Source organism: Oncorhynchus tshawytscha, linkage group LG03, assembly GCF_018296145.1.
Source record: "Oncorhynchus tshawytscha isolate Ot180627B linkage group LG03, Otsh_v2.0, whole genome shotgun sequence".
Taxonomy (NCBI): domain Eukaryota; kingdom Metazoa; phylum Chordata; class Actinopteri; order Salmoniformes; family Salmonidae; genus Oncorhynchus; species Oncorhynchus tshawytscha.
The window spans coordinates 30995652-31067740 of NC_056431.1; the positions used below are offsets into that span (position 1 = coordinate 30995652).

The 72089-nt window shown below is 42.0% G+C and overlaps 1 protein-coding gene across 1 annotated transcript; it reads left to right on the top strand.

Annotated features, from left to right (window-relative positions):
- Positions 1-3538: 3538 nt before the first annotated feature.
- Positions 3539-56830, top strand: phactr4b (phosphatase and actin regulator 4b). The gene is given in 17 exon segments (XM_042314290.1): positions 3539-3691; positions 3911-4034; positions 32945-33054; positions 33156-33200; positions 41390-41551; positions 41886-41966; positions 42856-43365; positions 45638-45994; positions 49351-49666; positions 49668-49874; positions 50118-50410; positions 53400-53625; positions 53776-53831; positions 54280-54341; positions 54686-54823; positions 54996-55072; positions 55260-56830. Coding segments are annotated over 16 exon segments (2751 nt in total). The 5' UTR covers positions 3539-3691; positions 3911-3939; the 3' UTR covers positions 55276-56830.
- Positions 56831-72089: the final 15259 nt, after the last annotated feature.

The window sequence follows — 72089 nt, forward strand, 5'->3', positions numbered from 1 at the left end:
AATAAGTCCCCAATCATCAGTACTTTAAATTGCCAGAATGGCACCAGAACATCAAGATGAAATGTATTTTGAATTTTGTTCCAGAAATTCGGTGCAGTAACTACTTAACTACTTACTTAAACGTTACCCTGAATTGTAATTGTTAGTTATTTTTGTTATGTCTATGTTTTAGTATGGTCAGGGCATGAGTTGGGTGGGTTGTCTATGTTAGTTTTTCTATGATTTGCTATTTCTGTGTTTGGCCTGGTATGGTTCTCAATCAGAGGCAGCTGTCAATCGTTGTCCCTGATTGAGAACCATATTTAGGGAGCCTGTTTTCTATTGTTTCGTGGGTGATTTTTTTATTTTTTTTTGTCTTCGTGTGTGTCACCAGACAGGACTGTTTCGTTTAATTCTCGTTATTTTTGTTTTAGTGTTCTGAGTTGAATAAATATCGTCATGAGCACGTGCCACGCTGCATTTTGGTCCGATCCTTGCTACTCCTCTGTCAGAAAAAGAGGACGAGCGTGACAGTAATATTCTCTGCCACCCTAGGAATGGTGCGCCTCTTGTTGAGATCAGTGGTGTCTTCACGGTACTTCGCCTGGTTGGAAATATAAAATCAAATCTCCTCAAGGGGTGCCATTAAAGTGCAAGCTACAATAAAAGTTAGCTAGCTAACGTTAGCTAAATAAAACTGTCTGGCTAGGTAGCTGACTAGGCAGGCTGAGGTAAATAAGTATCTAGCAATGTCAATCTAAAATCAACCTAAAAAGAGCTTGAATTATTTATTCCTATTTAACAATATGTTCTTATATAAAGACAAATATATGGAAATCCTTGAGTGATTCTGAGGTAATAAATTAGTGCGGACCCAAGTGAGCGTTTAGGAGGTGAAATACAAACTAGAATTGCCCGCGTCCTCCATCCGCCGCGTCTGCTACAGGGTAAAATAGAGCCACGCAACCAGCATAGCAATGAACGCTTTGATTAATTACGTAGGCCGGTCAGAATTTTGCAAGTTCTAGCAACAGGCCTACAGGGGAGGGGACACATACGCTTTTTGGCATGACAGGCCCCCTGGAAATCACGTTCTGCGTGCCACCGGTATTCGGACATGATTACTACCAGTTTACAGTAGATAGATGGCTGGACTAACTTACCTATCAAAACATTGTTAGCTGATATGGCTAATTGAGTGACTGATATAACAAGAGAAAAACTGCTGATGCACAACCAAATTTCGAAATTGCACCTTGTGTTTTCTACTATTCTAATATAAACAATAAGTTCACTCCAAATAAGTTCTTTAAAAAAATATATATATATTTTGGGGGGTCTTGGGACCCCTAACGCCTGGGGACCCTAAGCGACCACTTATCGCTTATGCCTGGAGCCAGCCCTGGTTGTCCTGCTATCCAGCTGCAGCCAGTGATCAAATCCTCTGCAGATAGCCTGGTCCCCCGAACATAGACATTCCTGCCTAGATTGTGGCCTAATCCATTCTACCCGCTGCATACTATTATTGTTACAAGTATGTAGGAGGACTACCGGAATAAATCATGTCTCATAACATGCAAAGGCAACCTGATTACAGCACAAGAAAACCTGAAACAACCCACAACACATATCTGTCTCTGGTTTCACTATGTTCTGTTTTTCTAACACCTGGGAACCAGCTCATGTTTTGTTATGTTGGACAAAACATCCGGCTGCAGTGTTCCATCAACACCTCAGAGTTCTGAAGAAAAAATAAATACAGTAGAGAGCCTAACTCTACTATACTGTACTTAAGCTTGTTGTTAGGCAGAGAGAGGCATGGCAATGTTATCAGAGGAAAGGGCACATGCTCATATCTAAGGAGGTGTAATACTGCCCAATGCCTGATTACTTTATAATGTCTCGATCTAAGAACAAGCATCAAGCTGGAATCAGATTTATAGACTTAAAAATGCTTCTTCCTTGAGGAAGTTACATGGAAAAGTTGTTGACAGGCAGCTCTGTACACATTATTTACAATGATTTAGTCAAGTGCATAACGGGTTTCAAAATACTAAGAATATGTATTTTAAAAATTGTCCTCCATTCAGTTCTAGATGTAAAGAACTAACTTCGATCAGATGTGCATGTTGTAAAGGTTAAAATGTTAGCTTTCAGTATTCATCATTGCATTCCTTTGTCCAGGAAAAATCTATTATTTATTTTTAACCAAAGGAAAAACATGTTCTCTTATGATCTGTTTTCAATTCAGTGTCCTCACATAAACCTTCCAATAAGAAATATGGCATTTAGGCAAAAAATGTATATACATTAAATTGTGATTATGGAAACTGAGGAGTTCTGTTTTACCAAAAGTTATTCCCCTGAAATCTATTATGGTCAATAAAAACAGTAGTGTATTTGTAATGTTCTGCCGCAGTTTCCAGCTGATCCAACCCTTTGTTTTATACTCTTTTAGTCCTTCCTTCCTGCCTTTCCTTCACATCACATCCCACTGGCACAAGATCATTCCTAGAGTATGACTATAACAATAAGAAAATAAGCAGAATGTTCAGGGGAAAGTAAACGATTTACTACCATTCAGCCACTAGATGAGGCTGTATGTCCAATGTAAATTGAAGCTGAAGCTTGCAGAGAGTATACAGGCTTTAGCTATTCTGTAGCCTACTTGGTAGCCTACTTTGATTCAATCCAATTTACCTTCAATCTAAAAATTCTCTTCACAGTATCTGACTTAATTACATGTCTGTTCTATTCATGGCAACAATTTGGCTATTACAGTTGATATGACACGTTCTATATATTTGTTACATATGACACAAGAATACAATTATTTGACATGAAGTAAGACTTATGCCTACACCTGCACACTCTTAGAAAAAGGGTTCAGACAGGTTCTGCAGTTGTCCCTGTAGGAGAACCCTTTTTTGGTTCAAGGTAGAACACATTTAGTTCATATTGGTGAAAAGGATCTACCTGATACCAAAAGGGGCTCTACCCAGCCCAAAAAGGGTTCTACCTGGAACCAAACATGTGTTCTCCTACAGGGACAGTCATCGAACACATTATGGTTCTAGTTAGTACATCAAGAGCTTTGTCTTTTGCTTAAAAAAATATTTCAATCTTGACTCATCAAAAGTTCTTAAAACACATTTATCTTTAGAGTTGTCCATGCTCCATGTGTGCTCAAGTTGCTCTGAAAGCTTATGAGACCAAGTTACCAGCATATTATTATGGTCTTTAGTGATGATAAAAATATGAAAATATTGAATTAAACATCGCTCACATTGAAACAAAGAATACTGTATTTTAACAGTCAGCTGTAATGCGTTATTTCATTTAGGAACATCAATGATTTTAGATTACGAAAACAGTTAAAACAGTGCGCTTTGGACCATTTTCCTTACAATGCTTGCTGGGTATTGAAGTCTTTTTAATCCAAGGCAGATTCGATTTGCGACTACCACACATAGTAGGCCATTGAGATGCTCTTGGCTGCGGTTTTACACAAGAACTACTACTACCGAAATGCCCTCCAGGTTGTTTCCGGTCATTCCGGTAAAAAAAAAAGTTTCGATGGGGCCCTGGGAAAAAGTGTTTGGTGAGGAAATGGCTGAGTAGCCTAGCTATATTCTAGCTATATTAAATCGACTATAACCGATTTCCAAACAAGAGGAGGGCAATTCATGAGTCAGGAGAGAAGGTATGTGAGGTATGAAGTAACATGGTATATAAACAGAGATGGAATAATTCCCTGCAAAACACAATGCACGTGTTTTTAACTTGGCAATCACTGAGACAATTCCATTGCCATTGAAAATATAGATTTGTAATAACTTTTTCACAAATTACATGTTTTATTAGTATTTATTTTGTTTTTACCGGGTAAATCAGTGATTGTGTATTTTCCACCTTGGCTTGATCTCCATAGATTGCTCTGTTGGCGTTCAAGCACAATGGATGCGCGTGATGATGCTCTCTAGATGTTATCAGTGGGATGGAGCGGTGATGTTACACTGGGTAGCAATTAGCAAGTCTCTTTCTCCTACAAAGAGGTGAGCTACAGGCTGCTGTTTGTGATTTTTAGATATGTGGTGACTATTTTTCATCCCTGTGGGTTGATTACAACTGCGTTGTCTATTCAATTCGTTTTTTTTGTTGCAAGAATGATAGGCTACAGTTGACGAAATAGCCCGTTGCTAAGTAGGTTAACCAGAACTTGTTGGCTACTTAATTAGTTTGAAAACAACCGCTATAGCTATCTATGCGGTTGGTTTTCTGAAGGTCCATCATTTGCCCACCCGTTCAGCCATTAGCAACAGTTAGAAATGTTGCTGCGGCTTCCTTTGATATGCACAATAGGCTAAACTGAGTAGGCTATGCCAACATGCGCAGTCAATCAGGAAAGCAAAGGCTAGCTTTTTCAAACAGAAATGTGCATCCTGTAGCTCTAACTCCCAAAAGTTTTGGGACACTGTAAAGTCCATGGAGAATAAGAGCATCTCTTATTCCTGCAGCCAAAGGAAGTTTAACTACTGGGTGTAAGTATTTACCAAGATGTATATCAGATTATTCTGCCCTGCTGGCTTCAGTACCAGTCAGTAGAGCACAGCCACCCTCAAGAAGATTGACACATACTTTGGCACATACTTACTAAATAATCCAACATTTGTAACATTTCTGAACACTCAGACATATTTTTTTAGCACCAATAACAACTCTGCCTCCCCCATAATTTTATGGGAAGCTCTCCTTGCATATCTGAGGGGACAAATCATATCCTTTAGTTCAGGTGCTCGTAAGATGTATAAGGCTCAAGTAAATTCGTTGGAGAATGAAATTACTGATCTGGAAAATGAACACAGTGTAACATTTGACAACTCAACTCTACAAAAATTAGACTCAAAGCGATTGGAATATAACACCCTGATGACCCATAAAGTGGAAAATGCTCTTAGGAAAACAAAACTACTACGAACATGGAGATAAAGCAGGAAAGTTGCTTGCTTGGCAGATACGACGAGAGGATGCTAGTAGAGTTATTAGCTCTATTAAGCTACCCAAATAACACAGTTGTTCACAGTCCTGAGGAAATGAATCTAGTCTTCAGGGAGTTTTATGAAACATTGTACAAGTCTGAAGGAGATGTCCCTGCCACAATGCATACGTTTTTGAACAATCTCAATGTAAAAAATTTAACTGATGAGGATAGAGAGCACTTGGAGAAAGAGATTACATCAGAGGAAATTAGGGAATCCATTTTCAACACTGCTGGGGGAAAATCACCAGGGTTAGACAGAATTGAATAGGGAATCCATCAATCCTTTTTACCCAAACTAATTGAGCCTCTTTGCAGTATGTTTTAATTTTGCCATAGAGACAGAAAATCTCCCAGACACACTTGAACAGGCACTGATCACAGTTTTGTTAAAACCTGGGAAAGATCCTCTGCTTTGTGGGTCATATAGACCAATATCTCTGAACACTTCATAAAATATTTTTGCGAAACTCATAGCTCTTATATTGGAGAAGGTTCTTCCGGACTTGGTTGATATGGACCAAACAGGCTTTGTAAGAAACCACTCATCTCCTGATAATATCAGATTATTTAATATTTTGCATTATGTAGAGAATGACCAAGAATCTGTAGTGGCGGCTTCATTAGATTAGATGCGGAAAAAGCTTTTGACCGCTTAGAATGGAACTACCTGTTTGAAGTTTTACAGAGGATGAATGAAGTATGTTGGTCTGATTAGATTACTGTACAAATGTCCGGTAGCTCAGATCCTGACTAATGGAAACATTTCCTCACAGTTCTCTCTCACGTGGCACAAGACAGGGTTGTCCCGCTAGTCCTTTCCTTTTTTCTTTGGCTATAGAGCCACTGGCAGAAGCTTTTAGATCTCATCCATCCATCCATGGTGGTCGTATAGGTGGGTGTGAACATCTGGTCTTGCTATATGCCGACGAAATTTTGCATTACCTCACTGACCCAGAAATTTCACTCCGAGCATTAGTTGACATCCTGAAAGAATATGGTACCTTTTCAGGATATAATATAAACCTATCAAAGAGTATACTAATGCCTTTTAACAGGGCAGCTATGCAGATCCCAATCTTAGACCTGCCGTTTTCTTGGAAACCACAGAAAATGACATATCTTGGATTGCAAATTCCTTCTGAAACTATTAAGACATATCAACTGAACTATACTCCACTTCTCAAAAAGGTTGGGGAAGAATTGGATAGATGGCGGGATTTACAAATTTCTCTTATTGGGCGGGTCAATTGTGTAGACAAATAAGATATATATATTACCAAAATTCTTGTACCCTTTTCAAACCTTGCCCTTTCCTATTCCCAAAGTTTTTTTCCAAACAACTTAATAGGAAGGTTTCTTCATTTCTGTGGAAAGGGACCCTCCCCCCCCAGAGTGAAACTCACAACTTTATGCAAACCAAACTCAGAAGGAGGACTTACTCTACCTGACTTCCAGTTGCATTGCTGGGCATCTCAGTTAAAGGCTGTGTGGGTATGGCAAGATACAACAACAAGTTCACCCTCTTGGAGACAGATGGAGGAAGAGTGTCAGACCTCTGCTCCATTGGCATCTATACCTCATATTAGCCCACCTAAAGCTTTGCTAGGTCTCATAAACAACCCGGTCATTAAAAACACTTTAAATAAATAGGTTGAAGTCTGTAAACAAACAGAAGGGCTTAGATCTATATATGAACTAACACCTTTCTATAATAACCCCATTTTACCCAAATCCCTGAGAAATGGTATTACATGTTCTTGGTTCAACAAAGGAATTAAATCATTTGGTAATCTCTATGGAGAAGGTGAACTACTTTCCTTTCAACAACTGGCATCTCATTTTCAGTTGCCTAAACTAATTTCTTCAAGTACCTACAGGTTAGGCATTACATTGTAACTAATTTTCATGAATATGAATATTTTCTCGTAAGATTATTTGACTGCTGTGCTATGCTAATTAGTGTAGTTGATGACAATTCTCCCGGATCCGGGATGGGTAGTTCCAAGAGGTCAGTGAAACTAATACCAGTAGAGGGGAGGGAGGGGGGTGTTCCTGTGTTGGTGAGGGAAGGATTTTGCACGATGTGCTCCCATGTAGCATGGTGTTTTGTGTAGGTGGAAGGAATAACGGGGCATTATCTGTGTCATATTTTGATGATTGTTAAATTGTAAAAAAAGAAATGCCAATCAATATATTGTACAAGAAATATATTTAAAATAAAATAAATCCCGGTGAGGGCAATGTGCATGCTGTTTAATCAGCCTCTTGATATACCACACCTTTCAGATGGTAATGGAGAAATGCTGACTAACAGGAATGTAAACAAATTTGTATACAACATTTGAGAGAAATAAGCTTTTTGTGTGTATGGACAATTTCTGGGATCTTTTATTTCTGCTCATGAAACATAGGACCAACACTTTACATGTTCAGTATATTTCCCTCTTCAGTGCACATGATTTAATCGCTTTTCTTTTTTTTCTTTTTTTTTTTTGTTGCCGCCCCTTCTCTCCCCAATTGATAATTAGTCTTGTCCCATCGCTTCAGCTCCTGTACGGACTCGGAAGAGGGATTGCGCCACTCGGGAGGCCCTATTTCATATTTTCTACATGAACTAGTGGGGCTTGTTCCCGTGTGTCTGTGTTAGCCACCTCCAATACCTGCCCCATAAAATGTATCTCATTATCTGATGCTGACTATTTGGGCTTGAGAGGTCTTGAAGTTCATTTGCCTGTCAGTGAAAAAGCTGTCTCAGTGCTCTTGCAGTGCTCGCCACATCCTATTGGAATGCACTGCAATGGGTAATGGGCCATTATAAGCAGAGCAGGATGCTTAACCCATCAGCTGGGCATGATTCAGTTAGACCAAATAGGAGACGGGTCTCTGACAAGCCACTTCAATAGCTCTCAGCCAGGGTTTCTGTTAGGAAAATGTTGCGCCAGACAACGTGACAGGACATTTTGAGAAATGTACCTGACACATTGTGTGCATAACCCATTAGGGCGTCCACACACGGTTCTCAGAATGACAGAAATCACATTTAGATTATGGTAATGCATTTTAACAGAAGATGCAACTCGTAATGAAGCAGCCAATAAAACATCCTTTTCAAAAATTGGCCACAATGCAATTTGTGGGAAAACCCCATTTTAAACAGTACACCTGATAGCAGAGATGAAAATCTCTGTCAGAAACTTTGAAAGAGGGTGATTCTAAAGATACAACAACTCAGATGGCTTGCTAATATGAATGGGATTGTGGCTTTTGGCTTCTGGACAACAAAATAAAATTGATATGAAAACCAATAGAACAGGAGAGAAATGGCATAGTGGTGGGTCCATTGGGGAAGTAAATGGAAATACATTTGCCAAAATAAAATTATTTACTAAACAGAGAAATAAAATCATTCAAAATACTTCATCAGAAAGCATGACTTAGCCTGCGGAGTCGAGCATCATTAGCCTCTTGAAAAAAATAGCTGTGGAGGTACAAGTTCGTAGGCCTGTGCCTATTTGGGCATCGTGAGTGGCAATAGGCATAGCTGATTATTGAATTGCGGCTGTCAGTGAAAAGCATCAAAAAAACTTGTGAAGATAATGTGTCTTTATTATCATTTAAAAGTTGAGACAAGAAGGGGAGGGGTGTGTGGCGACGATATAGGTGTCTCTCTCCAGGATGGTTTAGCTGTATCCCGACAATTCTTCGCATTCATTGTTTTATTGATTCTCCATTTTTACATATGTCACCATTAGTAAATGTACCATTAATCCCCGTCATTTGGTTGTCACACTAGCTAAGGACGAGTGATTGGGGAGTTTGTACAGTGCATTCAAGAAGAATACAGGCCCTTTCCCCTTTTCCACATTTTGTTAAGTTATAGCCTTATTTTAAAACAGCTTAAATAATTGTTTTTCCTCGTCAATCTACACACGATACCCCATAATGACAAAGTGAAAACAGATTTTTAGAATAAATAACAGAAGTACCTGTTCAGACCCTTTGCTATGAGACTCAAAATTGAGCTCAGGTGCATCCTGTTTCCATTGATCATCATTGAGATGCTTCTAGAACTTGGAGTCCACCTGTGGTAAATTTAATTGATTGGACATGATTTGGAAAGGCACACACCTGTCTATACAAGGTCCCACAGTTGACTGTGTATGTCAGAGCAAAAACCAAGCCACGAGGTAGAAGGAATTGTCCGTAGAGCTCCGAGACATTATTATGGCGAGGCACAGATCTGGGGAAGGGTACCAAAAAATGTCTGCAGCATTGAAGATCCCCAAGAACACAGTGGCCTCCATCATTCTTAAATGGAAGAAGTTTGGAACCACCAAGACTGTTCCTAGAGCTGGCCGCCCGGCCAGACTGAGCAATTGGGGGAGAAGGGCCTTGGTCAAGTAGGTGACCAAGAACCCGATGGTCACTCTGACAGAGCTCCAGAGTTCCTCTGTGTAGATGGTTGTCCTTCTGGAAGATTATCCCGTCTCTGCAACACTCTTCCAGGCGGAAGCCACTCCTCAGTAAAAGGCACATGACGGCTCGCTTGGAGTTTGCCAAAAGGCAACTAAAGGACTGTCAGACCATGAGAAACAAGATCTTCTGGTCTGGTGAAGCCAAGATTGAACTCAATGTCGAGCGTCTCGTCTAGAGGAAACCTGGCACCATCCCTACGGTGAAGCATGGTGGTGGCAGCATCATGCTTTGGGGATGTTTTTCAGTGGCAGGGACTGGGAGATTAGTCAGGATTGAGCAAAAGATTAACAGAGCAAAGTACAGAGAGATCTTTGATGAAAACCTGCTTGAGAGTGCTCAGGACCTCAGACTGGGGTGACAGTTCACCTTCCAACAGGACAACGACCCTAAGCGCACAGCCAAGACAACGACAGATTTGTACCAGAACGACAGATTTGTACCTTGTCAGTTCGGGGATTTGAACTTGCAACCTTCCGGTTACTAGTCCAACGCTCTAACCACTAGGCTACCCTGCCACCCCCCCGCCCCCCCATGCCTTCTTCAAAACAATTGAATCGCTCTCCTTGAAGTTCTCGATGATCCGATAAATGGTTGATTTAAGTCAAATCTTACTGGCAGCAATATCCTTGCCTGTGAAGCCCTTTTTGCTCAAAGCAATGATGACGGCATGTGTTTCCTTGCAGATAACCATGGTTGAGTGGAAGAACAATGATTCCAAGCACCACCCTCCTTTTGAAGCCCCCAGTCTGTTATTCGAACTCAATCAGCATGACAGAGTGATCTCCAGCCTTGTCCTCGTCAACACTCACACCTGTGTTTAACGAGAGAATCACTGACATGTCAGCTGGTCCTTTTGTGGCAGGGCTGAAATGCAGTGGAAATGGTTTTTGGGGGGATTCAGTACATTTGCATGGCAAAGAGGGACTTGGAATTAATTGCAATTCATCTGATCACTCTTCACAACATTCTGGAGTATATGCAAATTTCCATCATACAAACTGAGGCAGCAGACTTTGTGAAAATGTATATTTGTGTCATTCAACTTTTGGCCACGACTGTACACTTCTGACCCACTGGAATTGTGATACAGTGAAATCTGTCTGTAAACAATTGTTGGGAAAATTACTTGTGTCATGTGCAAAGTATATGTCCTAACCAACTATAGTTTGTAAACAAGATATTTGTGGAGTGGTTGAAAAACTAGTTTTAATGACTCCAACCTAAGCGTATGTAAACTTCTGACTTCAACTGTATCCTCTCTGGATCTAGTAGATATCTGGATATTTCAAATCCCCAGTCAATTAGATATACTTGGTGAAGAAGGGAAAAGGCGAGACTATTTTTAAATTTTATTTCCTTTTCACTCACTTCTAAGGTATCAAACTGTTATTGCAGAACGTTTACGTTCAAACCACTGTTATTACAATCCAACTTGTCAGTGAGGAATTCCCAAGAGGTCCAGGGTTTTGGAAGTTTAACCAATCCTAACTGGAGGATGTGAATTTTATTAACTTATTTTTTTGTTTTTTTGTTACATCATTTAATCGCGATACAGACTCAGCTGGTCCACATATTGTATGGGATGCCATCAAATGCACTTTGTGGACATGTGATTAAACATGCCTCTTGGAGAAAGAAAATGTTTTTGCCAAGGAAAAGCTTTTTAACAGAGGAAATCATTGCTCTATACCAGTGGTTCCCAAAAGTTTTGTCCCGTACACCTTCAAACATTCTACCTCGAGCTGCGTACCCCTCTAGCACCAGGGTCAGCGCACTCTCAAATGTTGTTTTTTGCCATCATTGTAAGCCTGCCACACACTATACAATACATTTATTAAACATAAGAATGAGTGAGTTTTTGTCACAACCCGGCTTGTGGGAAGTGACAATGAGCTCTTACACTGCGTGCACAACTGCAAGTGAGTATTCTGATATTATCATTATTTCTATGCACATTTTCCAACTCCAAATCATATAAACTTGAATGCTTATTGGATTTCATAATTTTCAGGTGATATGTATTTGTGAAATGAGGGAGGGTGTGGTGAAAGTGAATAACACCTTTATATCAAGGTGTGCTGCCATCCTGTTAGAAGGTAACAGATTATTTTATTACAATGGTTCAAATGTATTTTCATTGTGTTCCATGGTGTTATTCGCCCCCTAGTGGAGATTTCTGGTACTTAGAAAGACTACGCAAACAGGAAGTAGAGAATTTGTTCTGCACGCATAGAAGCAGCTAAAAACAACGCTACGGTGCAGGTCTTTCAGTGTAGTTATTTCTTGTCACGCTTCAGCCTTGGAAAATATTTGTAAGTTCGATTCAAGCATTTAGTTAATGGTGATACTCTTGTTATTGATAGTTGCTTACATAATGTTGGTTGGTTGCATTTACTCACACAAATTGCAATGCCTTTCATGTATGTCGTTAGCTGTATTTCTTTGGTGGAAATGGAAAGCAAGCCCACTTCCAGTCACACACACAAAGCTTCCCTGAGTCACAAGTGGCACCAGACCTCATCAAGTATCTCCTACGCCGTGAGACTCCTGAAGTTTGATGATCGCCCTGACAATTATTGGGCATGGAAAGCATCCTTTCTCAATGCGACCAGAGACTTGAATTTATCAGCCAGGGAAGAGTTAGATCTAATTACCAAGTGGCTAGGGGCAGAGTCGTCTGAGCAAGCAAACAGAATTAGATTTGTCCATATTTTCAACGCAACAGCAGGGCTTAACAACACTGTCATCTCAGATTTCTCAACCATAGCAAAACAAGCATTTGTGTAACAGTATTGATAGCTAGCGTAGCATTTAGCGTTAGCATCAGCAGGCAACATTTTCACAAAAACCAGAAAATCATTCAAATAAAATCATTTACCTTTGAAGAACTTCAGATGTTTTCAATGAGGAGACTCTCAGTTAGATAGCAAATGCTCAGTTTTTCCTGAAAGATTATTTGTTTAGGAGAAATCGCTCCGTTTGGTGTGTCACGTTTGGCTACCAAAAAAAAACAAATCAGTCATCAAAACGCCTAACTTTTTTCCAAATTAACTCCATAATATCGACTGAAACATGGTAAATGTTGTTTAGAATCAATCCTCGAGGTGTTTTTCACATATCTCTTCATGATATATCGTTCGTTGAAAGCCTCCTCTCCTCTCAATCACTGGATGACTGCGTGCAGCTTGTAGATTACGCACCAATTTAGACAAAGGACACCGGGCGGACCCCTGGTAAATGTAGTCTCTTATGGCCAATCTTCCAATGATATGCCTACAAATACGTCACAATGCTGCAGACACCTTGGAGAAACGATAGAAAGGGCAGGCTCATTCCCGGCGCATTCACAGCCATATAAGGAGACAATGGAAAACAGAGCCTCAAAAATTCTGCCCATTTCCTGGTTGAAGTTTCATCTTGGTTTCGCCTGTAGCATGAGTTCTGTGGCACTCACAGATAATATCTTTGCAGTTTTGGAAACGTCAGTTTTCTTTCCAAATCTGTCAATTATATGCATAGTCGAGCATCTTTTCGTGACAAAATATTGCGCTTAAAACGGGCACGTTTTTTAATCCATAAATTAAGAGCGCCCCCTATATCCAAGAAGTTAACATGGTCTGGCAACGACTAGAAGAGTGCTATGGTACACCCGAAGTGATCGAGGATACACTGTTGAAGAAAATTGATTTTCCAAAACTGGCTAACAAAGACAATCACAAACAAAGAGAACTAGGTTACATTCTTCTCGAACTGGAGTGTGCTAAAGTAGAAGGGTACCTTCCAGGCCTCGCTTATCTGGACACATCTCGGGGAGTAAACCCTATAGTAGAGAAACTTCCATTCAGTTTACAAGAAAAATGGATTGCACAGGGATCCAAATACAAGGAGGACTATCGGGTAGCATTCCCACCATTCTCGTTATTCTCGAGATTCATCAGGAACCTAGGTGAAAATTAGAAATGACCCCAGTTTCACCCTCTACACCTCAACTAACCAGGTGTCTATGAAAAGTGAGAAACCTGCCAGGTACAGCAGCAAGACACCTGTGACTGTATACAAAACAGATGTCATCTGAGACCTCAGATTGCCAAACCAAACCCAGTAAGACAAAACCCTGACCATCACTGCCCAATACATAACAAGCCTCAAGTGTTGTGGGTTTAGATACAAAACTAGATGAGTGCAAATCATATCTAAAAGAGAATGGCATTTGTTTACGATGTTGTGGGTCAACTCAGCACAGAGCTAAAGACTGTAAGGTGTCAATCAAGTGCTCTGAGTGCGACAGCGACAGACATCTTGCTGCTCTGCATCCAGGCCCAGCCCCTTCAAATACAGACACCGCTACAGCAGAGACAGAGCATGGCAGGGAGCAAGGTGACGATGCTCTTCTGTCAGTCACCTCAAAGTGTACGGAGATCTGTGGTGAGGCAGTTAATCCAAGATCATGTTCAAAAATATGCCTAGTCAAAGCTTGTCCGGCTGGGAAAAGAGAGAAAGCTGTCAAAATGTATGTAGTGCTTGATGAACAGAGTAGCAAATCTCTGGCCAAGACAAGAGTTTTTCAATATCTTCAACATCAATGACAACTCTACTCCATACACCATGAAGACGTGTTCTGGGGTAACAGAGACTTCAGGCAGGAGAGCCGTCAACTTCATGGTGGAGTCTATAGATGGACACATGCAGCTCACTCTCCCTACTCTGATAGAGTGTGATATGATGCCAGACGATATGATGGAGAGTCCCTCTCCCGACATTGTGTATCATCATCCCCATCTGCAACCAGTTATGGACAAAATTCCAGCTGCGGACCCAGACACTCCCATCCTCCTGCCCTTAGTACGAGACATCTTAAGGGTACACAAGGTACGAGAGCAAATCAATGGGGCCCACGACACTCCTTATGCACAGCGACTCGACCTCGGGTGGGTCATCGTGGGTGAGGTCTGTCTGGGAACGGCTCACCGACCAGCCAATGTTAACGTGTTCAGGACAAACATACTTCAAAATGGTCGCACATCCTATCTGAGCCCTTGCCCTGACATCATCCAGGTAAAAGAGAACTACAACAGCGTAGCTCGGAAACACATCTCTCCCTCTACAGTGCACTCGAGACATCCAAGCACAACTGTGAACACAGACAGCCTGGGATGTTCCGTGTTCGACAAAACACAAGACGATGATAAACCAGCACCATCAGTGGAGGACAAAACCTTCTTGGACATTATGGACAAACAGGTTTTCCAGGATGATGGAAACAACTGGGTGGCTCCACTACCCTTTCGCCCCACTAGATGTCGCCTTCCTAAATAACAGGGAGCAGGCCATGAACCGTCTCACATCACTTCGCAGGACTTTAGACAAAAAGCCTGACCTGAAGCGTCATTTTATTGACTTCATGCAAAAGATGCTGGATAACGACCAAGCCGAACCTTCACAGCCACTAGAGGGAGACAAAGAACGTTGGTATCTGCCCAAATTTGGTGTTTACCATCCACAAAGGCCTGAACAAATAAGAGTAGTATTTGACTCCAGTGCTAAGTGTCAAGGCGTGTCACTTAACAATGTTCTGCTCAGTGGTCCAGACTTAAACAACACACTCTTGGGTGTCCTAATGCGTTTCCGCAAGGATTGCATTGCACTAACGGCAGATGTGCAGCAAATGTATTACTGTTTTGGTTTACGTGAGGATCACAGAGATTACTTAAGGTTTCTCTGGTATGAAGACAACAACCCAGATAGAAACATAACTGAGTACAGGATGAAAGTCCATGTATTTGGGAACAGCCCTTCACCAGCCGAAGCCATCTACTGCATGAGACGAGCAGCGCTACAGGGTGAGAAGGAACACGGGTCAGAACACAAGCAATATGTAGTTGAGGAACTTCTATGTCGATGATGGGCTGACATCAGTAGCTACTACAGAAGAAGCTATCATCATTCTAAGAAAAACACAAGCAATGTTGGTGGAGTCCAACATGAAACTACACAAGATTGCATCCAATAGCAAAACAGTTATGGAAGCCTTCCCTATGGAGGACCGTGCAAAAGACTTAAAAGATCTGGACCTAGGAGTGGATCATCTCCCCTTTCAACGGAGTCTGGGACTTTCCTGGAACCTGGAAACAGACAGCTTCTCAAGCCTTTTATGCTGAGAGGCATCCTGTCCACAGTGAATAGTCTTTATGAACCCCTTGGGTTCGTGGCTCCAATAACAATGCAAGGTAACACCTTAATCAGAGAACTGAGAAAAGTGGACACAGTGTGCATAATTATTAGGGCAATTTTACCTTAACCTTAAGCAGCTTCATTACTTAACTGACACCGAAAAGTCAAAAATGCCTTTCAGGCGGATGCAACGTTCTTGAAATAGCTAAACTATTGAGGCGTGACCACCGGACAATAAACGTTTTGTTGCAAAAAGTCAACTGGGGCGCAAGAAACGCATGGAGAAGAAAAGGTGCATATTAACTTCAAAAGATTTGAGAAGAATTAAACGTCAAGCTACCAGGAACCCATTATCCTCCAGTGCCACCATATTCCAGAACTGCAACCTACCTGGAGTGTCCAGAAGTACAAGGTGTCAAGTGCTCAGAGACATGGCCACGGTCAAGAAGGCTGAAACACGACCACCACTGAATAAGATTCACAAGTTGAAGCGTCAAGATTGGGCAAAGAAATACCTAAAAACAGATTTTTATGGACAGATGAAACTAGTGACTTGATGGGCCCGTGGCTGGATCAGTAATGGACACAGGGTACCACTTTGAGTCAGGTGCCAACAAGGTGGAGGAGGTGTGCTGGTATGGGCTGCTATCTTTAAGGGTGAGGTAGTTGGGCCTTTTCGGGTTGAAGATGGACTGAAACAACTCCCAAACCTACTGCCAGTTTCTACTGACACTTTCTTCAAGCAGTGGTACAGGAAGAAGTCCTCAGCATTCAAGAAGGCCATGATCTTTATGCCAGACAATGCTCCATCACATGCATCCAAGTACTCCACTGCTGGCTAGCCAGTAAAGGCCTCAAAGATGCCCGAATAATGACCTGACCCCCTTCCTCACTTGACTTAAATCCTATTGAGAACTTGTGGGCCCTTCTCAAATGTAAGATTTATAGTGAGGGAAGACAATACATCTATTTGAACAGCATTTGGAAGGCTGTGGTTTCTGCTTCAGCGAAAGTTGATCGTGAACAGATCAAGAAACTGACAGACTCTAAGGATGGAAGGCTCATGGCAGTTATTGAAAAGAAGGGTGGCTTTATTGGTTTTTGAAAGGCCAAAAATGTTATTTAATTATCATTGTGTTACTTATTTGTTACACTTACTCTAAAAATTGAGAATAAACAAGTGAGTTGGAATAAATTATTTTTGTAATTTAGTTGCCTAATAATTATGCACACTAATAGTTGCCTAATAATTGTGCACACTTATATTCCCCTGAGAAAGATGACAACTCACTTTTCCTTTGTTAAACATTCAGGTTTGAGGTTCAATAACATTTTGGATTGACTGAGAGCATTGTGTTTGTTCAACAATAAAATGAATCATGAGGAATACAATTTGCCTAATAATTGTGCACGCAGTGTAAAGGACCAGGGCACAAATAATAATATAATAATTATAATCAATCATTTTGCTCTTTGCTTAACCATCCTACATATAAAACCTTATTTCTTCATCAAAAATTGTGAATAACTCGCCACAGGTTAATGAGAAGGGTGTGCTTGAAAGGATGCACATAACTCTGCAATGTTGGGTTGTAATTGGAGAGAGTCTCAGTCTTAAATAATATTCCACACACAGTCTGTACCTGTATTTAGTTTTCATGCTAGTGAGGGTCGAGAATCCACTCTCACATAGGTATGTGGTTGCAAAATGCATCAGTGTCTTGACAACGCCATTTACCAAGGCAGGATACTCTGAGCACTGCCCTATCCAGAAATCTGTTTTAAATAACATTTTCACAGAGGCTCTCTTGTTCAGATATCGGTAAGTGGACTGGAGGCAGGGCATGAAAGGGATAACAAATCCAGTTGTTTGTGTCATCCGTTTCAGGAAAATACCTGCATAATTGCTTACCCAACTCACTCAGGTGCTTCACTCTATCACGTTTGACATTGTCCGTAAGCTTGGAGTTCATTTTCACACAAAACATACAATGATGGAAAGACCTTGTGTTTTCCTTGTTAATGCAGACAGAGAAGAGCTCCAACTTCTTAATCATAGCATCAATTTTTGTCCCGCACATTGAAAATAGTTGCGGAGAGTCCCTGTAATCCTAGATTCAGATCATTCAGCCGCGAAGAAACATCATCCAGATCGGCCAGTCGTGTGAGAAACTCGTCATCATGCAAGTGGTCAGACAAGTGAAAATGGTCAGTAAAGAAAACTTTAAGCTCATCTCTCAATAAATAAAAAAAACGTGTCAATACTTTGCCCCTAGATAACCAGCACACTTCTGTATGTTGTAAAAGCGTTACATGGTTGCTGCCCATATCATTGCATAGTGCAGAAAATACATGAGTTCAGGGGCCTTCCTTTAACAAAGTTAACCATTTTCACTGTAGTTTCCAAAACGTATTTTAAGCTGTCAGGCATTCCCTTGGCAGCAAGTTCCTCTTGGTGGATTCTGCAGTGTACCCAAGTGGCGTCGGTAGCAACTGCTTGCACGTGCTTTACCACTCCACTATGTCTCCCTGTCATATGGCTTTTGCACCATCAGTACAGATACCAACATGAGCAGCAGCTACGTTTGGCTATATATGGACCGTTAGTGGAATTCTTGCGAGAGAGTAGCGCTTAATGTGATTGGATGTTAATTATTTGACTAGGCTACCTGTATTTGACATGTCATTTCGCTGAACGCTAGATGGTTTTAATTGTATTTTTGGCAGTGAAACGAGGCTTCTCAGGCGAGAATAAAACCTCACCCAAATGTTTAACCCCGTTGGAAAATATAAATGGACTGTTTGAAAATGTGAAAAAATTAATTTAAAAAACATGTAATTTGGTGTACCCCTGACGGCATTACACGTACCTTACCCTAGTTTGGGAATACCTGCTCTAAACTAAAAAATGTACAATTATTTTAAAGATTTAAATTACAATATTACAATTACTCAATGGAAAACAAAGAGAGCTAGAGAGACTTCAACAGGTGGTTGGGATTATCATCTATACTGTAAATCTAAAACCGCATGGTGAAAAATACTTCATGCATTTTCAGCAGAGAAATATTTCCAGAAAAAAATATCATGGGAGGAACAAATTATTTCAAACAGAAGCCAACCCTAAAATCTCACAAGTATTCACAGAAAAGCATTTTGCTACACCCCAATAACATCTGCTATATATATATGTGTATGTGACCAATAACATTTTATTTGAGATTTTTAAAAATTGAATATCCCCCACCTGAAACGTACAGATGAGCAGCATCTTTTAGGTGAAGGTTTTATCATGGAGGAAGAATTACTTTATGCCATTGAGTCGTTCAAAATGGTAGACTCCCCATGTTTTAGATGGAATTCCAATTGCGGTATGTAAAATGTTCTTCACAGAAATTTAAGAAACCCTTACTATTCTTTTTGTGCTGTAAACCAATCCAGGAGCCAACAGGAGGGATTAATTTCCTTATTATTAAAGCAAGATGCGAACGGTCAATATAAAGACCCATTTAAACTTAAATTGGAGACTCCTCACGTTACTTGGTTGTGATGCCCGTATACTGTCAATCTATTTCCTTGAGAGTTAGAAAAGTCATACAAGATATCCACCATGATCAAGCAGGTTTCTTGGCAGGGAGATTCATAAAAGATAGTTTCAGAAGGCTTCTTAAAATGATTGATTATTATATTTTTGTAGGCTACACTGGCATTGCTGATAACTGTCTTGTCCAAATGTGTTGTGAGTTTTGTGTACATTGTTCTTATGATTGTCTTATCCTGTCATAAATTATTTTAAAATCTGTTAATTCATGTATTAATTAGTCATTTACCTTAATCATTCTTGGAGTGGAAACTTTATTTGCAGAGTTCACAACCAGCTACACTTGTGAGAAATAAGTTTTGGATTATTTCATAACCATAATTTGAGATTTGTAAATTTCTTTCATTGTTTTTTGTTTGGTGTGCTCCATATGAGCGTTGAGCATTTGTCTGGTTTCTCTTTCCTGATGATAATGTTGAGGTAGTGTGCACACACCTGAGCACGCATAGAAGTACCTGGCCTGCTGCACAGGAATTGTAGGAAAGTGTTTATTTAAAAGAAAATGTATATCCATTGCTGTCACGAACCGGCTCAAAGCCCGTAACAAAAGGGAGACAACGTGGAGATAAGGAGTAACAAAATATATATTTATTAAATAAGTAACTAAGTATAATATACAATGGTGTCTGTAATCAGTAATCAGTAGTGTAAGTGAGTGTTTTGCATGCATGAATGTGATAATGCAGGGTGTTGAAAGGTTCTAAAGCAAACAACCAAAAAACCACCAAGAAAAACAACCAAATCTATAAAGGTGTCTGCATGGAGAGAGTCTCCTCCATGAATGGGGAAGTGGTGTATTTATCCTGGGTGACACCGGGCCCAGGTGTTTCCCATGTAGCTGACGACCCTCCCAACTCCGCCCACCAGCATCCTAATAAGGAAATAACAAAGAGAGAATATGGCAGACAGAGTGGGAGAGTCGTCACAATTGCGAATTATAATATTTAAACTATAGTTCCTCACAGTAAGCTATTTGAAAAAGGTTTCAAACAATTAAGTATGTTTTCAAAATGCATACAGCCTCCAGCTCCTATTGCAGTGGTGGGTGACGCACTAATAGGCTGTTGCCTGCACTTGAATGTTGAATGGGAGGCGTGCTTCAATTACCAGTTTAGAATTGGTTTTTTTAGCTCTTAAGTGTGCAATAAAACTGTTTTAAACATGCGATTTGGATTTGTGGCGCAATGAATGGCTTATAAAAGTACATGTTTTACTCTAGCAGCAACCAGCTGATGAGCTGCAGAAGAAATCCCACTCAAAATAGGCTCTGTACGCGTGTGCGTATGATAGTTGTGTTGGATAAATAAGATGCATGATGACTAACGAATACACAGGCCAATTTAATTACACTAACCTATAGACCGATAAGCATGGCGGTGAAATTTATTTTCATCGACTGGTATTTACACCAATTAATTAAAAAGCATTATTTATCCGAGCATTTTTATCGGCTTTTCATGTATTTATTTTTACCGGCTAACAGAAACGCTGTCAGTTAATGTACTCTATTCACCCCTCATCTTAGTCCACTAACAGGGTGGAGGGTGCGGAGACTGCAGACTCACTGGCTTTAACAGTGGAAGTGCATTTCGGCACGAGGACGGAAATATGGGATGCAGGGAGCTTGGGAGATGGCTGGGTGAAAATACTGACCATGCAAAAGGTGTGGTTTCAAGCTAGATTATGCTGATACATGACAACTGTCCAAGCCAGAGAACTTGTCTACTGTATGTACTGTAATCAGGAACTTCACTTCCACATACCACATTGAGTGGAGTCCTTACTTCTGCCTTTTGGGCAGAGGATAAAAACACATTCTCATTGCTCGTAGTGACCGAAGAACAGTGAATTTCAAAGGTCCATTTGCACTAGCTTACTGTTGAACAGTGCTCTAGTCAGGTGGAGAGAAGAAGTAAAGTTTTTCAGAGGAGAGGAGCATTTTTGGGCTCCTTGGGAAAGTGGGCCATAAGTCCCTGTGGTGAGTGGTGCTATTCTGGGGTAGGCGCGGTGATGACGTGTAGCTGGCCCGGATTGAGAACAGACTCTATCTTCTGTCCGTATCCGAGAGGGGGGGCTGGGGAGCGGTGCTGATCGGAGAGATTCGCACGAGAGGGACCAGAGAGGCTGTATGTCTGCCACTGCGCACCCAGCTCCAAGACACCTTTGACAGGGGAGAGATCTGTCATAAAGGCCCTTCCAGAGCAGTGAGTATGGCACTGGGTCCACCTGCTTTAAGCTCTGGTTCTGGACAACTGCAGTGCTTGGCAATGCATATCTAGTTCTAGATGTGTAGCGCTAGATGCATGTCATAGGCTGAGCTCAGTGTTGGCTTCGTGAAGCATAGAGAACTGGGGATAACTATTTTTCCTCTACTTTATTTGCGGCTATTTGTTCCCAAAAACCCAAGCAACCCTGCAGTGAGAGGAGGTGGGCTGGGCTGCTATTTAAAGATCACATAACCAAGCCAGCTGCTCCCGTTTCCGCTCGCGTTGTAATTGAATCATCGCTAGTGGAGTGCCAGCCAGTGAAAGTGGTGCACTCTACAAATGATTATATAGTAGTGACTCAAGCAACAACAAGTTTGTGATTCCTCCTGACCTGTGCTTTCTGACCTGTGATGCCTGGTACTTGTTGACTGTGGAGGGGGGATAGGTGTGTGTGTGTGTGTGGAGAGGGGTGCAGGCAATAGCAGGACTTAAAAGTAACCTCCGAGGAAGAGTTGTTGTAGGTTTAGTCTGTGTTGGTTGTTGTGGGTTTAGTCTGTGCGGGTCACCTCAGGTTGTTTGCTACGGCAAGAGAATCTTTCATATCAATCGGAACTGATCAGAATGAGTTATAAGACAACCACTGACCCGGAGTTCATCAGGATCGAGTCAATCGGCTACTCACCACGGTGGAAATCATTACGGTCTCTAATTAGTCAGGACTATCACTGACCAATGTGTGTGCCAGGTCTCGCACCTTCTTGCTTGACAGTCCGTGTGAGGTCAGATGTAGTCGGACTGGAGACTGACGTGTTATGTGTCAAAGACAAGTGGTGTATATCTGGCATCGCTGTGGTAGAAGAGTGAGTGATTGAAGTCTCTGGACTGTCTGACTTTGACACAGTGAGACTTGTGGCGGCGCTGAAAAGCATTGATTGAGCGCAGCGTTATTGCCCAGCAGTGAGACTGTTAAAAACTCAAAAGGGAAACATTTTCATCCCTTTTCCACAAGCACCATCCTGAGGGTGTGCTGTGAGTATGAGAAGAAGAGAGAGCGTTGGAGGGAGAGAGCACAAATGACATGCAGTGATGCATTCAAAGGCTGAGAATAAATATGAGGGCATAACGAGATGTATAAGATCACACACACTTTTCTAAGATCGGGAAATGCTCGCCACTCTGCTCCAGATTCTGCTGTGACTCACCAAGCAGTGGTACTGGGCGAGTCAGGAGTGTGAGAAACGTCATCTTCAACCACCCTGACGTCTGCTGCCTCTGTTGTGTGTGTGTGCTTTCGCACCTTGTCCAATAATTCAGTGACTGCCTGTCATTCAATGTTAAAAGTCCAGTACATTTAGCCCAGGCTCTGAACTCAAGGAAAGGATGGGGCTTATCTGGTGTCACTGCCACTTGTTCAGTTTCATTCCTTTACCCTTTTAGCTTCCTTTTGTGGTTGAAAAGTGAAGCTTTGTTCCTACACTCATACAGCAATAGAAACTCATAAGGGGTAATGGTGCTTCTGAAAGAGAGTAATCAGTCATATTAAATGGTAGCCTGATGATGGGAAGTGTTTGTGTGAGCGGTAGAACCCTCTGCATAGCTGAGTCCTAGACAGACTATTAGCCTAGGTAATGGCTGTGTGTGACTGTGGTCATGCATTTATGATTGCAAGTGTGTCTGTGTGTAATAGAGCAGTAGAACCCTGTACTTGGCTGTGTCCTGGACAGAATTATTACCTCACGGCAGGGCATTGATTGGATGGTGTTTGTTTATAGCTCTGGTCAATGGAGCCTCTCAGGATGACAGCCATCACATTGTCTTAACAGGCTTTTCCCCATGTAGTCATATGGGTTACTAACACACTATTCATTAAAGAAGGACAATGTATAGTGATAGTCATTTGTGGGGCTGGGAATTTCCAGGGCCCTCACGGTATGAAATTGATACTTAGGTGCCAATTCAATATGTATTGCGATTCACACAATGTTATATGTATTGCAATTCAATACTGTGATTTTATTGCAATTCGATGTTACAAACATATTGGTCTCTGTCTGCTGCAGAGACGAGTACCATGAGAAGTTTTGATCAGTTAAATAAAAGTGCTGAAAACAAATTGCCTCCCTATAAAAAGAAAATTGAGAAGTTATGACATTTCGGTGCAGGTAAAGCAAATTCACAAAAATGATATTGTCAAAATGGTACAATATATCATATAATAATATCCCAATATATAACTATCCACCCCCCGCTGCTATCACTAGTACCCCGCTATCACTCATGCAAGAAATTGAATTTATGGGTCTTTCTATAAACTAAGGTACCAGTGAGGATTTCCTACACTGGATAACTTGTTACAAAGCTGTTGATAACCGAAAGAGTCGCCTTACCTTGTATTTGTTATGGATCCCCATTAGCTGCTGCTAAGGCCCGGCAAATTAAGGCAGTTATACAATTTTTAAAACATTTACAATACATTCATTACTGAATTGACAACACACTAAGTGTGTGCCCTCAGGCCCATACTCCACTACCACATATGTGAAATCCATGAGTACATGTGTGTATAGTGCGTATGTTATCGTGTCTGTGTATGCATGTGTCTGTGCCTATGTTTGTCACTTCACAGTCCCGCTGTTCCATAAGGTGTATTTTTACCTGCTTTTTAAATCTGATTCTACTGCTTGCATCAGTTACCTGATGTGGAATAGAGTTCCATCTAGTCATGGCTCTATGTAGTACTGTGCGCCACCCATAGCCTGTTCTGGACTTGGGGATTGTGAAGAGACCTCTGGTGGCATGTCTTGTGGGGTATGCATGGGTGTCCGAACTGTGTGCTAATATTTTAAACAGACAGCTGGGTACCTTCAGCTTCTTACAAAAACATGTAATGAGGAAGTCAATCTCTCTTCCACTTTGTGCCATGAGAGATTGACAGGCATGTCATTATTGTTAGTTCGCCGTGTATTTTTAAAGGCCAGCTGTACTGCCTTGTTCTGAGCCAACTGCAATTTTCCCAAGTCCGTCTTCGTGGCATCTGACCACACGACTGAACAGTAGTCCAGGTGCGACAAAACTAGGGCCTGTAAGACCTGCCTTGTTGAGTGTTAAGAAGGCAGTGCAGCGCCTTATCATCGACATACTTCTCCCTATCTTAGCTACTGTTGTATCAATATGTTTTGACCATGACAGTTTATAATCCAGGGTTACTCCATGCAGTTTAGTTACCTCAACTTGCTCTATTTCAATATTATGCATTACGAGATGTAGTTGCGCTTTAGGGTTTATTGAATGAGTTGTCCCAAATACAATGCTTTTAGTTTTGGAAATATTTAGGACTAACTTATTCCTTGCTACCCATTCCGAAACTAACTGCATCTCTTTGTTAAGTGTTGTCGTAAAGTAAACATTGAAAAAAGCCCGGGCCTAAACAGCTACCCTGGGGAATTCCTGCTTCTACCTGGATTGTTTGATGGGCTTCCATTAAAGAACACCCTCTGTGTTCTGTTAGACAAGTAACTCTAATGTCAAAAGCTGCACTGAAGTCTAACAAGTCAGCCCCCACAATCATTTAATCATCAATTTCTCTCAGCCAATCATCAGTCGTTTGTGTAAGTGCTGTGCTTGTTCAGTGTCCTTCCCTATATGTGTGCTGAAAGTCTGTTGTGAATTTGTTGACTGTGAAATAGCATTGTGGTCAAACACAGTTTTTTCCAGAAGTTTACTAAGGGTTGGTAACAGGCTGATTGGTCAGCTATTTGAGTCAGTAAGGGGGGCTTGACTATTCTTGGGAAGCGGAATGACTTTAGCTTCTCTCCCCATCCTGAGAGTGCACACTTTCTAGTAGGATTACATTACAAATGTGGCAATATTGTCAGATTGTCAGACCCCGGTGTCAGACCCTCGTTGTTGATAGACAACAATATTTGTTTTCACCTCTTCCACACTGACTTTACGGGAATTCAATAGTACAATTCTTTTCATAATTTGGTCGGATATGCTTGGATGTGACGTGTCAACATTTTGATTCTCGCATGTCATCCTTAAGTTTGCTTATCTTGCAAATGAAAAAGTCATTAAAGTAGTTAGCAATATCAGTGGGTTTTGTGATAAATGAGCCATCTGATTCTATGAATGAGGGAGCCAAGTTCTCTTTTCTCCCCCAATATTAAGTGCTCAAAAATGTTTTACTATCATTCTTTATATTTATCTTTTTCATAGTATAGTTTATTTTTATTTAACTTAGTCACATGATTTCTTCATTTGCAGTATGTTTGCCAATCAGTTGGGCTGCCAGACTTATTTGCCATACCTTTTGCCTCTCAACCATACAAGTTTTCAATTCCTTATCAATCCAAGGGGATTTTTTACAGTTTTTACAGTAATTTTCTTAATGGGTGTGTGTGCTTATTAGTAACAGGAATAAGCAATGCCTGGATCCACGTTGGATCTAATATCCCTAGCAAATTGATGTTTATCATCTGTTGTCTGCTTGATTAACCGAGAATTTCATGTTTTCATGTTATTGTGCCTCGGATTGGACACCAAGTCTATCGTGCTCAATTGACTATAGACTATTGCGCAACATTATTATTATTATTTTTTTTTTTACCTTTATTTTACTAGGCAAGTTAGTTAAGAACAAATTCTTATTTTCAATGACTGCCTAGGAACAGTGGGTTAACTGCCTGTTCAAGGCCTAGTGGGCTAGTGGGCTTATTCAATAGCCTAGTGGGCTTATTCACAATATGATCTGGCAATGAAATAACATGACATACATTTTGCTTTCCATGTTACACCTGCAATTTTAAACAATACAATTGGCCAGAAGTAGCCTACCTGAATTTGGAGCTCAAAAATTAAATTACATGAATAGTCGGCCTACCTTCAAAATCAGACATTTCCTGAATTTGGTGCTTGAAAAGTCCTTGTAATTATTGTAGCCAATTTATGTTCCCCTGCTCCCTTAATTGTCCTTGATTTCATTTTTGATCGGTTTTGGTGATAAATGTGGCCACTTTCGTTTGTGTGGGTGTTGGGTGTTGCGAAACTCTGGCTTCACTTGGCTTTCCAGTCAAATCCTTCCATTAAAAAGGAACCAGTTTTTTGGTCACTTTCTCATTATAAAAACAGCGATGGTGAGATTAATGATACCGCTATTCATGGCTTTATTATGCGCCTCCCTCGGCCACATAGGCTACAGAAAAATCACCATGCATGCATCCAATCTGTCAGGCAAAGTCCACATTATTGTCACAGATTTTAAAATATAATAATAATTAAAATATCAATGCATTGACAAGGCCAAAAAATTCATTATTCTTAGTGGTAATGGCATACTTTTTATGACATTTTTTATATATATATATATATATATATATATATATTCATTCTTTTGGGGGGTCAATTAGGCCCTATGTGTACAATTTATATAAAATATACAATTATACAACATTGACGTCCTTTACAATTTAAGTGCTTGAAAAATTCCCTAAAAGTCCATGAATTTGGCTAGCCAATGTTTATTATTATTTTTTTCAAACTTTATTTAACCAGGTAGGCTAGTTGAGAACTATTTCTCATTTACAACTGTGACCTGGCCAAGATAAAGCAAAGCAGTATGACACAAACAACACAGAGTTACACATGGGATAAACAATTGTACAGTCAATAACACAATAGAAAAATCTATGTACAGTGTGTGAAAATGTAGTAAGGCAATAAATAAATAGGCCGTAGTGGCAAAATAATTACAATTTAGCAATTAAACACTGGAGTGATAGATGACCAGAAGATGAATGTGCAAGTAGAGATACTGGAGTGCAAAGGAGCAAAAAATAAATAACAATATGGGGATGAGGTAGTTGGGTGGGCTATTTACAGATGAAATGATCGGTAAGCTGCTCTGACAGCTGATGCTTAAAGTTAGTGAGGGAGATATAAGACTCCAGCTTTGGTGATTTTTGCAGCCAAATGAGGAGTTGGCTTTGGGGATGACCAGTGAAATATATCTGCTGGAGCGCGTCTGTATGAACCCCGCTTAAAGGATCTATAGTCCTAGACCTATGTTGTTGTATAGGTGGAGATATGGACCAATTTTGCATATTCACTTTTATTCCACCAAGTACACATGTGGAACTGCATGAAATCTTTTATTTTTATTTATTTTTTCACCATTTAGAAATATTTATCTCAATGTCACACATTGGCCCCATTTATTAATAGAAAGACCCTTACCCCGGGAATACGGTATATTTCAACACTACTGTTGGTACAGAAACGGTAGGACGGTATGAAAATCTGGATACCGCTGTCGTGTCTATACTATGGTTAAATGAGATGACATGCTATTTTCAAATCAATTACCTAACGTGTAATTGGTTACGTGATTGAATTAACCCATGCAACAATTAAACCATTAATAACATGGGGCACCACGGAAGCATTTGTTTATGTAGAGCGGCTATCTCCCGAATCCGCTCTTAAAGATCTGAAGATCTTTTATATCAATCGCAGTCAAGCTGTCATGAATTATTCTTTACCTAATATCAGTCTCATCTGAACGTTGTAAAATTCTTGGTTATCTGCACGAACCCAGCCTATTTACTAATTTATTAAACAATTACAGAATATACAATACATAATAACATTATACATTAAATACCGTCCCTAGTGGACTAAACAAAAACAGTTTGGTTATAACACAATGAAGCGAAGTGGGTTTTGGAAAGAAGACTAAGGAACATGGGTCTTTATCGGACCTGGGAAACATAAATACATATGCCACTATCGATCGCTCATTCGGAAAAGCAATGCATTGTATTTACGTGAAGCTGGCTTCGATATTTGAGCTGGTGATGTAAGACTATGGTTTTGCCCAGTCGATGTCGCACTTGTCCTTTGTGGAATCTTTCGGGTCGTCATGTGAGAGGTTCACGTGGTCTGAGAGGTTCACCTCACTCTGGAGAGGCTTCCTCGTCGGTCATTGTTCTCGTACTAGATTTGCACATATGTTCAGCTGCAGTGTGATATGCTAGTTTAGTATGTGCTTCTTCTTTAGGTGATCAATACTTCAGAGTTCATACCATTTCACGTGTGGAGCAAGCTCTCTCGTTTCCCAGCCTGTAGAGTTGAAATTATCCCTTTTCGACGTGGAGGACATGTTCTCCCGTTATGTGGAACTGAGTTGACTTTTCGTCACGGAGGCTTTTATCCAAGAATGTAAAAGGGGTTGCTTCATCATTTCCAACCAATGTCTATTCACTTGGGTGTGGCTACTGACTTAGTTAAACTTTACAATGAAGGCCAATTCTCTAATTTTAAAGGTTAATGTTGGGGCAAGGAGTTCCCCTCAGGGAACCCCACCCCCTCCCGTTCAGCTGAAAAGGTGGCGCAGGGAATTCAAAAATATTCTTTAGAAATATTTAACTTTCACACATTAACAAGTCCAATACCTCAAATGAAAGACAAACATCTTGTTCATCTACCCATCATGTCAGATTTTTTAAATGTTTTACAGCGAAAACACAACATATTTATGTTAGACCACCACCAAATCAAAGAAAAAAACGCAGCCATTTTTTCCAGCCACAGATAAAATCACAAAAGCGGGATTAGAAATAAAATGAATCACTAACCTCTTGAAAATCTTCGTCAGATGACAGTCATATGACATGTTACACAGTACATTTATGTTTTGTTCGATAATATGCATTTTTATATCCACAAATCTCGGTTTACATTGATGCTCCAAAATATCCGGAGGTATTATAGAAAGCTACTCCAGATAACAGAAATACTCATCATAAACTTTGACTAAAGATACATGTTCTACATATAATTAAAGATACACTGGTTCTAAATGCAACCGCTGTATCAGATTTTTTAAAAACGTTACGGAAAAAGCCTAACATTGCAATAATCTGAGACGGCGCTCAGACGTAACCGCCATGTTGGAGTCAACAGAAATACGAAATTACAACATAAATATTCCCTTACCTTTGATGATCTTTCATCAGAATGTAGTGCAAGGAGTCCTAGTTCCACAATAAATCGTTGTTTTGTTCCATAATGTCCAATAGTAGTGTCCAAGTAGCTGCATATGCTGTCACTTTCAGCTCACGTGCCCAAAAACTGACTGCTGGTCCAAGATAACTCGCACGAAAACGTCCAAAAGCTATATTCCAGGTCGAATAAACTGGTCAAACTAAGTAGAGAATCAATCTTCAGGATGTTATTATCATATATATCCAATAACGTTCCAACCGGATCATACGTTTTCATCTGGAGCCGAATGGAACAGCCGTAGCACCCACAGAGAAATGCGCCACAGCAAAATGGCATTCTGTCGGGACACTGACTATTTTCCCTCTCATTAGGTCAAAGTTCACAGCAAATGCTCCATTACACTTTCTACTGAATGAGGACATCTACTGGAAGGCGTAGGAAGTGCTTCCAGATCCATATCTTGTTGGGAAAGGAGGGGGCGATGACTTCAAAGTTGCCCCAACTTTCATAATTTCACTTCTTGTTTGGAAGATTGCCTGCTCTGAGTTCTGTTATACTCACAGACATAATTCAAACAGTTTTAGAAACTTCAGAGTGTTTTCTATCCAATCGTAATAATAATATGCATATATTAGTAATCTAGGACAGAGCTTGATGCAGTTCACTATGGGCATGCAATTCATCCAAAGTGAAAATACTGCCCCCTATCCTCAACAACTCATCACATTACATAATTTACATAATTTTTCAAATAGTTTCATCTTTACTCATTCATTTTATACAAGAATTAGATGCAAGCCTCATAACTGAGAATCCTGTTTAAACAGAGTTAGGGTAATGTGGCTGTATTGTCTTTCATGAGGTCACAAACATGAAACAAAACGGACCATTCGTAGCTGGCTTCTCCACTGACTGTTTACACATTGTCCAAAATAGGAATATTGTTCAATTCTCAAATTCGGGGATGTAGTAGAATTTGGCAGGAGAGTTCGTTTGTTCTACTGTGACCCTCTCTCTCCCATACGGCATGGTCAGGTCTCTCCCATACGGCATGCCCCCCCCCCCCTCACATCTCTGCTAGCCAATTCACTGAACGCCCAACCCTAGAGTGAGTCCTTGTGTGAATGTAGGACTCACAGCTATTGAGCACTGGCCTTCCAATGTCTTTAAAAAATTGTTTTTTTACCACATTTACAAAAATGACACTTGGATCAATGACTTCATGGTTAAAGTACCTGTAGAATACCTGTTTTAAACCATGAAGAACCTGTTTCGAGGACATATTGGCAGGTTGTTTCTTGGTAGCACACAGCTTGTTGGACTCTCAGGCAAAGCAGCGCTGGCTCCCTCCTTGTAGATTGTTTTATAGAAGACTTCAACAGAGCAGACTGATTCAGGGTCAAGCCTTTACATTGTTACATACCATAATTACATACCAAGCACCAACATGCATTACTGGGATGGAGCGTCATTCTTATGTGTCTCTGCCATGAGGTTAACCTTTGTTAACCACTGTACTTGTAACTTTGTGCCTTAGCAGAAGTAAGACTTTAGCCCAAACATTCTCAACTATAAGCAAGTCATAACTATTTCATGGTGGGAGGTTGCAGGAAATGATCTGATGGTAGTAATATAAGGCCTCTGAATGGGCAGCAAGTTAGGTTGTGTTGTAAGACAGAACAGTTGTAGCTATTACTGTCCCTCCAGCTTTTTCATTACTTTCTCCTTTTACATTACTTTCTCCTTTTACCTCTCACTCATTCACTCACTCACCACACACAAAGACATTACACCTAACGTGGTCCCTGCAAATAAATTTTTAATACCCTTTCCCAGATTTGTGCCTAGACACAATCCTGTCTCTGAGCTCTTACGGACAATTCCTTCGACCCCATGGCTTGGTTTTTGCTCTGACATGCACTGTCAACTGTGGGACAGGTGCGTGCCTTTCCAAATCATGTCCAATCAATTGAATTGACTAAATAACTGCTACAGCCTACCGCCATCGTGCGTTCGCTCTTCTTTCAAACTAAACATCAGTTCTGTTGACTGTTGTATTTAACTTTCGGCAAACAAACTTGCAGCCCTCTTCAAATAGTCTATTCGTATAAAACTTTAAAAAATATATATATAAAATGTCCAGCAAGCTATTCTAGTCTAGCTTTTCCTGCCAGGGTTTTTTAACGAGAGGGCAGCGGAGCACAGGCGCATGCGTATTGCAAAAGAGACAGTTAAGTTAGAAGCTTATTATCTATAAACCCATCATTCATTAGCTAAATGTAAGGCTACTACTGCATTGAATTTATTACCTGAAATAGGTAGGCTAGGATGTTTTGAACAGGATTATCTATTTTCCTGCAATTTGAAGGGAATTGATGGAGAGTCTGCTCGTGCATGCTCTGATTAAAAGCAATGATAATAGAGGGATAGGCTGTTTTTAAAACTGCAGCAGCAAAAAAAAAAATCTTTACAATTCAAAAATCCGCTGATCACCAAAAGCCAGAAGGAGATGTGTAAATTATACGTGCATTCGGTCCTTGTATTACTGTAGCAGTATGCTATGCCGCAGCAAATGTAAGCATACCTGTCACAAGTTTTAAGAAAGTTACCATGATGGGTCAACATGCGGTGTGAACTGCATTCCATACCGAGATGGTCTGTCCACACCATGAGCATTTATGATTGATCATGCAGAGAGAAGGCCATAGGGACGCCAGGTTTAGACATAGCATATTAACAGTTTAACGTCATGCTGTTAATATCAATAATTTATTATCATTTTCTAGTTTCTCACAGTTATTTAACCTGGGAAAAGGGAGTGGTTTTGGGTGGTTCCCGCCATTCAACCCTAACCTGCACCCACACTTTTTCACCTCTCCCTTGACACTCCATCATTTCTCCCTTGACACGCACACACACCATTCCTGTGCTTGTCCTTCATTCTCCCTGAAAAGGTCCCTGTTACAGCAGATCTGCTCGAGTTGGCGACACTAAAAATAAATTGCGAACGTGCTCCCGTTCTGTTCCCAAGGTTTAATATTGTCCCCCTGGCTATGACACTGTCACACCAAGCTGCAGCTAGAGGTGTGTGTGTGTGTGTGTGTGTGTGTGTGTGTGTGTGTGTGTGTGTGTGTGAGCATGTATTTTAACTCTTTTCCCAAGTTAATATTTAGTTACCACAGACCACAATGTGTTCATTGCTAATTGTTTTTATTAACTAGCTTAGAATTCAGATTTGGATGTAAATCTGAAGAGGGAAAAAAATGCATTTTTCAAACAATCGTCAAGACAATGTGTGTTTGCGTGTCAGTGATGCCATTACCCTTCTCCTCACTCCAAATACTCTAAATATGTAAGTGTTGTTTTATGTGGAATGTCACTTGTTTATCAATCCCCATTTAAAACTGGTAAAATGCTCTCCCCTCCCAGCTGTGTGTGACTGACTGTGTGTTGTGCTCTCTCTGGACATGGGACTGAACCGAGAGGGCATCTCCAGGGAGGCCTGAAACCTCTCCCCACAGACCTACCTACTGCTGCTGAAGACCACCACCTTCCAACACCAATGACCTTCTCCAGTGTACATCTTTTCAGTTTTACATAAATGCTACTCATTAAAGTTGACCTTTTGCCATTTACCTCTGCAGGCTAATAAATAATGTTGCCGTTTCTTTTTCAGGAACCGTTGACTGTTGCGCCTCAGACCTTGTAATGGAAAATCGTGGTAAGTTTGGCTTCATTTTCATTGTGATTTGTGTAGTAGTGCAATATAGACCTGGGTGTGTTTATGGGGCAGTTTGTTTTTGCTGCTACTCGGCGCACAGCAGACAGCTCAGTTCTCTATGGCGCCCGCTGTAGGCAAGGGAGACAGGCTCCCTCCCTTTCTTGTTAGCACCAGTCTGTGTGTTAAGCTTCAGTTCCGTCTGCCTGCTGAAGAGGCCTGGCCCAGTCTGTTTTCCAGGTCGACAGGTTCCGGGCTCATGCGGATTGGCCCAGCTCTGTCTCCTGCTTTCTGGAAGCCAGCCCAGTTTATGTGGGGCAGTGAGAAAGGGCCGTACAACTACAGACTCCATCTTCAGAAGCAGAGAAAAGGAAGGGTCATATCTAGTCAGTTGTAAAACTGAAATGTGTATTCCGCATTTAAACCAAACCCTCTGAATCAGAGAGGTGCGGAGGGCTGCCTTAATAAACATCCACTTCATCAGTGCCTGGGGAACAGTGGGGTTAACTGCCTTGTTCAGGTGCAGAACGACAGACTTTTTTACCTTGTCGGCTCTGGGATTCGATCCAGCAACCTTTCGGTTACTGGCCAAATGCTCCTACCCGAGAGAGACAGCCCAAGAAGGTCAGAGACCTCATCTGTTCAAATCAGCAAATACTTTAGCTGTGCTTGATTGAGCTTGCCTAGCACAATGGAACCAATATAACAGTCCCCAAAGTGACCTTGGAGGCGGCTTATTGTAGAGAAATAAACATTAAATTCTCTGGCAATGTTACCTAAATAGTTCTGTTTTCTTTATTCTGAATGTTTTTTTTCACTTGTTCAATGGTCTATTTTCTTCTTCGTACTTTTAAAACATTAACATCAAACAAGTGCACACTTTAAAATACAGAGCATAAATCCACTTTACCTAAAGCAGAATTAAAAAATGTTCCACAAATAACCCTCTCTTACTGTATGATTTCACATGAAAACCACAGTGTATTTCATGTTCATACAATAGAAACACTTATATATGAAAACATAAATAACTGAATGTTTTTCTAGAAACTGCTACCAATAAAGAAAACTGACAACAATACATTCAGCTTTAAGATAGTGGCACCACCGTAAAATCGTCTTTTTTTCATGCACCCGCATTGTCTGCACTAAACGTCCACACTCCAGATAACGTGATAATACCTTGACAAAGTTATTAAATTGCATGTTATGACATTTTTTTTTATATTGGAACTTTTGGAAATTCTGTTAAAAAGAACGGACAAGTTTACATCTGCAAAGTCCTGGTGCTTTCTTTATTTTGAAGAACGGCACTTGCACTTGGCCAGAACTTGCTGTTTTTCCTGACTACCACAGTGCAACAGCACCATCTATTGGCCTAATGGACTACTAATGCTAAAGTATGTAGAATATACAATTTTAGATGAATTCAGACAAATACATTAACAAATTGGTTTAAATAATAATAATAAAGGGGTGTCTGTTTTTAGTGACTTTGTTTTCAATCCATTACAGCAACAATTCTGGTGGACATTCCTACAGTCAGCATACTAATTGCACGCTCCTTCAAAAGCTGTGGCATTGTGTTGTGTGACAACAGCACTTTTTAGTGTGGTCTTTTATTGTCCCCAGCACAAGGTGCAACTGTGTAATGATCATGCTTTTTAATCAGCTTCTTGATATGCCACACCTGTCACTTGGATGGATTATCTTGGCAAAGGAGATATGCTCACTAACAAGGATGTACACAAATTTGAGAGAAACAAACAAGCTTTTTGTGCATATGGAACATTTCTGGAATCTTTTCTTTCAGCTCATGAAACATGGGACCAATGCTTTACATGTTGCGTTTATATTTTTGTTCAGTATAGTATGCAGCTGCGGCTCAGAGTATTGTTTCTTCATATCCTATGTAATGCATTCTCATGCTTAAAAGTTAGCATTTGAAACAGTGGCCAGGTAAACATGGTTGTCATGCCTTGCTGAAATGACATGGAACGAACCAGTATCGTCTCAGTATTGCTCTTGAGTGCTGACTGGAAGAGAATGTAAAGAAGGCTTTTGTGAAGCATATTGCATAAATTTTTCACATTTACATTTTAGTAATTTAGCAGACGCTCTTGTCCAGTGCGACTTACTGGAGCAATTAGGGTTGTGCCTAGCTCAAGGGCACGTCAACAGATTTTTCACCTAGTTAGCTCGGGATTTAGACCAGCAACCTTTCTGCTCTTAACCACTAGGCTACCTGACACCCCATGACCTCCTCAGCAGTACTAGCGACATTTCTGCTGATGGAATGCTGTGTGGTCTCAGAGCAGACACTTCCTCCTTTCTCTATCTGAACTACATCTCCATTGATAGAGGGCACAGATAGAAATAGGTATCTCTCCCAAAGGACATGCTAGTAGCTTTGTACCTGCTCTGGTTTTCCAGCTTTAAACAATTTCATTTTTATGTCGGAAGTGAGAGAGAGAAGGTACTATTTTCTATATTTTTTTCTCACAATTTTTGTGTTTTCTCTCTCGGACAGTGGCCCATCCTTTTAGTTCTCTGTGACTACTCACACCTCTCAGCCCTACTGGCAGAGTTGCTGTTAGGAGCCCCCTGTTCATGCTGTACATCCATATGGTGGCTCCATAGAGACAGAATATGAATACCTCAGTGGGTGTCATTATTTAACCTTTGACCTGGATCTGGCCACTGTCAGGTCACATGAGCAGTCAGAGCCCACCGCTGAAACTACTTTCATTACTACTGGTTTGGTTTGTTAAGCTGCTGAGTGCCCCATTCAAAGTGGAAAGAAATCCTGTGAAGAAGGATCCCACTGTGGTGGGCATATATGAAGGACTAAAGCCAGAGAGGTTTAGCCAGAGAATGTTGGTAAATTCTGTCACTCTCACACACACACACACACACACACACACACACACACTAAAATACAAGCGCATATTTATACACCACCAGTGCAGCTCAAAGGAATGATAGGCATCCGTCTGTGAATGCTGACTGGCCAGAGACCCAAGGAGGGAGGGTCAGTGAGAAAGGGAGAGGGTGGGGAGCACTTCAAGGGAGCAGGGAGGGTAGGTCTTACGGAGACCGAAAGAGGGAGGGAGAGTGGGAGGAGTATACCAGAGGGGAAAGAAAGTCGCACAGAGTTTCTGGCAAAGTAGACAGGGGTGTCCGGGAAAGAGGAGACCAGGGAACTTGGTTGAACAAGCTGTGGACCAGGTGTGCTGCTCCTCTGCCCAGCACGGAGTGCCTATTCCTGGGTAGAAAGAGGAAAAGAGGCCCCTCTGGGGCTGGATCATGGGACAGAGCCTTCCTCTGGAGACCCCAGCTCAGGACCAACACCAACACATCCACCGTAGCGGTGAGTTTCTAGTTTACTCACTCACATACACATGCTCTATAATCAGTCTCACAAGTACACACAAGCACCTTTTTTTTTACACCACTCAAGCATTCTAATACGATCCTTAGTGTTCAGTTTTTCTAGTTTCTTTTCAACATCATAGCTGCAAAGGAGAGAGGGAAATTGGAGAGGCAGGGCAGGAGATTGTGTAATCAACAATGTTGCACACTTTATTTCTCTCTTTACCACAGGAAATGTTAAAAATCACTGGGATCATGTGGATGAATATCAGCTGTGTGTGTGCGTGCACCCACATTACTGAGTGCAGGATACCCTTCTGACGTGATGTGTGCAAAACAAAAAGATTAGCCGCACAAACACATGCCTCACTGTTTGTGGCCGTAAACTGAGATATTGAAACATTTTTCTGAGGGATTACTGGAAATAGGATTGTCTGTCAATGTGTAGGGCATTATGTGCTTTTTTGGAGCCATTGCATCCCCCTTCCCCTAGTATTGTTGTGGTCTGTTATCCCATGGAGGTTAAGCCTAAGAGATTGGGTAGTATTATTATTATTATTATTTTATAGAGATGAAGTATGGCAACCAGCGAGTGATCAGCCTAGTGTGCCAATAACAAGTTACAGGCACACTAGGCAAAAAATCAACCAGCCCATCTGGCATTTGAAATGCCAGATAGCCAGTCTGATCCGGTGTGTAGGTGCAAGTACACAAAACCAGGTTTAGAAATGGCTATCTTTTCAACCAACAACTTTAGGTATTGGAATTACCTCTCTGGTACCACCCACTAGTGACTAGTCAAAGTGACTAGCCATTTCAAAACACGTAAAGTGAGGAAGAGGGTGGGCTTTCCTTGCGGAAGCAGACTCTTATGTAAGTGATCAGGCTGCTCGAGGCAGCGGGCCTGCTGCTGAGGCCCTTAAAACAACTCGATCTGCTCTCCACCACATGCTCACCTGACTGCTCCTGCAAGTCAAGGGGCTGAGGCTAAACCTGGATCATAATTAACTACTGTTTTTTTACACAAGATATGTTACATAACAATGTTTCCATACTCAACGTTACAGCTTAGCTTATACAAAATGATGCCATAGATTTTTCAACTAACCTGCTCCTGGCAATACTTTTCTCGTTTCGGGTAAAAGGTTATCTTGTAAATATTTGTGTCCAGTTGCTGAGCACGCCCGCATTCTCATTGACGGGGCTGAAGTGGAGCAGGTTGAGAGCTTCAAGTTCCTTGGCATCCACCTCACCAACAAACTAACATGGTCCAAGCACACCAAGACAGTCGTGAAGAGGGCACGACCAAACCTATTCCCCCTCAGGAGACTGAAAAGATTTGGCATGCCGTCCTCAGATCCTCAAAAGGTTTTGCAGCTGCACCATCAAGAGCATCCTGACGGGTTGCATCCCTGCCTGGTATGGCAACTGCCCGGCCTTCGACCGCAAGGCACTACAGAGGGTAGTGCCAGTACATCACCGGGGCCAAGCTTCGTGCCATCCAGGACCTCTATACCAGGTGGTGTCAGAGGAAGGCCGTAAAAATTGTCATTCTTCAGCCACTAGCTAGTCATTTCCGTTACACTACACATGGTGGGTGTTTAAGACCCTACTCAAGTTTGTTTGGCCAGCACCCAGTCAGTAGGCACCCCCATGGATGCCTTTCAGAACCCATTTTAAAACCCCGCCTGTTTCGTTCTGGTTGTCAGTGGCTCATTTTGTTAGTTCCCTATTTCTGTTGAGGAGCGATTTATTTTTTTCTTATTTGGGAATGTAACATAACTAGTGACGACCAAGTCTGACCCTGTTTCCTTATTGGCAAGCTCTAGATGGGCTGGCTTCCTGATTGGACAGAACTGTCTAGCCTGGTATCCTTGCTGTTACTGCATCATTCACTTTGAACTTGTCATTCAGACCTCTCTGAGTCCTTTGTTTTGACATAGTGGATTGCGCTGTGAGATTTCTGTCTCATCAGCCCAGCAAGGCAATTTATAAACTTGATCTCGACTATAAAAAGCATCTAGACGTTATCTCACATTTCTTTGACTAACATTTAGTTTTCAACCTCTGAGATTTGTATAAACCTTGCTCTCTGTCTCTCTGACATATGCAACATTGTTTCAATATTCAAATTTGATCTTCAGCTGTCCCATAGTAATGAACGTGTCGGGAATCGGAACGAGACAGCCAGGCAGGCAGCGTTTCTCAGCCAGTCGAAATCATGAATCAGCTTGAATTATTTTTATGGATATATTCAAAGAAATGTCAATTGAAAAAATGTTAAACAAAATGAAGTGCAGCTAGTTTGCAGTCTTTCCAGCTTCAGTTTGAAGTGATTGTGTTAACTGTGTTATTGGCTAGCTCTTCTGAACAACAGTGTCCTGACAAGTGAGCACATTTTCTATGCCAGGCGAAATCGTGCCTCATTAGCTCATTTTTACGGATGCGTACAAATAAATGTCACTACAAAAGCGTTTAAACAAATTCAAGTGCAGCTATTTTGCTGTTCTTCTGGCTGCACTGTAAGTTAGCCGTAGTTGCCTAGCTAGCAAGCAAGGGATAAGAACGTTGCCAGCAATGGAACATTTAGACTGAACTGGGTCACGTCTCCAGCAACCGAACCGATAGAATGAACGACCAGCCAGCTTGGGTAGCAACTCTAGATTTGTGTCAGGACTATATCTTGTGGAAGGATGAAATAGTATGAATAAATTGATCAAAATATGTCAATTATTATTTGAATATGTTGGTGACCCATTGTATAAAAGTGTGAATGCCCTCGAAGCCGATGTTTGAAGGATATATTGGCACAATTTGCTAACACCCGTGCCAATATATCCTCCAAACACCGCCTTCTCGGGCATTATCACTTAATATTATGTCCTGTGTGCTTTATAGCCTACAATGCAGGCTATCAGTTGAAACAGGCTCTCTTTTTCCATGTCCAGTACAGTAAGATGTGTGAGGGGTGGAGGTTGTCTTTGTTCTGTCACAGTTAGGATCAGGGTGGAGTGCTGTTTCCTCCCTGTGTTTCCCCCCTTCCTCTGTCCGAGTCACACAGCTGCAGACAGCCTACACATACCGGACCTCCACTCACTCTTCAGGCACCCTTTTGGGTATAGGAAGGATCCATTTGGTCACCTTTCCAATCTCTGGGATAAGATCAACTGTATTTCTTGCTACCAGCTGAATGGAGTGAATGTTCTGCTGCTGTGGGTTTCTGGTAGTATCAGTCAGTCAACCCACTGTGGATCTGGAGTGTGTCGGCCCAGCACAACCAGCACTTGTCCTGCTTGAGTGGATTTTAGCTGACCTGCCTGCCTGCCGTGCTCTCCTTGTCAGAGGCAGACCGCTCTGCCAGAGCCTGCTGTGCCTGAGTGTAGGAGAACCAGGGGAGTGTGTGTTACAGACAACTGCATTTAGCAACTCGTTCTTTGGACATCATAACCTGAATCCACTGGTTTTTGTAACTTCCTGAGGAGCTGGATGTATATGGTTTGGAGCTGGCCTCTGAACTTTGATGTTTTGTCTGCATGTGGTTTAGCAGCCTGCTGTGGGTCTTTGCGCTGTCACAGACGCCCCCAGCCCCTCCCTATCTAGGGTGTTGGGATCGACTCGGGACAAGAGTTTGAGTTTTTGAACACAACCTTCTGCTTCCTCATGGCATGTTGCCTCAAGTCCCACCACCATGGAACCTGGACCCTGAGCTCCTACCCAGGTAGACTAGCTCTGTAATATAACCTCCATGACCCTGCTTTGGAGCCCATTTCCACCTTTTGACATGTTTCCTATACCTCCACTTCTGGTCTTTTGAAGGAAGGTATTGTATAATATTATTACCTCTGCCCATCAGCAGCTGGAAAATAGTGTTTTTTTTAAGCGTGCGTTGATGTGTGAACTGAATTGCTGTTGTAGTGTTATTGCCAGGACATCCTGTTTTTGTGGGACTGGTTGCTTGTTTTGCCCCAGCCCTTCTACACAGTAAATATTATGTCTGCTGAATTAAAACCTCAACCTTAGTGGAACCTGGCTCACAGAGATGTTCTGTGAAAGGCCTTGTGAAGCTCAGCACCTTGTCAGCCTGTCAGTCAGCTGAGCTGTTACCATGGCAGCTGGATGTCTGTGCGTGTCTTGGAAAGAGACGCACTCAGGCCAAAGAGCGAGTCCTACCTCCCAAATTATTTTTAAAGGTGTATTTGTTTGTGAAAAATGTGTGTGTGTGCTTCCACATAGCCTGTTGGTGTGAAAGGCCGATAACAATATTCTCCCAGTAGGGAGGAATGTGAGACTGTGGGAAGCTATGGACGGAGGCCAGTGCAAGAGGGACTCTCCCTTCCCAAAGCTGTTGGTGACTTGGTTGTGAATGTGTGGAGGAGTACATAAGCTTTCACCATCACCCTGCCAAAGCACACACAGTCCCAGAGCTCTGAGCTAAAGATAATAATCTTCCTAATGAGCCTGGCCCTCCCATGTTCTTTACTCATGGTGCATATGGGTGTCAGTCTAGCATAGCTAGGCTAATGTTCTTCCGCACTTTACTCTGAGTGCGTATGGGTGTCAGTCTAGCTCAGTTAGGCTATAGGATAATGCTATAATACTACACTTTACTCGGAGTGCATGGGCCAGGCGAAACAGCAGCTGGTGCACAAGGTTTTGCTCGCCTGAGTTAGAGCTCAGCTAGGTTACTGTGAAAATGTCAGGGCTCTGGTTACCTCTGCTCTCTGTGCTGCTGTTATGTTGTAGATGCCCAGTTATGGTTGTCATATTTCAACAATGTTTCTTGACTCTCCATTATTTTCTCTCTGACTCCATTGCTCCAGTTGATGAAGTTGACCACCTGCACAACACGACGGAGGGAGATGGGGACAGCACCCCTCTCCCATGCAAGGGCAAGGGCAAGTTCTCTACCCTTGGCAAGATCTTCAAACCATGGAAGTGGAGGAAGAAGAAAAGCAGCGAGAAGTTTACGGAAACTTCAGAAGGTTTGTGTTCCAGCTTCATTGTGTTTGTTAGTTTTTACGTGTTGCATTCAATCTTTATCAAACGCCTTTCAGTGTGTTTTCCTGTCTCCTGGTGATATGTACATGCCATGGCCTTTTCCAGTGTGTCCAGTTCAGTCTGCTTAAACAAAACAATTGTTATAGTGTTTAGAATAATATCCTTTTTATCTGAAGATCTGTAAACTTACATCTTTGACTTCTGGAACGTGAAATGACACACTAAAATTTGAAATATTATCTTTGGTTTTATATGCTATCTGAAGAAAAAAACTCAAAGCCTTAATGCACTGGCTTAAATTCTGTGTGTTGACGGCAGTTCTGGAGAGAAAGATGTCGATGAGGCGACCGAGGCAGGAGCTTATAGAACAGGGAGTGCTGAAGGAGTTCTCAGAGAACGGTAAGAGTGCTGCCACTGGTGATGTCACTCACTCACCTGATCACCACATAACTCAATCAGCCAGTTCCAGTTGGCTCCCTACTCCTTTCTCTTGCACCTAACATTTTCAATGTTTCTATATCTGTAAAGTGTAAGCAACATGGTGGACGCTCCACCACTACCCTGCATATACCTATCCAGACCCTTCAGATCTACAAACATTTAAGGGTTATGGCAGCCAAGGGGGGGGAGCAAATTGGAAATGGCTTTATCTTTATCAGACAAAAGTCCAGGGCTATCACGCCTACACAGATAGCATAGTCGATAAGTAACAGCTTCAAGTTCAGCACACTCAATGGCAGTTGAAGAAAGTCAAATTCACTCTCATGCTCCTTTTCAACAGTATAACTATATATTTTGGGAAGAAAATTACATGGTGTTTTTCTTGAGCTGGGGAAAGTGGAACGAATTGCGCCCTGCAGCGGAATAGCTTTTAAAGTCAGTGTGTTCTGTGCTCTTACTCGCTTTGCCGGCGTCTGTGTTGCAGAGGCCCATTTATGAAACATATTTCACTCCATGGCCAGAGCTCTGGTCCAAAGGGGTTGGCAGTTAGGACACCTTTCTAAAACCTCTCATTCTGAAGGGGCCTGTGAAATCATGTCCAGATGCACAGAGGGAACCAATCCAAAAGTCCATCATGTGCCCTATTTCAACAAGCCAATTAAGTTTGACCATTTTAAACTCAAATTTGCAGAACATTTTGAGTAGAGATAATGGCTTTGTTAGATTTCTGACTAACCCCTCCCTCACACTTGGTTAGTGACTCAAAGTAGTGCTAGTTTATAGATCTTCTTATGTGTGAGTGACTCTGTATGGAAAGTCTCACTGCTTGTGTCCATTTTTGTGACAGAAGGGGACGATCCTCACAGCCCCAAACAGTCCTATGTGAAGAATGGCCACACCCTGCCCGTGGGTGGTGGTGGTGGTGGAGGGGGCAGAGGGCAGGAAAACCAGACAAGACCCCCCTCAGACCTTGGGATGAACCCCTCAGACTTTAAGATTAACCCAGCCTGGCTGCCCCAGATAGAGGACCGCAGGGTCCGATTCCCCCCTGACATAGACCGCCAGGGTGGCCCCAGAGGCTCTGGACAGCAGGAGGAGGGCCGGCGAGGAGGTGGAGGGTCCCAGGGGGAGGGGGAATGGAAGTCTAACATGGCCTGGCAGGGCCAGGCGATGGTGCAGGGGATGGGACAGGAGGAGGGTAGACGCGGGGGCAGACTCCACCCTTCTGACGGAGACAAGCGGCCGGGCCTGCAGAAGGCGCCATCAGAGGACGGTAGGAGTCGCCGCCCTGCTGAGACCGCATGGAAACCTACCCTCCCCCGGCACGCGTCCGCAGAGGAGGGAAGGGCCCGTAGAGGTGAGCTATTAACACCAACACATTATTGTAATTTTTAGATATGTGTGTATTGTTGTGACTTGTTAGATATTACTGCACTGTTGGAACTAGGAACACAAGTATTTCGCTACACACGCAATAACATCTGCTAAATATGTGTATGCGACCAATCAAATTTGATTTGACACACACGCGGCCTTATTCTGTGGAGTAGGGTGAAGCTGTCCTTAGACACTGATCTAAGGTTTGTGTTTTCTCCCTAATGGAAGATTTGAAAACGATCAGCTGATCCTAGATCTTTGCATAAGGGCAACTTCTACCTGGAGCCTGATTTTCTGACTGCCCTCTCTCCAGTCAATCTTCCTCCTCTTCAGTCCTCTGGTTTGGCCCCAGATATAGACAGGAGTCTCGGAGCCTCTTTGCTCCCCAGAGTCCTGCTCCAGCTATGCGTCTTATTCGGGAGCCGAAGGGAATAGAGGGACTAGCTCATCCTCTCCTCCTTTCGTAATTAATGCGGCATTATCGTTTTAACCATTCCTGTCCTTAAAAGCTTAATGCCTGTCAGCTCAACCGTAACCCTGCTGAAGAGCTAAAGCTAATTGATACCATTCCAGCTATTACACACTGAGCTAAATGGTCTGTAGTGTCTTGTTTCTTTTAGATCTTATACTCTCCCTGATTTATATCTTAATCTTCTCGCTTTCTCTCTCCCTCTCCTTTTCTCCCCTTTTACCTCTCCCTCGGTTTTCTCTGACCTACAATGCCTTCAGAAAGTATTCACACCCTTGACTTTTTCTCCGTTTGTTGTTATAGCCTGAATTTTAAATGGATAAAATTTATATTTTGTGTCACTGATTTACACACAATAGCCCATAATGTCAAAGTGGAATTATGTTTCTAGAAATGTGTTTCTAGAAAAGCTGAATAGTCTTGCGTCAATAAATGTTCAAACCTTTTGTAATGGCAAGCCAAAATAAGTCACTACAAAGATACAGGCACCCTTCCTAACTCAGTTGCCAGAGAGGAAGGAAACTGTTAGTTTAGATTTTAATGGCTGTGATAGGAGATAACTGAGGATGGCTCAACAACATTGTAGTTACTCCACAATACTAACATAAATGACAGAATGCAAAGAAGGAAGCCTGTTCAGGAAACCTGTAATCCAACACACCACGGAGTACCATTCTTCATATTTTCAAGCATGGTGACTGCATCATGTTATGAGTATGCTTGTCATCGGCAAAGACTAGAGGTTTTTTTTTAGGATGAAAGGAAATGGAATAGAGCTAAGCACAGGCAAAGTCTGAGAGGAAAAACTTGTTTTAGTCTGCTTTCCAACAGAAACTCGGAGACACATTCACCTTTCAACAGGACAATTACCTTAAAACACAAGGCCAAAATATACACTGGGCTTGCTTACTAAGACGACCTTGAATGTGCCTTAGTGGCCTAGTTACAGTTTTGACTTAAATTGGCTCTGTGGCAAGACTTGGAAATTGCTGTCTAGCAATGATCAACTTGACAGAGCTTGAATAATTTTTTTAATAATAATGGGTAATTATTGTACCATCCAGGTGTGCCAGCGACTCAGAGCTGTAATTGCTGCCAAAGGTGATTCATGTATTGACTTAGGGGTTGAATACTTATCTAATGAAGATATATTATGGTTTTATTTTCCATTAAAAAAACTGTCCACTTTGACATTAGGGCATTTTGTGTAGATCATTGTCAAAAAAGGGCACATTTTAATCCCACTTTGTAACACAACAAAATTTGAAAAAAGTAAATGAGTGTGAATACTTTCTGAAGGCACTATTTCCTATTTTCTCTGTGGCATCAGCATGTGATAAGGACTTGTCTATAAATAAACTTCAGCTTTGAGGAATGGCGTGGGATAATAAGAAGCAGGGTGGAGGGCTAGGGGAATGTGGGTTTAGTACTGTAATTACAGCACTGTTTATCTACACAGCTGATCCCCTGATAATGACAATCTCATACAAGTGTTTTGTCACACACACACTAGAGTGACTGAGTGAATGGCAGAAATTGGCTCAGTGCTTCAACCCAAGACTGAAACATTTGTTTTTTAGGGATGAGATAGTATCTTTTCCATTTTTGAAAGAGCCAAACGCACCCAAAAAAGGCTAGCAGTGTGTAGTGAGTTTTTGTGTGTGCGGTCTTTGACACAAATATGCTCATGTGTCTCTCATGATGATGATTAGTTATTAAATGTATAGTGCTCTTTAACACATGTATGTTATGTAACGTGTTTTGTGTGCTGTGTGTTTTGCAGAATCAGAGAGCCATTTTGTTCCTGACCCAGATTTGCTGCGGGACACTCTCCGAGAGTCTCTGTCCCCCAAACAGTCCGTTATGCCCCCCAAGTGGCTGATGAGCTCCACCCCCGAGCCCGGCAGCGAAGGGTCACCCTCATCCCACACCCCATCCAACCACCCTGCAACCACGTACTCTTCCTCCTCTTCTTCCTCTGCAGTTGCAATGCCTGCCCGAACTGTCTCCTCTGCAGGCGCCAACCCCCAATCTTCAGCAGTAGTGTCCTTCCCTCCATCCCCCACCCCCCAGGCGACCAAGCAGCCTCCCCTCCCCCTGCCCAAGCCCGTCAACAGGGGCGTTAATGCTGCCATGTTGGGTGAGTAGTAGTACTAGTTGTGGTGATTGTAGTAGTAGGGACCGCAGCTGCCTGTTTAATCACGGGATGGCAGAATTAGCTTATGAGATGCCAGAGGAGACCAGGTGCAGCTTGCATCAATACACACACACACATTCACTCAGTGGAGCTTCCTCGCGTAACATGTAGTTAAGTGTCACATGCATACATGTCTGCAGAAGACTCACGTTACATGCATAGGCGTTACTACAAGGGACATGTGCACGTCGCGCGCATTCTATCTCACACACACACACACACTTTGCCGCTCATCTTTATAATGATGTTATCCCTGCGGCTCCAGCAGCTGTTCCCTAGACGATAACTTAATAAGACTGAACTATTTTAGACAGCAGCAGCAGAGCAGATTTTCCCTGGCATTGTATCTCTCCCAGGACACCACTGACTCTGGTGGCTCTGAGCCTGCTGCTGCTCAGCTCCATACGGAGGTAATATTATTATTGTTTTTACCAGGGGCGTTTCTTATCAGGGGAGCCCGACTTTATTCACTGTTCTCTTTGAGATCTGATACGCCTATTACCTTAGGACTGTTTAAACACATTTTTTGTATATATTCCCTCTAGTTTCCTGTGTCATTTTTACATGTAGGTTGGTTGGTTTAGCCTGGAGCTGATAGGCTTGGAAGTCATTTGCCATGCACTTGTGTCACCTATTTGCCACCTACAGTCTTTCAAGCTATTTCATATGTACGTTCTAGAATGTATGTAGACATTTCAGCTCTCACATTATGTAAACAATTCTGATGTATTAAACCATGTCGGATTTGTTAAAAGAGGTGGCATAGAATACTCTGAACAATGGGGACTTTTCCTGGTGTTGCAGGAAGGAGAAACGGCAATAAGAAGTTGCTTTGCTGCATTCTTAATTTGGTACAGTTACAATACGTTCCGTTATTGTCAACAATGCATTTTAGCCAGTGCATTTAGTTAGGTAATGTTTAAACCAAGGTTATCATAAACTACTGGGAAAAGTTATCGGATACTTGTAGATTTAAAATCTCATCCGACATGATACTGAATATGCAATCATTGCTTGCCTAGCTGTTGTTGAAACATATCAAACTGTATATGAATGCTAGCTGAGCCAGTAGTGACTGTTTTCAAAAGTATTCCACTAGTTAATTAGGAAAATTCCTAACAGGTAGCTAGGTACAGAGTGATTACTTCTCCGGCTAACCTAGAGGGCCCGAAACTGAAGGAGTTTTGATTACCTCTTCACTTTCCCCATTGAGTCCCCTCTCACAGCCCAGGCAAGCCCCTCAGACACTTAGCGCAGTACTCTAATTACGCAAACCCTCTTGTTCTGGGTGCTGGTAGTGCGTTATGTGTAAGCATATCCACCTTGGTTGTGTTCATTAGACACCACACGTAAAAAAAAAAACTGACTGAAACCAGGAAGGACTTCCTGGACTGTATTTAAAATGTTGCGCTACGGTGTGCCCAAATGAACACCATCCTGGTGTATGTGTAGTTAAGGTTAAGGTGACCAGATATTAGAAATTAAAATCATGGATTTTTTTATATGGGGCTAGCTGTGCAAAAATATATAAAAAACAATGGTATGGAACTATAGTTAACTAACAATTTTCACTATATTCCTTTCAAATACTTGTTTTAATTCTAACACAGAAATGGTTCACTTGTTTAGCAGCCTGGTGGGCATGGTTGTTCATGCAGTGGTTACATGTTTGTATCAATGATCAAACGTTCTCATAAATGGTCAAACAAGTTTGGTACAGGGATAGACAATTTGTACATGCAAATCTGACTGGATACAGTGTTTTGATTATTGAAATATAAACCTCATTATCAACAGTTGCATCTTGTTTTCTGAGGGATATTCGGGGATAATTTTGGGGTGGGCAGCTCTAGCCGGGGACAGGCCACTAAAATTGGGGACTGTCCCTGGTAATCGGGGACTGTCCCTGGTAATCAGGGACGTCTGGTCACCCTATACACACTGTATACATTCAGCCAGCCTATATGAGAGCTGAAGGCCTGTGTGTCGTGCCTCTCATCCCCTGCCAGCCTCCACTCTACAGGGGGGTGAGAACCAGAATGACTCCCAACTGCCCCTCTACTGGTCCTGCTGGAAACGCGAGGGCGACTATGATGTCTACCTGTCCCTCCCTGTCTACCTGTGCCGGCGGGATGGCAGAGGCCTGCGGTCAGGTAAAACAAAGGATGCCCACCAATGCCCCTCTTCACTGGCATCGCCGCAGCAATGGTGCCCACCTTGTCTCTCTAACGTCTTCCCAAGCCTGCGTTGTATGTGTGGCTGTATGCCACACCCCTGTTAACGTCAACCTTCTGGTTACTTGCGTCATCATATTTCATTATCCTGACTTGAAAAGCCTCATGCCAAACGCTACCTGGATGCAACTGATGGACTAACCTATAACGGCCTGGATTGAGTGCTCTCTTCTGCTCATGCCACGTTAGGCTGCATGCGCGTAACAAGGTTGAGTGAGGTGTGCGTGTAAGTGGGTGTACGTGGGCGTCTGACCACCATATGTGTACTACTACCTCTGGCATGTGAATGGGGGAGTAACTGAGTGTCTCCCGTGATGGCTACCTGTGGCAGCCCAGCGCAGACCAGGCTGCCCCATAAAGGCTAATCCACACATCTGCTCTGGAGCGAGAGAGGAGAGAAGGGGCTTGACTCTGTTTAAAGCAGATGTTAAAATCCAGTCCAGTATGCTTCATGTCTGGCACTCAATCAGTCTGCTGCTGTGATCTATTGTACTCCAATGCAGTATGTCTCCATGGCTTTGTATTTTAAAGCTATTTCATGTTGACACATTCACCAGCAACTGCATTGAGCTTATGTATTTAAAGGTTTGCATGCAATCGCAAATGTCTATTCCAGCTTGGTTGAACAGAGTTTTTTTCATAATTCTCAGTTCAGAGATGCTAAGAAGCGATGGATGCATACTGGCCAATTCGATTTGTATATGGTCTGTGTGTGTTCTAGTGCATGTGTACTTATTCAAACCCTCACTGTAACCTTGATTGCCACATGCACCCATTTGTAATGTAAGACCCTGTCGGATGCACTCATGTGGACCCAGTCATGTGACCTGGGTTTGTGGACCTATGCATTCATGTGGACTCAGTCATGTGATCTGGGTGTGTATATCCATTCATGTGCACTCACCCATGTTACTTGGGCTCGATCTTACATGTAAATGGAGACGTTAACAAGCTTGTGCACTCACTTGATCCGCAGTTGAAAGCCCAGATATAGGTTAATAAAGTAAGTGAACGTGTGTTTATCAGTGTGTGACACATTCAATAAACTGTTTCTCCATCACACAGGCAACCTCACCCAGGCCGGTACCAGACTGGTGCCAACTAAGCCCTCGCCACCGATGCCCCCCAAGAGGACCACCCCTGTCACAAAGCGCAACCCGGAGGACCCGTCTGCGTCCACCCAGTCTGTCTCCACCCCCTCCCCTTCCCTGCTTTCTCCTGAGGACCATCATAACCACTCAGCAGGCTTCCAGATGCCTCCCCCGTCCCCGCCCTTACCCAACCACATCCCCCCTTCTCCCCCCCGCCAGCATCTGCAAGCGCACTACCTCCACCACCAGCACTCCTACCAACATCCCATCCCCCAGCCCTTGCTCTTTGACCCCCAGCCCCACCAGTGAGCCCCCCCAGCGGCCGGCCCCCGTCCCCCTACACATCATGATCCAGAGGGCCCTGTCCAGCCCCGGCCCGGCTCAGCCACATCCCGACGGCTCCCAGCGCTCAGCTCACTCCCTGCTCTTCGAGACACCGCCTGAGTACCAGGGGGACCGCAGCCGGCCCCTAGCCATCAGCATCCAGCCTCTGAAACTGTGAGTCCTATATGTCACTGTGGGTATTTCCATGTTCTAGACTTGAGTAAAAATCACACCTGAAACAATAGATGTAAAGTTGGCAGGACCTTGTATGAAAGGATCTAGCCACACAATCTTTCTGTGATGCCAATGATTTATTATCAGATTTATTATCATCAATAATGATATGTGACTGACGGCTTTTCCTATTTCTGTTGAAAACTTATCTGATCTCCATCGCTCCATTTCTCACGCTATCAGGGCTGAGGATGACTACTCGGAGGAGGAGGAGGAGGAGGAGGATGATGATGAAGAAGAGGAGGAGGAGGAGGAGTATGATGGGGAGCTCCCCCAGCCAGAGCTGGAGCCACGGAGCAGGAGGTGCATGGTGGGAGAGCCCAGCATCAATGTCATCCCTGAGGGACCCAACAGCAGTGAGGAGGAGGAGGAGGAAGAACAGCAGGACTTGCAAAGGGACGACAGCGACTCGGACGGGCCAGTGCTCTATAAAGATGAAGATTCAGACGAGGATGAGGAGGATGAGCCTCCACCCAGTATGTATCTCTGTCTCACTTGAATTGCTTTATGGATAAACATTTATACTCAGATATAGCAGCATCTTTAAAATACTGTAAAAGTATATATGCCACCTATCAGACACATTTTAGACACATTTTAGTGAATTACAGTAGAGTGAGCGCATACACCTTTTGTATGTGACTATTGATCCCTGCGGGAATTTACCCCTCATTTGTCATTGTTAGCACTGCACTCTTACCAATTGAGCCACACATGATACCTATTCAGTACCAGTCAAAAGTTTGGACACACCTACTCATTCCAGGGTTTTTCTTTCTACATTGTAGAATAATAAGTGAAGACATCAAAACTATGAAATAACACATATGGAATAAATGTAGTAACCAAAAAAAGTGTTCAACAAATCAAAATATATTTTATATTTAAGATTCTTTATAGTAGCCACCCTTTGCCTTCATGACAGCTTTGCACACTCTTGGCATTCTCTCAGCCAGCTTCATGAGGTAGGCACCTGGAATGCATTTAAATTCAAAGGTGTGCCTTGTTAAAATGTATTTGTGGAATTTCTTTCCTTAATGCGTTTGAGCCAGTCAGTTTTGCTGTGTCAAGGTAGGGGTGGTATACAGAAGATAGTCCCATTTGGTAAAAAAGACCAAGTCCATTTTATGGCAAGAGCAGCTAAAATAAGCAAAGAGAAACAACAGCCCATCATTACTTTAAGACATGAAGGTCAGTCAATGTGGGAATTTTCAAGAACTTTGAAAGTTTCTTTAAGTGCAGTTGCAAAAGCAATCAAGCACTATGATAAAACTGGCTCTCATGAGGACCGCCATAGGAAAGGAAGACCCAGAGTTACCTCTGCTGCAGAGGTACAGTTACCAGCCTCAGAAATTGCAGTCCAAATAAATGCTTCACAGAGTTCAAGTAACAGACACATCTCAACATCAACTGTTCAGAGGAGGCTGTGTGAATCAGGCCTTCATGGTCGAATTGCTGCAAAGTCACAACTACTAAAGGACTCCAATAAGAGGATGAGACTTGCTTGGGCCAAGGAACACAAGTAATGGACATTAGACCGGTGGAAATCTGTCCTTTGGTCTGATGAGGTAGGTTGGTCCAAATTAGGTAGGCTTGATTACCAACAACGACGAGACGGCCTACAGGGAGGAGGTGAGGGCCCTCGGAGTGTGGTGTCAGGAAAATAACCTCACACTCAACGTCACAAAACAAAGGAGATGATTGTGGACTTCAGGAAACAGCAGAGGGCGCACCCCCCTATCCACATCGACAGGACAGTAGTGGAGTGGGTAGTAAGTTTTAAGTTCCTCGGCAAACACATCACGGACAAACTGAATTAGTCCACTCACACAGACAGCGGTGAAGAACGAAGAAATTCGGCTTGTCACCAAGAGCACTCACAAACATCTACAGATGCACAATCGAGAGCATCCTGTCGGGCTCTATCACCGCCTGGTACGGCAACTGCTCCGCCCACAACAGTAAGGCTCTCCAGAGGGTAGTGAGGTCTGCACAACGCATCACCGGGGGCAAACTACCTGCCCTCCAGGACACCTACACCACCCGATGTCACAGGAAGGCCATAAAGATCATCAAGGACAACAACCACCCGAGCCACTGCCTGTTCACCCCGCTATCATCCAGAAGGCGAGGTCAGTACAGGTACATCAAAGCAGGGACTGAGAGACTGGAAAAACAGCTTCTATCTCAAGGCCATCAGACTGTTAAACAGCCAACATTGAGTGGCTGCTGCCAACACACTGACTCAACTCCAGCCACTTTAATAATGGAAATTGATGAAAAAAAAAAATCACTAGCCACTTTAAACAATGCCACTTAATATAATGTTTACATACCCTACATTACTAATCTCATATGTATATGTATATACTGTACTCTTTCATCTACTGCATCTTGCCATCTTTATGTAATACATGTATCACTAGCCACTTTAAACTATGCCATTTTATGTTTATATACCCTACATTGCTCCGTTCTGTACCATCACCCATTCATATGTATCTGTATGTACATTTTCTTTATCCCTTTACACTTGTGTGTGTATAAAGGTATTAGTTATGGAAATGTTAGGTTAGATTACTCGTTGGTTATTACTGCATTGTCGGAACTAGAAGCACAAGCATTTTGCTGCACTCACATTAACATCTGCTAACCATGTGTATGTGACAAATAAAATTTGATCTGAATTGAATTTTAGATTTTTGGTTCCAACTGCTGTGTCTTTGTGAGATGCAGAGTAGGTGAACGGATGATCTCCGCATGTGTGGTTCCCACCGTGAAGCATGGAGGAGGAAGTGTAGGGGTGCTTTGCTGGTGACACTGTCCGTGATTTATTTTGAATTCAAGGCACACTTAACCAGCATGGCTACCACAGGATTTTGCAGCAATATGCCATCCCATCAGGTTTGCGCTTAGTGGGCCAATAATTTGTTTTTCAACAGGACAATGACCCAACACACATTCAGGCTGTGTAAGGGCTATTTTACCAAGAAGGAGAGTGATGGAGTGCTGCATCAGATGACCTGGCCTCCACAATCACCCGACCTCAACCCAATTGGGATGAGTTGGATCGCAGACTGAAGCATCACCCGACCTCAACCCAATTGGGATGAGTTGGATCGCAGACTGAAGCATATGTGGGAACTCCTTCAAGACTGTTGGAAAAGCATTCCAGGTGAAGCTGGTTGAGAGAATGCCAAGAGTTTGCAAAGCTACCAATATGGCAAAGGGTGGCTACTTTGAAGAATCTCAAACATTAAAATATACTTTGTTTTGTTTAACACTTTTTTGGTTACTACATGATTCCAGATGTGTTATTTCATAGTTTTGATGTCTTCACTATTATTCTACAATGTATAAAATAGTAAAAATAAAAACCCTTGAATGAGTATGTGTGCCCAAACTAATGACTGGTACTGTATATCTTTGTATACCTGACTCCATCTCTTTGTGGTTCTTGTTCAGGTGCTTTGGCCAGCAGGGTCAGAAGGAAAGACACTTTAGCTTTGAAACTGAGTAACCGACACGCCCCAGAGAAACATGCTCGAGAGGACAAGTCCAGCGGTCACACCGAACGATGCACTCCGGGACACACACCAGGACACACACACCAAGGGTCAACAGGGCTGACGTGGCAGAGCAGGGAGCAATGGGAGGCCATACGCACACAAATAGGCTCTGCACTCACAAGGTAATAGATAAAGCCACACAGTCTCACTATCATTTTCTTCTCGCTCTTCTCTCTTTCTCTCTCTTTCTCTCTTTTCTCTCTCCACATATACACACACCAAATCTAACACAAGATTGATGTGATACTGATATTCTAACTTCTATCCTCTAGGCGTCTCAGCCAGAGACCCAGTGCAGAGGAGCTGGAGCAGAGAAACATCCTTCAACGTAAGTCTTTCCAACTCCCCATCACAATTTTTTCAACAGGTGAAAGCTTAGTGGTGGAGGCGTGAAGCCCTTGCCTTCACCTGTCTGATCACGTCTAATCAGAGAACTTCCTTCCTCCCGTCCTTGAATAATGCACTTTTATGGAATTAGAATGGGGCCTAGGTTTTCACCTAATCACTGATCAATCCCCACTGGTATTTCTCTCTCAGTAAGGATTCTTGTTATTTATATAGATGAGGCCACATTTCAAGAGCATGAGGCCACTTCTTATCATCGTGGATTAGAAGAAAAAAATTATGTCGGTGTACTTTTGATTTGTACCTAGGTACCTTTGTTGAGTCCCATTGGAAAATCCAATCTTTGTGAATAGACAACAATTGCACAATTTGGTGAAAGTCTGTACAGGGTTCTAAACATTGGTTTGACTCGCTCTCTCTCTCCTTTCCAGCCAAGAACCAGGTAGACAGGCAGGCAGAGGTCCGAGAGATCAAACGTAGGCTCACCAGGAAGGTAAGACCCAGTGACACACACACACACACCACTGTTACCTGTAATAAGATAGTTCTCTCATTTAACAGAACATTTACATATAGAGGATTAACTAGAGTGAATTTTTATAAAACGAGCTGAGAGAAAATGGAAGGTAGTCTTATTCAAGGGAGACTGGCAATGAGGCCCTTTATCTACTTCCCCAGATTCAGATGAACTTTGTGGATACCATTTTGACTCGCAAAACTACCTCTAACTTCATTCATACTGAACATAAATTAATCTGACTCTGGGGAAGTAGATAAAATTCATCATTGCCAAAATCCTGAAGGTATCCCTTTAAACTCTTTATACAACTCCTCTAGCTGAGTCAGAGGCCCACGGTTGCTGAGCTTCAGGCCAGAAAGATCTTGCGCTTCCACGAGTATGTGGAGGTCACCACAGCCAATGATTACGATCGGCGAGCGGACAAGCCCTGGACCAAGCTAACACCCGCCGACAAGGTACAATCAGCTGTCACTCATAGCTCCCTAAATCACGGCTTGTAATGCACTTATTTATTGACACCAGTATATCTTATTGCCCAGTAAAGGAAGTATATATTTCTGTCTCTACTTTAGTATTTAGATGCTGCCTTACGCAAGTCTTCACTATATTCATTTCCCCTCTGTCCAGGCTGCCATTCGGAAGGAGCTCAATGACTTTAAGAGCTCTGAAATGGAGGTTCATGAAGACAGTAGGATCTATACCAGGTACTTCCTCAGCTTATGGACAACATGAAGTTATATACACCATTCCATAATATAGATCTTGAATTAACATACTAAGACATATGTTTCGATCCCTTTAATTGGCAGCTCTTACAGCCATGATAAATACCTTTTTGATATGTTGAGTTGTTGTGATTGATCAAATTATCATTGATGTCCCTTTCTTTAGGTTCCACCGCCCTTAGCATCCACCCCATACTGGAAAGCACTTTCTTAACCAGTGGCTGGCGGAGTCTCTGGAGAGGAGTCGTAGGGTCTTGGTGCTCCCTAAACAGACTGCCCTTTTATGTTGCTGAATGTAAGGTACAGATCATCAAGGAAGGCCCTAGAATTGACTGAACTGAAAACAGGGGGACTGAGGACCAGATACAGTATTTCTCCCGGACATTAGGGGGAACCAAGTGCCAACAAAGTGGAGAGCTGGCAGAGGGGCTTGACCGAGAGGACTGACTGGGAGCCACTGCCAATGTGTGTTATCCCTCAGGGACTTGGTTCCACTGACAACGACCTTTTGCCTTTTTTCTGCTTTTACTCTGTATGGCACAGTTAACCCATGTTGCAGAGATGTAAATGTAATAACATTACAGTAATAATAGTCCTAATAATGACAGCTACAATAATAAACACAGTGATAATACATGTTAGAGAGGAAGCTGCAGAAAGAGGATGAGGAGGAAGACGACTGTGGGATTTGCCGTTCCCCAAGACTGGAAAAGCTCTGGGATAATTGTGTATAGATTTCTGTGATTTGTTAGACTGAAACTTTGGAGTTCTAATAATGACAACTGTAATGCATAATATTTTGATCACAACATAAATTACTGCTTTTATTTTAACCTGTTTTGTAGTGTGCATTTTTACATTTTAGTTACTTAGCAGACGCTCTTATCCAGAGCGACTTACAAGAGCAATTAGGGTTACGTGCCTTGCTTGAGGGCACATCAGCAGATTTTTTTCCCCCGCCTAGTCGACTTGGGGATTCGCACCAGCTAACTTTTGGTTACTGGCCTAATGTTCTTAACCGCTAGCCTGCCCTGCCTGTATTTGTATATTTGGCTGTAACATTGGGGTGAGCATTTGAGCTGATACTAGTCATAGGAAAGAACACAATGAGGAGGTAGTTGGTGTGCTATTCTTTTTATTTGTTTCGTTCTTTTTTTGCCAGACACTGATCCCCATGCTGACAGTAGAATGCTGTTTTTTCATGTCGCAGATTTCTTCAATTTGCTGCATGAGCCAACACACAGTGCAATTATTGAATCAATACATGATTCTTTTTTTATTTACGCTTTTTTATTTGATTTTTTTTTGTACTTCTCTACATAGGTCAAACCATGCAATGCTGCAAATAATAGCTGTTTAAAAATGCTAAGATCATGATGGCATCTTAAATTAAATAAAAGTTGAAATGTTACACATCTTTAGAGAATGTATCAAAGTGCAGTTAGCGTAGATCAGGATTTGATTAATCAAACATGAAAAAACAAATTAGTGCATTTTACGGTTGACGGGGAATCATTTTGTCAGGAAAATGCTTTTTTATCTGGAGAAATGTATCATGCCTCTTCTGGTCAGTAGATTACAGGGTCCTTTGCTGTACAGATGCATTTAGGTTACTGTTGTGTATCTTTTTCTTCCTTATTATTTGAAAATAAATGTTAAATATAGTAAAGTATTATATGTTGCTATTTTTCTAAGAACAAAATATTACTATATAATTAAACACTACAACAATGGGAATTTCTAAGTGTACCTGTTCAGTTTTACTCGTTTTTTTAATGAAATGTAGAATTTTAGTAACTGACTATAAATAGTCAACTATAATTAAAAACCTTAATCACTCTTTTTGTCTTGTTGTTGGACTTATGCCGCGTTCACGTGCTAGTCGGAACTAGGAAACTAAGAAAAGTAAGACTTGATAACTGTTTGCAGTTACACGTGCCGCGTTCTAACAATTAGCAAGTCTAACATCTTCGAGTTTCCTACTTCCGACTAGCACTTGAATGCGGCATTAATAGCTCACTTGTGAATAAATATGTGCATGCTGTACTGTAAAGTGATGGTTCACTCCAGAATGAATTGCCTAATTTAGATTGAGTCCACATCCCACCTCCTGTCGTCAATTGTGAAGATCCAGCTAAATCCTGTAATTCCAAATGAATGGGAAAGATGGGACTTCATCATTCAAGATGGTGCATCTCTCATTCATCTGGGATTCAGGCATATAGCTGAATCACAAGAACCTACAAGTGGATCTAGACTAGTTAATATGAAAACAGATCAAATACTTTCTGGGTAACTAGTACCTTACTGTAATAGATTTCCATAAAAATTGTTTTGTTTTTTTAAATGCTTTTTCGAAAAACAATAGCAAGAATTTTGCTAGGACTAATCACGTTTACATCCAGTTTCTATGCGAGTAAAGTCATACCGTATAAAAAAAATCATGACAGCTGTGACCGAAAAAGGATGTTTCGGCACAATTTTATAAATGCTGCCATTTGTTTGTAAATATTGCGGGTCTTATTCTTGTGGCATGATGCTTGACTGCTGTTTGACAAATTAAAATATTCTCGCTCTTATCCATAATAATCTCATGTAGACTAGCCTACCTGCACAGCCTACCCACACTCTATCTGAAAACTGTGTGCATGTGCCAAGACCAGAGTAGGCACATTTTGCTATTTAGTTTTTGTGACAAAACTATCAGAGTTGGAAATAAGATGGAAACACAAACTTTTGTTTTTTTGTGATTGTGATTTGTGATTTTGTTTTTGTGACCAAATTTTTATTTGGTACATGAAAACGTAAGCAAAAGTATATTTTGTGTGCACCACGTCATCATGCACTGATTTATACCCGCAACAGGTCAGCTTGGTGGAAACACATCACTTTTGGGAAAATGTTAATGTTTTATTGTGTATTTTAGAATATTTGCATGAAAATGTGTCTCCAATTGAATGGAAATCTAGCTATTGTCTGGGTAGGGAGGGGAAAACTAGCTGTTATTGGCAGAGGTTTGGAACTCTTTGTTTTTGGTCTATTAATCAATTTACTGCATGGGGGATGTCACCATCGAAAGCTTAAACTCCTAGCCATGCAAACCTGCTGATTAGAAGGTCCTGTGTAGATTGCTTTTCAAACAGCAAATATCAGGAAATTACACTGAACACATTTTTTCACTCTTAGTGTTCGTTGCATCAGCTGATACAATTTTGACTAGCTGGGCCTTTAAATGCCCACGAGTAAAAATCCACTTTTTTGAGATGAAAGACGATAGCCAGAGTATTTATTTTTTATTTATTTTATTTCACCATTATTTAACCAGGTAGGCAAGTTGAGAACAAGTTCTCATTTACATTTGCGACCTGGCCAAGATAAGGCAAAGCAGTTCGACACATACAACAACACAGTTACACATGGAGTAAAACAAACACAGTCAATAATACAGTAGAAAAATAAGTCTATATACAATGTGAGCAAAGGAGGTAAAGGCAACAAAAGGCCATGGTGGCGAAGTAAATACAAGTATACCCATGATGTAAGTCAATGTTATCGTTTTAGTCAAAGTATGATATATTTGGAATCAGATTTTCCCTGAGACTTCTGTGTCTTCCTATGAGATGACGTGCAAATTCTTTTTGTTTCAGGGCTGGGTTTTATGCCGCGTTCACAAGGTAATCCTACCTAGCTCACTTGCGAATAAATACAACTGTGACCTTAATTGCCTACTGTCTGTAAACTGTTAGTGTCTTAACGACCGTTCCACAGGTGTATGTCCATTAATTGTTTATGGTTCATTGAACAAGCATGGCAAACAGTGTTTAAACCCTTTACAATGAAGATCTGTGAAGATCTGCTCAGAATCTCTTTTTTTTTGCTAATTTGTTGAACACTCCATGTGATTAAGTCTCCTAGTTCTGACGAGATGTGAACTCAACATTATATAGGTTATATATATATATATATATATATATATATATGGTATAGGTTTCCCAACTTGTTTTTCAGTGGGCATTGCTTGTTTCTTAAGAGTAAGCTGTAGGGGGGTTCTAAACTGACATGGAATTGTTTTAAGATGATGATACTGTGGATCATTTAGATATTTGATTTTGAATTTAACTTTGTACATATTTTTTTAATGTTTTAGGTATAAAAAGATATATAAAAAACAATTATCAAATATTGAATTTGGCCTTTACTGCTATCACCCATAGAAACACACTGAATAACACATTCATAAATGGCAAAAAAAGACAGTCAAATAAATCATGAGGAAAAAGATTTTGAAGAGACTGTCCTAAACACAGCATAAAAAGAAACGTCCCTTTTTCAGGGCCCTGTCTTTCAAAGATAATTCATAAAAATCCAAAAAACTTCACAGATCTTCATTGTAAAGGGTTTAAACACTGTTTGCCATGCTTTTTCAATGAACCATAAACAATTAATGGACATGCACCTGTGGAAAGGTCGTTAAGACACTAACAGCGTACAGACGGTAGGCAATTAAGGTCACAGTTATGAAAACTTAGGACACTAAAAAGGCCTTTCTACTGACTCTGAAAAACACCAAAAGAAAGATGCCCAGTGTCCTTGCTCACCTGTGTGAACGTGCCATAGGCATGCTGCAAGGAGGCATGAGGACTGCAGATGTGGCCAGGGCAATAAATGTCAATGTCCGTACTGTGAGACGCCTAAGACAGCACTACAGGGAGACAGGACGGACAGCTGATCGTCCTCGCAGTGGCAGACCACGTGTAACAACACCTGCACAGGATCGGTACATCCGAACATAACACCTGCGGGATAGCTACAGGATGGCAACAACAACTGCCCGAGTTACACCAGGAACGCACAATCCCTCCATCAGTGCTCAGACTGTCCACAATAGGCTGAGAGAGGCTGGACTGAGGGCCTGTAGGCCTGTTGTAAGGCAGGTCCTCACCAGACATTACTGGCAACAACGTCGCCTATGGGCACAAACCCATCGTCGCTGGACCAGACAGGACTGGGGAAAAAAGTGCTCTTCACTGATGAGTCGCGGTTTTGTTTCACCAGGGGTGATGGTCGGATTCACGTTTATCGTCAAAGGAATGAGCGTTACACCGAGGCCTTTACTCTGGAGCAGGATCGAGGTGGAGGGTCCGTCATGGTCTGGAGCGGTGTGTCACAGCATCATCGGACTGAGCTTGTTGTCATTACAGGCAATCTCAACACTGTGCGTTACAGGGAAGACCTCCTCCCTCATGTGGTACCCTTCCTGCAGGCTCAGCCTGACATGGCCCTCCAGCATGACAATGCCACCAGCCATACTGCTCATTCTGTGCATGATTTCCTGCAAGACAGGAATGCCAGTGTTCTGCCATGGCCAGCGGAGAGAGCCCGGATCTCAATCCCATTGAGCACGTCTGGGACCTGTTGGATTGGAAGGTGAGGGCTAGGGCTATTGCCCCCAGAAATGTCCGGTAACTTGCAGGTGCCTTGGTGGAATAGTGGGGTAACATCTCACAGCAAGAACTGGCAAATCTGGTGCAGTCCATGAGGAGGAGATGCACTGCAGTACTTAATGCAGCTGGTGGCCACACCAGATACTGACTGTTATTTTTGATTTTGTGTCCCTTTGTTCAGGGACACATTTTTCAATGTCTGTTAGTTACATGTCTGTGGAACTTGTTCAGTTTATGTCTCATTTGTTGAATCTTGTTATGTCATACAAATATTTACACATGTTAAGTATGCTGAAAATAAAATAAATGCAGTTGACATTGAGAGGATGTTTCTTTTTTCTTTTTATGGACTTTTCTACATTGTAGAATAATAGTGAAGACATCAAAACTATGAAATAACATATGGAATCATGTAGTAACCAAAAAAAAGTGTTAATCTAAATATATTTTATATTTGAGGTTCTTCAAATAGCCACCATTTGCCTTGATGACAGCTTTGCACACTCTTGGCATTCTGTCTGCTTCACCTGGAATGCTTTTCCAATAGTCTTGAAGGAGTTCCCACATGCTGAGCACTTCTTGGCTGATTTTCCTTCACTATGCAGTCCAACTCATCCCAATCCATCTCAATTGGGTTGAGGTTGGGTGATTCTGGAGGCCAGATTATCTGATGCAGCAATCCATCACTCTACTTGGTCAAATAGCCCTTACACAGCCTGTAGGTGTGTTGGGTCATTGTCCTGTTGAATAATAAATGATAGTTCCACTAAGCCCAAACCAAATAGGATGGCGTATAGCTGCAGAGAATGCTGTGGTAGCCATTCTGGTTAAGTGTGCCTTGAATTCTAAATAAATCACAGACAGTGTCACCAGCAAAGCACCCCCACACCATAACACCACCTCCTCCAAGCTTTACGGTGGGAAATACACATGCGGAGATCATCCATTCACCCACACTGCGTCTCACAAAGACACGGCTGTGACCAAAAATGTTCAATTTGGACTTCAGACCACAGGACTGACCAAAAAATCTATCAACATTACATCACAAATGTAGATTAGTGTTATTTTTTTCATTCATAAAAACAAGTCTATGAAATGTATTTGCCTGCATTTCACATGAAATGTGGGCTATTAGTCGTGTTTGCTTATGACGCAAGTGGCATCTATTTCAGTACCAATGAACTGGACAGCTCCCCCAACAGAATCAGCTGAAAAACTGAACATGCCTCCAACGACGCTATTAGCTGTCGCTCTTACAGGTTCACTCTAAGTGCTTGTTTGGGAAACACTTAAAAGGTTGCATCGTAAATAATGATATCATTTCTTAAGACAATCGTAATGCTTAAAGTGGCAAAAAGCAGTAGAAACAATAAATCAATCACATTTATTTATAAAGTCCTTTTTATATCAGCAGATATCACAAATTGCTATATAGAAACCCAGCCTAAAACCCCAAACAGCAAGCAATTCAGATGTCCCCCTGAATATTCTTTGCACTTTTTTTCCACTAACTTCAATCTATTTTTCTTATGAATTGATGGTGTTTTGTTCTTTTTTATTACGGCTTATATGAAGAAATTGTAATGGTGGCTAGGAAAAACTCACTAGAAATGCAGGAACCTAGGAAGAAACCTAGAGAGGAACCAGGCTCTGAGGGATGGCCAATCCTCCTCTGGCTGTGCCGGGTGGAGATTATAAGAGTACATGGCCATTAAGGCCAGATTATTATTTGACCCTGCTGGTGATCTATGAATGTTTTAACATCTTGAAGAACAATCACAGTGATTGTAGAGGGGGCAACAGGCCAGTACCTCAGGAGTAAATGTCAGTTGGCTTTTCATAGTCAAGCATTCAGTGGTCGAGACAGCAGGTGTGAGAGAGAGGGAGAGAGAGAGAGCAGGGACAAGTTAGCAGGTCTTGTGAACAGGTCAGGTTCCCTAGCCACAGGCAGAACAGTTGAAACTGGACCAGCAGCACGACCAGGTGGACTGGGAACAGCCAGGAGTCATCAGGCCAGGTAGTCCTGAGGCATGGTCCTAGAGCTCAGGTCCTCTGGGAGGGGAGGGAGAGAGAGAATTAGAGGGAGCATACTTAAATTCTCGCAGGACACCAGATAAGACAGGACAATTACACCAGATATAACAGACTAATCCTAGCCCCCTAGCACATAGACTATTGCAGCATAGATACTGGAGGCTGAGACGGGGGGGATGGGTTGGGGGACACTGTGGCCCCGTCCAACGATATCGCCGGACAGGGCCAACCAGGCAGGATATAATGCTACCAACTTTGCCAAAGCAAAACTCCCACACCACTAGAGGGATATCAACAGACCACCAACTAACTACCCTGAGACAAGGCTGAGTATAGCCCACAAAGATGTCCTCTAACTCACGAGCCCAAGGGGGCGCAAAACCGTCCAGGAAGATCAAGTCAGTGACTCAACCCACTCAAGTGATGCACACCTCCTAGGGACGGCATGGAAGATCACTAGTAACAGCCAGTGACTTTGTCCCCGTAATAGGGTCATAGGCAGAGAATCACAGTGGAGAGAGGGCAGCAGGTCAGGCAGAGACAGCAAGGGCAGTTCGTCGCTCCAGTGCCTCGCACCCCTGGCCCAGACTACACTCAGCCATAGGACCTACTAAAGACATGAGTCTTAAGTAAATACTCAAAGGTCGAGACTGAGTCTGCGTCTCTCACATGGATAGGCAGACCATTTTATAAAAATTGAGCTCTATAGGAGAAAGCCCTGCCTCCAGAGTGTTGCAGTAGTCTAATTTAGAAGTGACAAAAGCATGGATTAGCTTATCTGCATAATTTTTTAACAAAAAGTTTCAGATTTTTGCAATGTTACGAAGATGGGAAAAATATCTCCTTGAAATATTCTTGATATGTTCGTCAAAAAAGAGATGAAGGTCCAGAGTAACGCCGAGGTACTTCACAGTTTTATTTGAGACGACTGTACAACATCAAGATGAATTGTCTGATCCAACAGCAGATCTCTTTGTTTCCTGGGACCTAGAACTAGCATCTCTGTTTTGTCAGAGTTTAAAAGTAGAACATTTGCCGCCATCCACTTCCTTATGTCTGAAACACAGGCTTCCAGGGAGGGCAATTTTGGGGCTTCACCATGTTTCATCGAAATGTACAGCTGTGAGTCGTCTACATAGCAGTGAAAGTAAACATTATGTTTCTGAATGACATCACCAAGAGGTAGAATATATAGTGAAAACAATAGTGGTCCTAAAACAGAACCTTGAGGAACACTGAAACGTACAGTTGATTTGCCAGAGGACAAACCATCCACAAAGACAAACTGATATATTTCAGACAGATAAGATCTAAACCAGGCAAGAACTTGTAGACCAATTAGGGTTTGCCAATCTCTCCTAAAGAATGTGGTGATCAATGTTGTCAAAAGCCACACTAAGATCTAGGAGCACAAGGACAGATGCAGAGCCTTTGTCTGACGCCATTAAAAGGTCATTAACCACCTACAAGAGTGCAGTCTCAGTGCTATGATGGGGTCTAAAACCAGACTGAAGCATTTCGTATACATTATTTGTTGTCAGGAGGGCAGTGAGTTGCTGTGCAATAGGTTTTTCTAAATTATTTGAGAAAAATGGTAGATTCGATATAGGCCGATAGTTTTTTTTATTTTCTGGGTCAAGGTTTGGCTTTTTCATGAGTGGCTTTATAACTGCCACTTTTAGTGAGTTTGGTACACATCTGGAGGATAGGGAGACATTTATTATGTTCAACATAGGAGGGCCAAGCAATGGAAGTAGCTCTTTCAGTAGTTCAGTTGGAATAGGTTTCCAGTAAGCAGCTTGAAGGTTTAGAGGCCATGACTATTTTCATGAATGTGTCAAGAGATATCGGATTAAAAACTTCAGTATCTCCATTGATCCTAGGTACTGGGAGTTCTGTGCAGACTTGGGAGAACTGAGCTTTGGAGAAATATGCAGATTGAAAGAGGAGTCCGTAATTTGCTTTCTTATATGATGATCTTTTCGTTGAAGTTCACTTCACTGCTGAAGTGAAAGGCATCCTCTCTTGGGGAATGCTGCTTTTTAGTTAGCTTTGCGACAGTATCAAAAATACACTTTGGATTGTTCTTATTCTCCTAAATTAAGTTGGAAAAATAAGATGATCGAGCAGCAGTGAGGGCTCTTCTGTACTGTCGTTCCAAGCTAGTCGGAAGACTTCCAGTTTGGTGGAGCGCTATTTCTGTTCCAATTTTCTGGAAGCTTGCTTCAAGGCTCGGGTATACCATGGAGTTAATTTCTTATGACAAATGTTTTTCATTGGGTGCGACTTCATCTAGGGTATTACGCAAGGTTAGCTTTAGATCCTCAGTTAGGTGGTTAATTGATTTGTGCACTCCTATGTCCTTGGGAAAGGTGGAGGGAGTCTGGAAAGGCATCTAGGAATCTTTGGCTTGTCCGAGAATTTATAGTAGGGCTTTTGATGATCCTTGGTTGGGGTCTGAGCAGATTATTTGTTGCGATTGCAAACGTAATAAGAGGGTGGGCCGATAGTCCAGGATTATGAGGAAAAACATTTAGATACACAATATTTATGTCACGGGACAAAACTAGATCCAGAGTATGACTGTGGCAATGAGTAGGTCCGGAGACAAATTTGACAAAACCCACTGAGTCAATGATGGCTCCGAAAGCCTTTTGGAGTGGGTCTGTAGACTTTTCCATGTGAATATTAAAATCAGCAAAAAATATATATATATATTTTATTTGCTCAAACTAAGATGTTGGTAAATGTGTTAAATACAGAGTTTGATTAAATAGTTCTTAAAAGTGTGGCAGGTAACACCACAGAGGACTCCCAACCCCTGGTTCAGTTAAAATCTGAGGAATGTGGCTGGAAAATGATACCACTCTCAAATTCATAGATAGAGCTATAGATGCAAGGACTGACCATCCATGATATCAAAATTATGGTTTTAACCATGTTTTGAAGCTATATAGGGTTTGTTTAAAAATGTTTTGTTTCCATACATTGGAGTGAACAAGCTTAGTTGAACTAATGATGCATTTGTAAGTTATATTCTTCAAGAATCAGTGGGTAGATAACATTATTTATAAGTCCAAAAATGGATGTAGTAAATGCTGATTGCCCCTTTAAGTTACATCGCATCTGGGAAACTAGGCCCTGATCCTTTGGTCTCTCCTGGACTGTGTGACATTCAGTGTTCTCCAGACAGTCCCGGGAAATGTGCTTCACACTTCGAAAGCCTCATTGCCAATTTCGCTTTCGAAGTGTGAAGCACATTTCCCCGGGACTGTCTGGAGAACACTGAATGTCACACAGTCCAGGAGAGACCAAAGGATCAGGGCCTAGGCTATGGTTTACAATGTTTATTTGTCCAATTATGTAGGCTACTATGCCATTGCAGGAGCACATAGTGGCTCGCTATATAAGATTAATAATAAATAGCGTATGCCTACAAGTGGATATCGAACAACTTAAAGCGGACTTTCCTCTGCATGTCTCTGCGCTGCTCTTTCGCTGACAACCAGCAGCTGTTTTCTAGAATTCCGCTCTTCCCGAATTTCCAGCTATTTTTCTATGGACCCGCATCTGTGACACACATAGGGCTATATATTAGGCCTAAATTATCAAAGGCTTCAGATAAATGACTTCCCAACGATTTCTCAAGTTATGGTATTTTTGCAGTATTGTGGGGGAAATGTTTCATAGACATACAGGCTACTTTGGCCTACGATTGATTAAGCTACGAAGTATACTTAACACAAATATAAACACAACATGTGAAGTGTTGGTTTCATGAGCTAAAATAAAATATACAAGAAATGTTCCATATGCACAAAAAGCTTATTTCTCTAAAATGTTGGGCACAAATTTGTTTACATCCCTGTTAGTGAGCATTTATCCTTTGGCAATATTATCCACCCACCGGACAGGTGTGACATATCAAGAAGCTGATTAAACAGCACGATCATTACACAGGTGCACCTTGTGCTGGGGACAATGAAAGGCTACTCTCAGTTGTCACACAACACAATGCCACAGATGTCTCAAGTTTTGAGGGAGCGTGTAATTGGCATGTTGACTGCAGGACTGTCCACCAGAGCTGTTGTTAGAAAATGTAATGTTAATTTCACTACCATAAGCCTCCAACGTTGTTTTAGAGAATTTGGCAGTACCGACAAACGACCTCACAACCACAGACCAAGTGTAACCATGCCAGCCCACACCCGGCTTCAACTGAGGAGTATTTCTGTCTGTAATAAAGCCCTTTTGTGGGGAAAAACTGATTCTGATTGGCTGGGCCTGGGCTGGCTGGGCCTGGGCTGGCTGGGCCTGGGTGGGAGGCCCACCCATGGCTGCACCCCTGACCAGTCATGTGAAATCCATAGATTAGAGCCAAATCAATTTATTTAAATTGACTGAATTCCTTATATGAACTGTAACTCAGTAAAATCTTTGAAATTGTTGCGTTTATATTTTTGTTCAGTATAATAGGCCTACGGTAGTGTCACGCCCTGACCTATCTTTGTTTTCTTTATTATTTTGGTTAGGTCAGGGTGTGACAAGGGTGGTTGGTTTAGTTTTTGTAATGTCTAGGTGTTTTTGTCTTGTCTAGGTGTTTTTGTCTTGTCTAGAGTTTTTGTATATCTATGGGGTTTTAGTATGTCTAGTTATATGTAGAGGTCTTTGGTGGCCTGAATTGGTTCCCAATCAGAGACAGCTGTTTATCGTTGTCTCTGAGTGGGGGATCCTATTTAGGTTGTCATTTTCCATTTTGGTTGTGTGGGTTATTGTCTATGTGTAGTTGCATGTCAGCACTAGTTGTTGATAGTGTCACTGTTGTTTAAGTGTTCTTCGTTAAGTAAAAGAAGAATGTATTTCAATCACGCTGCGCCTCGTTATGACGAACGTGACCTGTAGCCTATAATTGAGGATGGGGTTTATACAGTATTCCATGGTGTCCATCTCTGTAGCCTACCAGTAGTGTCGGTCACACTGTAGGCCTAATTGCTTCCATAGGCCTATTGACACTGTGCATCAGTCCAGCTGGACTCAAAGGCTACTTATTAATTATCGGCCCATTTCAAGGGTTCCTTGTGTAGCTGAGTTTCTAGAGTCATTGTTAAATGTACAACTTTGCTTTAAAAAAAAATCTATGTATCTATGTATATATTCTGAATGTAAACCAATCAGGGTTTAGGCCTGGGCATAGCACTATTACAGCAACCACTTTAGTTATTAATGATCTTGTCCAATGCTGTAGACACTAAAATTAAATGTGCTGCTTTGTTTGAGGATCTGTCAAAAGCTTTTGATACTGTTGATCATGCTATTTTATTGAATATTGTCCTCGATAGGCCTGAGCTCTGACAGCTGTTCATGGTAGTAGTAAATTGTTCTTCTTCTTCATTGGCTGATTGTTCCCAAATCATAGGAAAGGGAAAGGGGATACCTAGTCAGTTGCACAACTGAATGCATTCAACCGAAATGTCTCTTCCGCATTTAACCCAACCCCTCTGAATCAGAGAGGTGTGAGGGGCTGCCTTAAACGATGTCATCGGCACCAGGGGAGCAGTTGTTGTTGGGGGTTAACTGACTTGCTCAAGTGCAGAATGGCAGATTTTTCCACCTCTGTGATTCAAACCAGTGACCTTTCGGTTACTGGCGCAGCGCTCTTAACCGCTAGGCTACCTGCCGAAAACCCACCCAATTGACTACATTAAAATGGTGAAAGCCCTTTAATGGCAATGTATATCCATGATGAGTCCTTTATCCATCTCTATGACATCTTTGCTGAAATGCCACGGGTCCACGTGTCCTTATGTGCCACGTGTCCTTATATCAGTGCATTCGTGCAACCTGACCATTTGCGAAACTTCTATTTGATCAAATTAGCAATAAAACATTTTGTTGATCAAATTCGACACTCTCTCATTAGCTATCCATTAGCCATCCATCCAATTGGAGGCAGATTTTCATGCAATCTAAAATCTGCATAAAGAATAGATGGGCATTTTCCCTCCAGTGGTGTGTCCCAACGGACTTGGTGTGAATAAAAATGACATAGTGCACACAAAAAAATGTTTGCTTCAGTTATCATGTACCGAATAAAAATCTAAAGTTCATTGTGTTTCCATTGCATTTTCCACTCTACAGATCACAAAAAAAAAAAAAAGCAAAGGTGCCTACTCTGGTCTTGGCGTGTGAGCTCTAGCCAATAACAGACAGACACAGTGTGAGTAGGCTGTGGGGGTAGGCTAGTCAACATGATGAGATTAATATAGATAAAAGCGATTCATATTTGTATTTGTCAAACAGCAGTTAAGCATCGAGCATCATGTCAACAGAATAAGACCCTCTATAATTATTGGGAAGGAGTATCAAGCTCATTACCTTGCACTTTCACCACCATGTGAAGTTCATGATTTACTAAAACAGAAAAGAAAAACGAACCAACGGAAACGAGTCTTGAGGGTCCCTGCCTTTTGGCCATCTGTAGCCGAGAAAATTGCTTGCTTTCCCGACAAGTCGTAGTGTGAGGACCACACGTCTTTGCGTGACTCCAAGTTTACTTTGATATAATTGTTATTATATCAATATTTGTGCATAAAAGTTTTTCCACTGACAATTCATGCCTTTGCAGATTTTACTGACGCAAAAATATCCCACCATGTTGAATGAAAAAATTCTCTGTTGACATTTTATATAAAATCACATTGTGATTTTTTGAAAATATGGCATGACTTTACTCACATGAAAACTGTGGATCTAAACTTGGTTACTGACTTCCATAGAAAAATTCCTCACTTTGTAGGCTTATTTTTGTGGACAGATTTGGGTATTTAAACCTCTCGCTTCGCCTCTTGGATTCTACTAGATTAAAAGCTTCTACTCTTAGGAAAATGGGTTCTTTGGGGTTCTACAGTTGTGGCCAAAAGTTTTGAGAATGACACAAATATTAATTTTCACAAAGTCTGCTGCCTCAGTGTCTTTAGATATTTTTGTCAGATGTTACTATGGAATACTGAAGTATAATTACAAGCATTTCATAAGTGTCAATAGGTGGCTGTTTAACAGTCTGATGGCCTTGAGATAGAAGCTGTTTTTCAGTCTCTCGGTCCCTGCTTTGATGCACCTGTACAACCTCGCCTTCTGGATGATAGCGGGGTGAACAGGCAGTGGCTCAGGTGGTTGTTGTCCTTGATGATCTTTATGGCCTTCCTGTGACATCAGGTGGTGTAGGTGTCCTGGAGGGCAGGTAGTTTGCCCCCGGTGATGCGTTGTGCAGACCTCACTACCCTCTGGAGAGCCTTACTGTTGTGGGCGGAGCAGTTGCCGTACCAGGCGGTGATACAGCCCGACAGGATGCTCTCGATTGTGCATCTATAGAAGTTTGTGAGTGCTTTTGGTGAAAAACCTAATTTCTTCAGCCTCCTGATGTTGAAGAGGCGCTGCTGCGCCTTCTTCGCGACGCTGTCTGTGTGGGTGGACCAATTCAGTTTGTCCGTGATGTGTACGCCGAGGAACTTAAAACTTACTACCCTCTCCACTACTGTCCCATCGATGTGGATAGGGGGGTGCTCCCTCTGCTGTTTCCTGAAGTCCACAATCATCTCCTTTGTTTTGTTGACATTGAGTGTGAGGTTATTTTCCTGACACCACACTCCGAGGGCCCTCACCTCCTCCCTGTAGGCCGTCTCGTTGTTGTTGGTAATCAAGCCTACCACTGTAGTGTCGTCCGCAAACTTGATGATTGAGTTGGAGGCGTGCATGGCCACGCAGTCGTGGGTGAACAGGGAGTACAGGAGAGCGCTCAGAAGGCACCCTTGTGGGGCCCCAGTGTTGAGGATCAGCGGGGTGGAGATGTTGTTACCTACCCTCACCACCTGGGGTCGGCCCATCAGGAAGTCCAAGTTGCACAGGGCGGGGTCGAGACCCAGGGTCTCGAGCTTGATGACGAGTTTGGAGGGTACTATGGTGTTAAATGCTGAGCTGTAGTCGATGAACAGCATTCTCACATAGGTATTCCTCTTGTCCAGATGGGTTAGGGCAGTGTGGTTGAGATTGCGTCGTGTGTGGACCTATTTGGGCAGTAAGCAAATTGGAGTGGGTCTAGGGTGTCAGGTAGGGTGGAGGTGATGTAGTTTAATGACTTCTCCAAAAGCTAATTGGAGTCAGGAGTCAGCTAACCTGGAGTCCAATCAATGAGACGAGAGTGGAGATGTTGGTTAGAGCTGCCTTGCCCTATAAAAAACACTCACAAAATTTGAGTTTGCTATTCACAAGAAGCATTGCCTGATGTGAACCATGCCTCAAACAAAAGAAATCTCAGAAGTATACTTGCATAAATATAGAAAGGGTTACAAAAGTACATCTGAAAGCCTTGATGTTCATCAGTCCACAGTAAGACAAATTGTCCATAAATGGAGAAAGTTCAGCTCTGTTGCTACTCTCCTTAGGAGTGGCCTTCCTGCAAAGATGACTGCAAGAGCACAGCGCAGAATGCTCAATGAGGTTAAGAAGAATCCTAGAGTGTCAGCTCCAGAAATCTCTGGAACATGCTAACATCTCTGTTGACGAGTCTACGATACGCAAAACACTAAACAGGAATGGTGTTCATGGTGGGGCACCACGGAAGAAGCCACTCCTGTGCAAAAAAACATTGCCGCACGTCTGAAGTTTGCAAAAGTGCAACTGGATGTTCCACAGCGCTACTGGCAAATTATTCTGTGGACAGTGAAACTTTCCTGCCCTAGCTTCCTTTCCTCCTTTCCTTGCTTCCTTTCTTTCCCTACATCAATTTCCTCACCTCCATCCCTATCTAACTTTTTCTCCTTTCCTAGCTTTCTTTCCTTTCCTAGCTTCCTTTCCTTCCCAACCTAAATGTTCTCTCCCCCCTCCCTATTCTCATCTCCTTTCCTCTTTTTCTAGCTCCCTTTTCCTAGCTTCCTTTCCTTTCCTCATTTTCTTTCTTAAATTCCTTTTTCTCCGTTCCTCGCTCCTTTCCCTAACTCCCTTTATTTTCCTCCTTTCTTTCCTGCCCTAGCTTCCTTTCCTCCTTTCCTTGCTTCCTTTCTTTCCCTACATCCCTTTCCTCACCTCCATCCCTATCTAACTTTCCTAGCTTCCTTTCCTTCTTCCATTTCTTTCCTAATTTTCATTCCCAGATTCCTTTTCTCGCTCCCTTTCCTTGTCTCCTTTCCTAACTCTCTGTATTTCTCCTTTCCTAGCTTCCTTTCCTTTCCTAGCTTCCTTTAGAGAAGCACCTGCTTTCAATATACTTTGTATCCCTAATTTACTCAAGTGTTTCCTTTATTTTATGGCAGGTATCAACAACGCACAGTAGAGAGGAAAGGAACTGAAGAAGGAAAGGAAGTTAGGAAAAGAGGAAATGAAAGGACGCTCAGAAAGAAGGAAATTAGTCTAGGAAAGAAAAGGATCTGCAATCTGTAACTTTTGGGGCAAATTGTCCAAATTCACATAGAAATATGAGGTATAGATCTGTCACTGATTCAAAACAAGTCTAAGAAGCG